Raw genomic sequence first — 72,089 nt, forward strand, 5'->3', positions numbered from 1 at the left:
TTCAGGTGTTTGAATAACATCACCTGCAAATAGAGCTAGGGTTATACTAATTGCATGTGTATTTACATGCATACTCTACATATCTGAAAATAAGAAAAGTTTAAAATAAGATTATACTAATTCCACCTTATAATTAATGTCAAATGACAAACAAAAAACAAATTACTAAGTCAACAATAGGAGATACCTCTAAACTTAAAATATATATGTTAAACAATTAAAATTGTGAAAATTCTATAAGGTTATAAAAATTAATAAATCTGGACGTTATAAAAATTGGGCAAACCAAGAAAACATATAAATGAAAATTCTATAACAAGATTACCAACCGTCTTCCTGAATAGGTTCCAAGCTTCTTCTTCTTCTAAAACGCCCATCTGAAAATTATTTGTGAAACCCATCTTCTCCAATACATCTAAATTTCTTGTCTTGAACTTTAGTTTCTTCTCCAATACATCTGGAACTCCTTTCCTTTCTGGAGGAGTGGATAATCATATAAATAATTATCACTCAAAATAATTATAAGAAAGCTCAAACATTATCACTCAAAATAATCATAAGAAAACTCAAAATAATCATAACAAAAACAATGTCCTCAAACAAATTATCCTTCTTTGCTTTCCTTCCAGCTTCCTGCACAAGAGTAGTCTTCCCAAGACCACCCATCCCATAAACACCAATCATGTACACATTCTCATCATTTAATGCATCCCATACATTCTTCACCATAGAGGTTCTTGCTTCGAATGCCAAATGATCTTCATTAGATCTAAGCCAGATATCTTGTGGAATAGTAGGAAAGGAAACTTGATCGAACTCCCTTTTTTTCTGGAGGAGTGGATCAATATCCTCCCGCTTTAATTTGAAAGCTTTCTTGCTCTGTTTGTAGTTGGACCACAATCCTTTGAAGCATTGAGCGTTATTTGCTTTCTCTTGAATCAACTGTTCTGCTTCTGTAATTGTCTTCTCCACATCCTTCTGCCAGTCCTTAACATTCTGTTTGATGACTTCCACATTTCTTTCAGCAGCAGTAACCTTAAGCTGGACTTCGTCTCTTGTATTTTTCAACTGCTCAACTTGTTTTTCCAGATTTTTGAAATTGGTATTGTAGTTGTACAAATACTTGAATTGACGCCAAATCGGAGCAGCCAACCACTTGCCAACTTCAAGGACAGGACTCAACACACCCCCGAAACTCCCGGCAACATCAACCATTTTTTTTTTAAAAAACTTTTTTTAAGTTTGAAAAACAGAAGAGAAGTGAAGCAAATGAAAATAACTAAAACACAGATAATAACAGGACAACTAAGGTGCAAAATCAAATAGATTAAGTAAGGGAAATAGGTGAAATAAAGAAGATTTGAGGGTAAACAAGAGACCAAGGGAACTAGTTTCAGAGAGGTTTGTGAGTGGAAGTATTTTTGAGTGGTTTCTGAATGATTAAGAGAGAACAAAACTGAAGACGATGAAGATAGATTACAATGAACACGATTCAATTGCTTTTAACTTTGCTGAGAACAACTTTCTCCATATATATATATATTAAGAATGAAATAAATAAGTGAATCTACCTGACTTTATGGGTAAATTTGTAATATGATAATCTAAGATACATTTATATATATATACATATATACATACATACGATGACATTTTAGTGACCATGGCGACTTTGTCCGTATTGATCCAGACATAAAATATTTTAAGAGGTATTTATTTAAATTTTAATAACATAATATTAGGATTTGGATGTGGTGATTTTGGCTACTTAAAGTTATTCATACAGACCAAATGGGGCTTGCAAGGAAATAGATGTGATGTGCAAAGGAATTTCAGAAAATAAAATATATCAGATTGTTGATGCATTAGCCAATCCTGAAATTTTCTTACAAAAAAAGCTATAATCCCATGTCCCCCATTGGTCAACACTTAAAATACTTCCTTCATTAAATTAATCTCAAAAACCAAATATGTATAAAAGATGATTAGTTATGTATCATTATAATTTTAACATTTATCCCAGTGTCAAACTAACTCTACTGAAATTCTTATCTAGTGTCTGACAGGCTACACCCTAAGTGTTACATGGGCAAGCAGTGGATATTGGGTAGTTAAACACTCCTTTTGAGCTCAGAGGCGTTGACCTCTATAACCCTCTACCTCCTAATTGGGAATGACTATTTCTCAATAGTTCATGGTGCTGTTAGAACTCCAAATGCAAGGCCTGATTTAAGAGTGGAAATTAGTTTTTGACATTGGTTGAATCTTCAATAAAAAGGCAATAGCTTTGGTTACTTTGCAGAGAAGCATATGACACAAATTAAAGAATTATATAAAGAAAACATCCAAATGTAATTAACTAAACATAGAAAATGTTCTGGTGCAAGCTATGCTTATTCTCCTATGATCAAATCAAACTATGAAGTTATCAAGATGAGTCATGCGAATATTGCACAATGTTGTAAAGATCTTCCAAGTAGAATTCTTAAGCATATGTTGAATCAAGGAGTCCTTATTCATCTCATTTTTAGGTATTCTCAAAATAATCGAATTTATTAATTCATCCCTCTATAACATTAGTTTATCTGTTGTTCTTAAAACACCATTCTTTTTATTATTATTTTCTTTCATAATAATTTATATACTGTCAGTGTCTTAAACAAAGTTAATTCGATTTGAATTAGTGTTTGGTTTGATTTGAACCGAATTTAATTTGATTGGAGATGTGAGAAAAAGGGTTCAAACAAGAAAAAGGGTTTAAACAAAAAAATGAATCAAATTATTCAAAAATTATGATTTAGCTTAGATTAGATTGAAGAATAGCTCGGTTTAATTTGAAATTTAAAATAAATAGTTTAAGAGAAATGAATTTTTTTCTAGTACATGAGAAATAACGGAAAGTGAGACTCTTTTTTTTATGAGGAAATAAGAAATATTGAAACCCAATTTTTTCTCAAAGAAAATGAGAACCCGAAATTTGGGGAAAGAAAGTTGAAATAAAGAAAGTGAAAAAGAGAAAGAATTCCATGAAATCCAATTGATTTGAGAATATTTGTTAAAGAAAAAGAGGAAGGTAGAATATTGTTGACTTATTGAGCTCAGAATAAAGAATAAAGTAGGTAGATTATTTAAACAAACGCATTTTCCAAGCACCAGAATAAAGTAGCTGAAACTTGGAAGGCCAAAGGAGTTCTTCTCACCCAAGGTTTGTTGAAATCTCAAATTAGTACCTACTAAATATTGAAAACTCAATTTCTCACCTGGTTAAAATTAACATCATCCATATAATGTTAAACATTATATTTTTTATATTTTCCCACCGTCACATAGTTCCACGGTTTCATTTTGAACCAAGTGGTTGGTGATTTGCTTGTGAAGCTTGCCATGGCAGCCCCAATGCCTCTCTCAGCCACCACTTCCAAGCCAACCATGGCAGCCACCATGCCTACCATAACCCCAGCTTCCGAACCACCTGAGGCGTCCACCGAGCCTCCAGAAAATTTATGCAAAACCGGAGAGAAAGATGGGCAATAACAGGATGGAACAGTTGCAGCGTCGATGGGCAACAGAAACTGGTGAACAAGTCGGGCAGATGAAACCAATGTCCATCTAGAGTTGAGAGAATTTTTAGAAAACCGAAGGGGAATAAGTTTTAAAAAAATTGTTAATTTTTTGTAAGAAGGTGAATAAAAATTTTTATTTATTTTAATATTATTAATTAAACCATAGATTTGTTCTTAAAATTAACTCATTTTGTTAATTTTAATACCTATAGATGGAATTTGATATTTAATATTTGACAATTATTGATTTAAAATTTCATCAAACCTTGGGTGAGAATAAACCTTTTGGCCAACTTGAAATGACTCTATAACCATGGATAGACAGAATATATTTGACTTATTGACCTCAAAATAAGGTAGGTAAATTATTTAGACAAATTTAAATACATGCATTTTCCAACCAGCAGAATTAACTCATGAATTATAACCTTTTTTTTATAATAAGAAAGCTTTATTTGAGCTGGGATATTTTTTGGGACAGAAGTTACCAATACCAAACAACTGAAATCTTAGATTTAATACCAAAAAATTTTAATCTATATTCTTTTATTTGAAATCTCCTCTATTGCCCTCTCCAGATAGTTACTTCTAATTTCAATTAACTCAAAGTTTTATAAAATTCAATTAATTTGACAATAAAACTCACCACCATGTGAATAAAATATTTTCAGTGGTATTTGAAAGGAAAGATAAGGGAGAAGAATAATGAAGATAAAGAAAGTAGAAACCTACCAATAGAGATAAAGGGAGAATATGTGCTTGGACCATTTCATTAATAGAGTTTCATCATCCCAATTGATCCAATTCCTTTATAATTAAAGTGAGAGAAGAAAATTGAACATACAAGAGATAAAGTAGGTTATGTGTTTGGAGTTACATCACCGTAATTGATCTCATTTATTTATATTTTCTAGTCGAGTTGAAATCCGTTATTTAAACATTAAAATCAAATTATTTTGTTATAGAGTCAGTTACTGTGCTTTCATTTGTTTAGACTAATTAGTTCAGTTTTAAAGGAAAAATTTGACTTAAATAAAATTTTTTAATTAAAAAAATCAATTTAATTTTAAAGAGACTGTCTAACTTAAAAAAAGATTTTTTGTTAAAACATTATATAATTTTTAGATCGACAAAAATAAAAATTTACTGTTAATAAATCAATAGTGAATAATTATTTTTTTATAATATTATGAGTTATTTATCTATATAAATTGTTGTTTATTACAATTACAAGAGATTTGAACTTTGTTTTTCAATCAAACATACTATGAAATGAAGATCGTATATGCCATTTTTGTGAGTTGTAAAAGATTGTTTATTTATACAATACAAATAAAACTATAAAAAGAGAAAAATCTATGCAATCATTATAATTAAGGTTAATCACTATAACTATGACTAAGATATTAATCTCTACAATTGAGGTTCAACTATTATGATAAGATTAATCATTACAATTAAGGATTAGCTATTATCAATCATGCAATAATTAAAAATATTATCTTATTGAGTATTAAATAATTATATTTTTCTGCTTTGATTTTTATTTTATTAGATTTTTTTGTTAATATAATTATCTATAAATTATGAGAGTTAAAGCGAAGGAGAAAGCGAAAGTGTTATAATATGTGATGAATTTTCCCATCATAGAAGGGATGTATACCTAACTTCATTTAATGTGAGCATTCAAACTTGTCGTGAGGCATGGGGAATTCCTTATAAAGCACCCCACCCCATTGCAATGTACAGATATTCCTCCTTTATTGCACACCATTCACTTGCTTATTCTACTTCTCTTCTCACTTTCATTTCTTTGCCTTTATATAAATATTTATGACATTATTGACCTTAGAATAAAGTAGTAGATTATTTAGACAAACGCATTTTCCAAGCAACGGTGAGTATCTCTTCAAATAAATATTACAATAATTGAAATCAGATGATATTTTAAAGTATACTGCTATGTAATATAGATATGGAGCTGTTGAAGGAAGTGCAAAATAAAAGGAAATATCATAGAAACTGAAATATCTCAACTAGGAAGGTGAAAAGATCTTCACTTGTTTGCTACGGAAGGAAAATAAGAAATTTCATACATAAGGTTATGAATAAATTCTTTTACTGAATTTATCGCCTCAAATTAAAAAGTTTACATGTGTTCTTTGTTGGATTGATGTCATATAAGAATCAGTCAAAATAATTTAAAATTAAATATAAATTAATAAAATTTAATAATTAATTTAAAAAAATTAATTTATTAATAAAAGACCTAATCGACTTGTTAAGAGCCCAATATGACACAACCTTCAAAAAAGCAGCTTGTGTCATGAGTCTTAGTGTTTACACAAGTTAACCTAACCCACAAGACTCATTATTATACGATCCTTGACCCAATCTACAAGTATAATGAATTGCACCAAAGTTAGCTCAACCAAGCCCAGTACGATCAAATGTTTTAATTTTGATTTCAATCGAACATATTGAAATTTCAAATTTTTTTTATTAAAATGATTTTTTATTGAAAAAACTAAATTATTACTTTTTTTTATTAAATGCATCGAATTAATCATCTTAACTAAATTCACAAAACAACATTAAAAAGGCAACTATCCATTAGACATTATCAAGTGATTGACGATTAAATATTTCATTTATTTGCCGATCACTATTGAGTTTGGTTTAATTAAAATTTAAAATTTAAAAATTAACAGACCACAAATAGAGGTTGAAAACCCTACTAAACACGAAAAATTAATACAATTACTATCAATCATGATCCAAATAAATTATGTCATTTATATGCCACATTATCAAGTAAAAAATTATTCCCAAGCTCCCTATTATTTAGGGGTGGACTAGGCTGAGTCAACTCAAACTTGAATAAAAGTCAACTTAACATTGAGTTTGATTTATTTGATTAATGATGAGTTTGTTGGAAAAATTGTAAAAAAATGAAAAATAATGGTTATCGGATATCAAGAAGAAGAATCTTTGGACAAAAAAAAAAAAACAAACCCTTTGAGGAAGATAAAAAGTTACCAAATAAGATGAATAGGTTAACAAGTCGATTAAGTCAACCTAGCTTGCCTCAATTGTGAGCTAGCATTGCCCCTGCTAAAGTTCAACTCAATTGGGCCGAACATCAGGCGGAGCAAGAGCTGCCTCAGAACGAGTTCAATGCCCTAATATTAAGTAAAAATAATTAATGATATAAATGTCGCTATATAAATTTTATAGGAGTAGAGATGCAGCCTATAAAAGTCCAATGGGCCAATTCCCCTGCTTCAACCCAAAACTTACCCGAATGACAGCAACAAAAACAAAATCGCAAACAATTCACAAGCAATACACTAAATTTCCGGATTCAATCTCAATCACTTTTGGGTCAGTGATTAAGCTGCCTGCTTATTTCAGGTTTTAATTTTCTTTTCTTTTTGTTTAGGGTGTTGTTTGAGTGATACCAAATAGTCTTAACTTGTTCATGAGCGCCTTCAATGGTCATTAAGCTTTCATCTTCAACATTTCCAAGCAAAATCCTCAAATGGGTTAATTTAACTGCCTGTATTTCTTCACTTTCGTGTGCTAGTACACTCCAAGTTACTGATTATGAAGCACAAATTCAATTTCTAAGGAATAAGCTATACCGGGATAATCCTATCCGGGTTTTGGATAGCACTGGCGACTTGAACTCCGCTGTGGAGACATTTAAATGAGTATCTCTCCAAAAAGGGTTTCAACACACTGCTGATACATATGGTAAGATAAGTTTGAAGCTGGGTTTAGCTGGAAATGTTGAACAAATGGAGTAGGGGTTTTGTCAAAATATGATGAAAGATAAGTGCCCAAATGCAAGAGAAGCTCTTATTTCATTAGTTGAATTGTTTGCTAAACATAATAGGTTGAATGAAGCAATAAGGGTTCTTGTAAGTATGATTTTGGGTGGTTTTAAGCCCCTCAGTTGATGTATTTAATGTTTGGTTAAGTGCTATTGTGAAGAAGAAGAGAAGTTTTGACGATGTGGTGTTTATTTATAAGGAGATGGTAAAAGCAGGAGTTTTGCCAAATGTTGTTACTTTGAACTGTTTGTTGGAGGTTTTATTTGAAAATAGTAGGACTGAGTCTGCTTTGGATCAGTTTAGGAGAATGCACAACAAAGGGTTTAGTCCTAATAGTAGGAATTTTGAGATAATATTAAAATGTCTTATTTTAAGCAATCAAGTGGATGATTTGGTTATCATTTTAGCCAAGATGTTTAATGCTGGATTTGAGCTGGAATTAAGTTTCTATACCTGTATAATACCACTGTTTTGTAGGGAAATTAAACGAGAGGAGGGAATCCAACTGTTAAGGTTGATGAGAGCTTCAAATCTTTTGCCGGATGAGTTGATTAGATGTATGTGTGAGAACCATAGATTAGATGATGTGAATAATCTTCTTGAAGAGATGATAGAAAATGGTAGAACACTCTTTGTTGATGTGCTTGTTGATCTAGTAGCAGGACTTTATGCAATAGGAAAATTCGATGTGGCTATGAATCTCTTGGAAGACAAATGTGGTTACATAACTTCTCCATGCAACACCATGCTTGAAGGTCATTGCAATGCTGGTCAATTTTTTCTGGCGAAAAGTATCTTTGACAAAATGGCTGAGAGAAACGTAAATATTCTAATCAGATGGCTTTGCGAGAATATGGAAATAAAGGAAAGCGAATGAACTTCTTAGTAGAATGATTATAATTTCCATAGTTCCCAACTCTGTCACATACTCAGCTCTTGTTGTAGGCAACTGTCGATTGAGAAAGTATGAGGATGCTCTGCCGGTGTTCCATCGGGGTTGTATCGAAAATTGGGTTTTGGATTCTATATCTTATTAGGAGTTAGTGGAAGGTCTTTGCCAGGCAGGAAGATCATGGAGGCTGCTGAAGTATTTCATTAAATGTCGAAGAATGGATTCTCCCTCCATCCTTCATCTTACAATATGCTGATAGGCAGCATGTGTGGCATGAGACAAGTGGATAAAGCAATTAGGCTACAGGGTTTGGCTTACAGTTCTGATACTTCTTATACTACTTTAACTGACACTACAATCAAGCATGGATTTGTCAAAATTAAAAATGGCTAAAGGACTAATGGTATTTCTCTCCCAAATGTTGGTGGACGGTTGTGCTCTTGTTGTGCTGTGTGTTCTTTGGCTAGCCAATCTCACTTGCACATGGTTGTAAGCAGGATTGATAAACTAGTTTCTTATAGTGATATTTTGGATTCATCTATTTATAACATACTAATCAATAGCTTCTGGAAAGAGGGTCTAAAAAGTTAGGCTTCCCATTTATTGGATCTGATGTTAGAAAAAGGTTGGGTACCAGATGCTACAACTCATGGACTGTTGGTTGGGTCTTTCATCAAAAGAGATACAGATGGTGAAACATTTACATATGAGGATTCCATGCAAGATGGTGTTAGCAACATTCTCTCTGAGGGATTGGGAAATACATGACAAGTTCCCATAGTTGACAATGAAACTGTAATTAGAAAGTATCTAAATCACCCTGGTGGAAAACTCACCATGATGGGATGTAAGCTTCTTTGGGATCTAATTTTTCAGTTTTGGTCAAGTTGCATGAGAAATCAGTCTATCATGGCATTTGATTTTAAACATGCCAGATTAGTTGTTATTTACCCAGCCATCTTATAATCTGTGACATGATGCCCCTGCATTGTAAATTCCAAAAGAAGAATTTATTTGTTGAAATCTTTGTAAATGTTGTGGCATCATAAGCTTTTTGGTCCACTGTATTTTTGTTTAGTGCTTGTGCTTTGCTCTTTTCATTATTTCCTGTCAGTTTAATTGTTATTATGGTGCAATATGCACTCTGGAATTCTCCTTGTTCTGTTTAGTCATATTTGATATGATATTAATGAAGTTAGTGCTAGGGTATTTAATTTGACTCAAGCCAATTTCTGAAAAATGATCCTGTGGTCCATTAACATTATTGTCGTATGGTTTAGAACTGTTTTTATATATTGGATAAATATCAAAGAAAAAAATTTTCAATCCTCTCCCAATATAAATATCAAAGAAAAAAATTTTCAATCCGCTCCCAATGCAGAAGCTTAACATTACTTATTTTACTTTCACAGATATCAAGCAGTGCCCTCATAAGTTTGAATTGGTTATCAACTTGTCCATCAGACTATTTGGAATCAGCAAAGGATGTAGGTCCGAGGGAAGACTGGAATTGCAACCTTCAAGGCAGTGATTGTTGACCATTATTTAGCAGCTGAAGTTCATTTTTCAACAATAAGATTGTTGTTGAACTCTATCCAACCACAGTTGCTATAGAAGCAATTTTCATCAAGTTCTAGTCATTGACGGAAACTTTTACTGGTAACTTGGTTGAAGAGTGACAAGAGTTAGTAAAAGTTTTCTTCGGCTGAAATTCTCACTAAGGAAATGGAAATTGAAATGATAGATTCAAGATACAAATTGGTGTAATTTACTTGATTGTTCAAATGGGCGTATATATGTGACTTGCCTTGTCTCTCCTCATATTAATTCCCATCTTTGTCCTTGAATCTGATAGACTGCCTAATTTGTATTATAGTCTGGGTTTCAGATTTTCAGGAATTTCAATGAATATTTATGGGTTGTTCTGTTGAATGAGCAGGGGTTAAGTATGCAAGTGATAAGGAAATTCTAGTGGACATATTGTTCTAGGTGACTTGCAAATATAATGTTAATATCTGGAGATAGAGATGCCTCCAATCCTCTCCATCAATTGAGGGTGAGAAGATACAGCATTCTGCTTGCTCAACTACAGAAAGCCTTGGCTCTTCTCCTTGTAGTCACTAAGATCATATGGCTCTAGACAAGTCTTGTGGCTGGAGGCCCTTCATTCACAACTAAAATTGGTAACAAATTTCAGTCCCTAATGATATGCCTTTTGCTCATGTACAAGTTCCCTACTTGGGAAATCCTAATGAGAAATTCAATAATAGTGCACTACTTGATATTCTGGAAGATCAAGAAACCTGTAACTTATCACCATCCTGGTACTAATTATAATCCCAAGATTTCTGTTATAGGCCTTGCCCAAATGGATTTGCTCTTTTCAACCTTGCTCAGAATCGTTATAGAAACCATTATCCACACGAACCTTTAGCGCTAAACAATCTCCCTAATCAACCTCCTAGTTCTGTCCAAAAAGGTAGTGGAGTCACCAAATGTGATCCTACCAGCATGAATCTGAAGCCTGCATTATTGAGTCAGTTGCAAAATGGACATATAAAGCATAGGAAGTTGTCGTTTTCTTCACCAGTGAACTCGATTAACATTCCTAGTAGTGTCATATGAGGGACGTTGGGGTGTCCAAAACCTTTTGATTATGTCCAAAGCCTTATAGGTGTTGTGTTACTAACACTGAACTCCTTGAAATTTGAAAAGATAATGCCGACTGAAGGTAATATAATCTATTTCTTTCGATATGGAGATCCCAAGCATCGGAATGCTGACATTAAAAGGCCTTGGAAATTGCTATTGATCAATAAATGGTAGTGAAGCAGAAAATTGGAGCTATGAACTTTTATGTTGGCAAGAATGAGAAACAATGGAAATGTGTGAACCCTATTATTGGTAATCCTATGCAAATCTCAGAGATAACAGGCGAAAGAAATAAAAAGTTTCCGGTGTCGCCTAGAGGGCAATCTGCAATAATGGCTTCTTAATGCAGGTAAATTTCCTTTGCTTGTTTAGTTTAGCCTTTCTTAGCTTCTGGGACTTGTAATTGGACTGTTTATTTATTCTGTCTTGTGTGCTTTTGCATTTTCGTTTATAGGTATGAAGCTGGTACTATTTTGAAGAATATGTGCTTGACAGAGCTTACATTAGGTGACATAGTTCAGATCTTGAACATGGTAATTACCATAAAGAAATGGATTATTCATAATCAAGCAGGATGGCAGCCATTTATCCTTGCTGTTACAGAGTGCAGCCCTGAATAAGGCGCTAAATCTGCTTCATAAAGTTTCGACCTAGCTATCCATGGTAAGGGAAAGGGGCCACTTGATAGTTTGACGGGTATTAAGTGTATATAGATAGATGGTTTGTTGCAATAAGGTTACTAAAACAAAAGTTTCCTTGTGCCAAGACTCATTCTGTAGATTTACTAGTGATGAAAGTTGTTACACATGATGGCTACTGTCTAGATTTTCGATTAGAGACGAAGTTTCAAGTGAAAATTTGCTAGATGTGTCAAAGAGTATACAATGCAAGGCTCTGAGGTACAAGAAAGTTGTTACACATGCAAGTTCTGTTTCCAAATTTCTATGAAACATATTTCTGCAGAAAATTTTCCTACCTCCCATATAGTTCGTGGTGCCATGAGAACTCTGAATGCAAGGCTTGATTTAAAAGTGGCATTGAAGATGCAAGAGTTTGGTTAATTTGCAGAGAAGCAGATTACACAAATTATAGAAATATGAAGAAAACATCCAAATGTAGGTAGATAAACATAGAAAATGTTCTGGTGATTCATTCTCCTATGATCACATCATACTATGAAGATATCAAGATGAGTCACTCGAAGGTTGCACAATGATGTAAAGTTCTTCCGAATAGAATTCTCGAGCATGAGTCGAATCAATGAGTCCTTGTTCTTCTTAGTTTGGGGTATTCTCAGAATAAACTGATTTGTAAATTCCTCCCTCTGCAGCATCAATTTAGCAGTTTGCCACTGTATTTGCGGTACTTTTTTGAAAGCTGTATGGTTCTCAAAGCTTGTGAAACCATTAGTCCCTTGGCTATAATCCTTATATTTAAGTCTCCTGTTTGCAAACTTTGATAGAAAAATCAGTTGTTTCTGATTTTTGCCCCCATTTGGATACTGCTTTCACTTTTGCATTGAAACTTTTCTTTCTGTAAAATTGCTGCCAGTTTTAAGGTTTTCAAGCTTGGAAAATAGCAAGTTTCGTACCATAAATGCCTATAATTTATGGTACTTATTTGAGAACATTACTGTGTTTAAAATTTAAAAATTGACATAGCACAAATAGGGGATAAGAACTCTGATAAACACAGAAAATGAAAACAATTATTATCAACCCTAATCCAAATAAATTATGTTAGATTTGTGTCATATTATCAAGTGAAAAATTACTTGCCATGTTACCATTATTAATGTTGCACTAACTAATATTCAATAAGGGTGGACTTGATTTGAGCCAAGTAGAACCCGAATAAGAGCTAGCTCGAGATAGAGCTAGCTCGAGATAGAGCTAGCTCGAGATAGAGCTTGACTTGCTTGATTGATAGCGATTTCATTGGAGTAGTTGTTAGAGAAAAAGAAGGGGTGTGCACGGTCTGGTTTTGTGTGATTGAGAGATTTTTCAAACCAAACTGAAAAAAACAGTTTGAAAAATTTTCAAATCAAATCAAACCATTTTAAGTTTCAAACAAAACCAAACCAAATTGAAAAAATACAGTTTTGTCCAGTCTGAATTAGGATTTGAACCATAGTTATCAATATCTTATGATACACAATATATATCCTACAATATGATACGATTTAATACAAAACAAGTATAAATAATACCAGTCAATATATTATATGATATGATATGTATATTACATTACAATACATATTACCGATATGAATTGATACACTTTTTTAGAGAAAATGATGATACAGTAGGATGTGTATAAATAATTTTAAAATGTTAAGGGGTTGTAATATTTTTCAACTTGATGATGTGTCAATTATAATTTTATAATATTTTATTTTTTAAAAGGCGTATCATACAATATAAGATACAATTCACAATATTAAAAATTAGATTTTTAATATATGATTCGACTATTATGGTTTGAACCTTTTAAAATAATTCATTTTTAAATATACATATATATTATTTAAAAAAATTAATTGAATTATAACTTTCTAAAACATAACATAAACATATAAAATAAATATGAAAAATATATACAATATACACGTAAAGAAAATGACAAAATAAATATAAAAAAAGTTGTACACCTAATTACTTATTAAAAAATTCTGTTAAACATAGTTTTTATATATATAAAATACGGTTCACGGTTTAGTTTAGTTTGGAAATCATCCAAACCTTAAACCCAAGCTAAAAAAAATAGTTTAAAAAACTTTTAACCCAAACCAAACCAAATTATAATTTTTTAGCAATTCAGTTTAGTTTTACGGTTTTAACCGAATTATACACACTCATAATTATTAAAGATGAAAAGAAGAATAGTTGGAAAAGAAGAAAGTTTATAAGAAAAGATAAATTTGTTGGTGATTCAATTGAATCGAGCTAGCTAAACTCAATCTTGAGTTAAGGCTATCCCTATTTGAGCTTGAATCATTCATGCCAAATCGAATTTCATTCAACCATCATATTAACTAAAAATCATTAAAGATAATAACATTTATAGATATTTCAGATAATCTCACATAAATGTTACTTTGCAAATTTTATAGGGCTAGGGATGCAGCCCAGAAAAGCCCAATGGGCATTGCCCCTACTTTAACCCAAAACGAATCCAAAAAAAACAAATATATATATATATATATATATATATATATATATATATATATATATATATATATATATATATATATATATATATATATATATATATATATATATATATATATCTATAACATCAACAAAAACAAAACGCTGAGTAGTAATGAAATGACCGAAATACCTAGGAGTACTATATAAATATATAAATTAAAAACCCAAAAACGGGGCACAATGACAACCTAAGCTCATCCGGAGGATTGCCAAAAAATCGCAGTTTTGAAAACTAAAGTAGATTGGCCAATTCAGCTGGTTGAATTGAAAACCTGTCTAGTTCAATTAATATTAAAAAATGGTTTGTTTATTAACTTGATCAAATCTAATTAAAATTAGTAAACCGAATGAATAAATCAAAATTAATAAAACTAAGTTTAATCAAAATTTATGATATTTTTAAAAAATTTAATTATTTTTGAATAATTTGATTATTTTAAATTAAATTAGATAAATTTTAAATGTGTGTAAGAAAAACATAAGTTTAAAAATTAAATTAAAAAAAGAAAAAAATTTTACATCCATTGAAATGTTTTTTTATAAGCAATAACTTACAGAATTATGTTTTTTTTTTTTATTATAAAATATAGACATTTTTTTATCACTTATTTCATTAAAATTGGATGAATAATTATCATTTCTTAGAAAAATATATATTAATCACCATAGGTCTAAGTATCCCGATGAATGAACCAATTTTTAGTCAAACTATGAACCAATGAGACAATCAATTTAATCACCATTTCAGTATTAAAAACATTATAAAAACACACTCTAAGTACAACATCACGAGCCGAATGGCTAAAACTCTCACTCAATTGCAAACCAACAACAAACCACTTAAGAACAGAAAGCGTACTTGAGACGACCAACTGAAATTAAAATAACAATGAACCCAGCACATCCAGCCATGGCAGGTCGCCAAAGACAGCAAGAAGAACCCAGCCAACAGTATGAAGCGTCAACCGGCACACACCTGATGCAGCATGCAGCATCCCAGGAACCAGAAGCAAACACAGAAATGGACCAATGTGCAACCATTTCACTAAGACGCAACTTACTGGAACCACAACCAAGAACCACCCACGCAAAAACACTGCTGGAACGCTCCAGGAGAGACAAGAAAGGACGCAGGGAAAGAAAGGATTAAAAAAGCAGCAACCATCAAACGAGGGAAGGTGCCAGCAGAACCGGTAGCCAAGAACTCAAATTCGGCAGCAGCAAGGCAGCAAAAGGCCATCAAACCCAATGAACCCCAATGCAGGAGAGAACTGACAGCGGAGAGGGATGCAGGAATCAGCAACTCCAGAGGAGGACAAGGGCAAGAGAACAGGAGAGGATTTCAGCACCGAAGCAGCTGCAGAGAGCCAACCCAAGCCAAAATAGACCAGCAGCAGAACGGCGCCTCCACAGGACCCAAGAACTCACGGGAAGAAGCTAGGCCGATGCAAAGGAGAACCACAGAGAGCCAGAGAGAGAAAAGTCTGAAAACACACCAGAAGGTGGAAACAGGCAGGAAACATGGATTTGAGACTAGAAACTTCAGAGTCAAACGTGGAAGTGAATATACTTTGAGAATTAGCAAGACAGTTTACACGATAAATATGGCTCCATAGTTGTGACTGAGTCCAGCCGGTTTACAAGTTACATCAACAATGTAATCTGCAATACATTTCAGCGTTCTCTTCTTAACAGACACCTGTGGAAAGATATATCCAAGTCAAAGAAAAGATTGCTACAAAAAGCATATTTCCCACATCAGTGATGAAGGTGCAGAGATAACGAACGGATAGAATAGTAGGAACAGAGAAATTATCAAAAGCAACATCTACGAATATCCACATAAAGTTATACCAATGTGTAACATCATAGGGGAATTCTGCATTGACAAAACACGAGATATTACTTATGTATGAACATCCCACGTCACAAGAATCCTTTTGGGTTGCAAAAACTCTGTTTTGCTAATTCATACAGTAGTCAATTACAGTTGTTAATGAATCTTTAAAATTTAATGATATATAAAGGGTTAAAGGATTTAACCACCAGAACTGAAAGCAACAAAAAAGACCAAACCCAGACCCAGTAAAAAAAAATTGAACACGCGTACATTGTAATTGAATGTATAAGATCGCTGCCTAGAATGCATTGCCATTTTGAAGAACAACCAGTTGAGAAAAAGGCTATAAAGAGGTAAAAAGCTTAAACTCAGACAAATTCTTAACACTATGGCTCAAGCCATGACCGCTCATTTTGGGCTCGATTGAGCTAAGTTAACATTCGAGCTCAAGTCAATTTGGCTCAAATCAAACTCTTATAAGATAGTTGTTATGATGGTTTGAAATTGATAGTACAATGAAGCTATTAAACCAAATACTAGAGCAAACTTAACATGAAATTGATGGTACAATGAGTCATTGTCATTAGATAAGGGAGTTTAAAACCGGTTAACCGAACTAGTTTGATAATTTTTCAAACCAAACCAATTGTTGGTTTGGAGAAAATCATAAACTGAAATCAAACCAAAAATATCAATTAACCAAACTGAATTTTCAATTAATCAGTTTTGAATCTTATTTTTATTATTTTTTCCAAGTTTTTTTAAATAGGTTCAATATTTTACAATTTTTAATTCAATTTTTTAAAACCAGTTTCATTCAATTAACCTTTTGTAAAAAATTGATAAACCAGATTTTCTATATTTTTTAATCGGTATCTAAACTAGTTTTTCAAATAACCTATTTTTTGGATCAATTTTTATTCAAAAATCAATTTGATTTAGTTACTGGATATTTTTAAACACTCTTACCATTAGACGCCTAACTCTGCCAAAATTGATATGATTGGCTAATGTTACTATAGTCCATTAAATTATTAATCAATAGTATATTTAACCTTCCAATATCTTAAAATATAATACCCAAAATCTATTTAATCAATTGACTTCCTATGAATTATGTTTGAAAGGCAATGTAAACCCCACCTAATGCCACACACTTACCACGTGACTTTGCAGCTTGCTACCATGGGAATCTTTCCCATAACTTTGCACAATCTATAATCATAGAGAACAATGCATTAATGTAAAAAACAAAAATTGTGGAAAATTATATTAGAAGATGAAGAATTTCATCAATAAACACCTCACAACTACTTGAAATCACTTGAAATTACTGTAGCTTCTCACTTAGGATTTTAATTTAATACTAAAAAGACCATACATGATTGATCAGTGTTAATTCAATTAAGAAGAATGGAGAACTCTAATAAAAAATATATTGTTAAATAAACGAATACGTACCATTTTGTAATTGTTGTATGATTGAATTTAAGTCACTTGAACAACTTTTCCAATTCACTTCTGATAATCTTGGCATGCTTAAGCCTCCACTAGAGAAGGTCTTCATCTTGGAGCATCTACTCACATATAATCCTTCCAAGAATGGGAATTTTAAGGTGTAATTCCCATGGTAGAAGTGTGTGAGACTTTCTAAACCAAGCAAATACAATTCCTTCAATTTCCTAAAAACAACTTCACCGTTTGATATATCTCCCCATTTGCTAATACTTCTACCATCATTTCACATTTTTCTATTGACAAGCTTTCAAGACACATTAGACTTCTGGTTGTTGAGGATGTCATTAAGTTTTGCATTCCATTACAATGACTTACACTCAAAGTCCTTAGATTTTCAAATGACTGTGAAGGCAGCAGCAAAGTAGTCAAATTGTGACAATAGTTTACATATAAAAAACGAAGATTTTGAAGAATTGAGTTCAATCGGGAGTCTTGCTTTGAAATGCATTTTAAATTAAAAAGCCCCGACAATTCTAATGTTTCAAAGTTTGTGAATACTCTAATGTCCTCTTCACCTTCTTTAAACGAGAACAGTTCTTCGTATGAACTCACTTTCAATATGAGGTTTTCAAGATTGACAAATTTTTGAAGGATTTGAATCGGAATATATGTATATTCATCCTTAATTAATTCAAGAGTTTCTACTATGCAAAAGTTCTCTTGAAACTCTCCTTGCCAAATCGCCATAACATCCCTTCCATTTAATTTCAATGTCTTTATATTGGAGTCAACCTAAAGAAAAATCATGTGTCAATCAATTCAAAATTAATTTTATCTTAAAAACATATAAAAAATTTAAATATGTTCAACAAAAACCAAGGATAAAAAAAAAATATAATGAATTGATAGCCAATTGTATCCTAGTAAAGGGGTGAAAAAATATGTGATGACTTCTAGTTAAATAATAACGCTTAGTATATGCACAAACTAATATTTTTTTTTATGTGGAATCATGGTCAAACATTTTAAAAACAAATTTATTAAAATTAACACCCAAAATATGTTATTATTAAAAAATTGCAGAAATCTATTTAAGCTAATTAATTGAATGCATACCTTTTCTTTGTATAATTGTTGTATAGTTGAATTCAAGTCATTCCCTTCATTTTCTACCTCCTTTCCCCCATAATTGATTTTGTGTAACATTGGTGTGCTTAACATTCCTTGACAAAAATACTTCATATTGAAGCATCCTTCTATAATTAACTCTTCCAAAGATGAGAAATTGAAAGAGTAATTCCCAGAGCAAAAATATGAGAGACTATTTAAATATTTAAGTGACAACTTATTCAAATTGTTAAAAACAACTTGTTCACCACTCGATGTTGCATCTCCCTCGTTTTCTATAATTTCAATTAGCATGTGACACTCAAATATTTTCAATTCTCTCAATTGTATCAAACTTCCAGCTGTTGAAGGTGTTATTAAGTTAACCAACCCCCTGCAAAATTGTACTTTAAGAACTTTAAGATTCTGGAAAGGTGTAGACAGCAGTGGACTCAACAACATTTTACAACCCCATAAATCTAGAACTTCAAGACTTTGAAGATCCCATAGCCTCTTAATTTCTTTGCAATTACAACAATGTAGTTGAAGCTCTTTCATATTGTGAAATCTCTGAAGGGATTCAAGTGGAATATATGCTAACTCATCCAAAGAGATTTGAAGAGTTTTAGATTGATTTTGCCAAGTGATTTTTACAAAACCACTCCATAATTCAAATACCTCCAAATGGGAGTTAATCTACAAATTCATCAAAACAAAATTCAGTTAGTATTTGATATTCTTAAAACAAAACTTTAATCCAGTTACACTAATTTTGAATTTATCATCCTTTTTAGTATGCATGCAAGTTGCACATTTTTCTCAAAGTAAAAATAAAAATTTATTGTTGATTTCTAAAATCATAATTGATAATCTATTAAAAAAATAGGAATTAAATGACTTTAATTGATATAATCCTAAAGAGAAATCGATCAAATCAAATATATATATTTGAGTTAAATTTTCTAAATTTAGTTACAAGGAAAATTAGAGAAGATAACAAATTCCATATTTAATCTTTTGAATAAAATGTTAAAATATATATAGATAGTGTTATTATTTTTTTCAAGAAACAATGAAATAAGAGATTCATACCTTATCTTCCAAGAAGATAGATTTTGGATCTAAAATTTTAAATTCAATCTCCTCATTGTGTTTTTTGAAGCTCAGATACTTGGCACAATTTCTCACCACCAACTCTTTCAACTTTGGCCATTCTGAAGTATGCATTTCATGGTAGAAAACAGTAAGATTTGGTAGATTTTCAAGCTTCAATAAGGTTAAATTTGGAAAGACAAAATTGACCATAACATTTACTCCTTCTTCTTTTGCAACAATCTCTTCTAAAACCTTGCAATCCCCTATCATTAGTTGTTGAAGTTGGTGGAGAGTTTTAACAATGGAAGGTGGAAATGCATATTTTATATTTCCACAATTCCAAAGGATCAACTGTGTCAAATTTTGATAGAAGGAAGTTGGATGCTGGTTGTAACAAATTTCTATAGAATTATCACTTTGGAATGCCTTGTACTTGAAATCAAGGGAGATTTCCTGCATTTAAAGTTGATAATTGTTTCAATATAAAGTAATTAAAAATTGCATTAATTCTTTGTTTCCTTTTTTAAACTAACTAAACTTACATAAATAAATAATTACAGAAAACGAATTAATTGATTGCATATATACCTCGTCTTTCTTTTTGCACAATCCATTTATGATTTTATCAAGATCATTCCCCTCATTCTCTATTTCCTTGTAATTGACCTTGTGCAGCTTTGGAGTGTTTAACATTCCTTGAGAGAAAGTCTTCAAGTTAGGACAATTTTCTATAACTAATTCTTCTAGTGATGGGAAATTGAAAGAGTAATTCCCAGAGCAAAAGCATGTGAAACTTTCTAACCATTGAAGTGACACCAACTTCAAATTGTCAAAAACAATTTCGGTACTACTTGTTGCATCTCCCTCATTCTCTACTATTTCAACAAGTATTTTACAATTTGATATTTTCAATTCTCTCAACTGCATCAAGCTTCTAGCCATTGAAGGTGTTGTTAAGACAACCAACCCAGTTACATCCCAGACTATGAGAGCTTTAAGATTCTGGAAGGAAGCTGAAAATGGCACTAGACTCCTCAAGTTGCAACAGAATTTTACTGCTAGATATTCAAGATTTGGAAGATTTGATACACTCTTAATTTCTTTGAATTCAGAGGAACGTAGTTGGAGCTTTTTCAGACTTTGAAATCTTTGAAGGAGTCCAAATGGAATATTTGCTGATTTGTAGATCATAAGATCTTTATATTGACTCTTCCATGTAATGTCTGTCACACTATCCCTTAACATAAAATTCTCCAAATTGTGGTTGATCTACATATTCATTAAAAAAAAGTTTAATTAAAGAATTATTCGTTATTACATACTTTTTATTTTTTGGAAAAACTTAATTTTTTCCTGTTTCCTTTGAAATCAGTCAACTCATTAAACCATGCAGCTATTAAATATATTTCTAATAAAAATCAAATTATATTTTTCGATTTCACAACTTAGTATTACTTCAACAGAAAATAAAAATAAAAGAGATGCTATGAATCACATAATGCAATTAAAATGTGTGACTCATATTAGATAGAGTCTATAGATAATTTGTTTCAAAATTACACTGATTTTTTGCTCGTTTATTCCCGTAACAGAATTGTCCAAATTCAATTGATCATTTATTTTTTTTTTTAGATTTTTGTTCAAGCAAAAATAGACATTAAGAATCACATAGTTAAAACAAGAGATTTGTACCTTATGTTCCAAGCGAATGAATTTTGACTCTGAAATTTGAAGTTCACCCTTCGTATTATCATTTTGCAAGCCCAAATATCTTGGAGTGAATTTTTGACAGTTCTCTATCTCCAACCATTTTAACATCGGCAACTCTGAAACTTGTATTCCTAGATAAAAAATTGTAAGTTAAAAAATTGTAAGTTTTGGTAATTTTTTGAGCACCAATTTGGTTACCTGTGGAAAGATAGAATTAACCACAAGTTTTGCTCCTTCTTCTTCAACAATCTTCTCTAAAACCTCACAATTTATTATCTCTAAGCATTGAAGTTGTCTGAGGCTTTTGGCTATGGAAAATGGAAACACATATGTCATCTTTCCACATCTCTCCAATGTCAGTCGTTTCAAATTTTGAGAGGGAGGGGTTGAAATTCGACTATCCCAAATCTTTTCCAAACTAATCTTGTACAATACCAATGTCTTAAAATTGGTAAAAATAACCTACAACCAAAGTTAATTGTTGTTTTAATATATATGAACATATACAAGAAGAAAATAAAAAAGAAATAATTTAATAAAATCAATTTGACAGAAATTGCATTGTATGGAGGATCAAGAGAACAATTTGTTAGTGAAATAGAATTGAAAATTTAAATCACTAGGAAGAAGTTGCAAAAAGAGAAGGAAAAATAATACAATATCACAACTATACATGAATAAATGTAAATAAGCATAAAAGAAAACAAGAATATATAATGGAGAAATAAAAGAAATTCAAGTCAATCAAACCTTTTCATTAAACAGGGGCATGATTTCATTGGACTGCAAATCAAAATTTGAATGATCAACATAGTTCTGATCTTCTGAAGATTCAGCTAAGCATAAGAGTTCAATATCCTTAAATCCATATAATTCTTCTAGTGACCTGATAGAATTAAATTTAAATTTCAACATCCTCAAAAGCTCATGTTCCCCATAATGCTCAAGTTAGCCATATTCTTGATATGGGACCGAAAAATCTCCTACTGATATTTTGTACCTTTTAGGCTCTTTGGCAAATAAGTTTTTAGGTAGCACATTGTTATCTCTAACATCCAATTCTACACTCGTGAGATTAGACAAGAGCTTTAATTCCTTGAGTACTTCAACCTTCCACTGAATAGGGCAGCCCTTTATATGAAATTCCTCTAATTGCAATAGTTTTGATATGACATTTGGCACAATAACGTGCAATCGTTTACAATTGCTTAAATCTAATAACTTGAGTTCAGTCAATTGACCTATTTCTTCAGACAACTCCATAATACATTAATGTTTCAAGCTAAGGACTTTTAGTTTTTTTAGCTTTCCAATAACAGCAACATCGTTAATTGTGCTATTATCTAAACATAATGTTTGAAGGTTTTTCAAAAGATGAAGGGATGATGGCAATGACAATCTGTGTAGCCTAAATAAATTTAAAACTTTGAGCTTCGGCATCACTATGAAGAAGTCCTCCGGCATTCTGAAGTAAGAGTTGGGCATATAGAAATATTCAAGAGCTGGACAATCCAAATCATTATGCCAAATTTGACTAACAATAGTACTGCTACCATGTAGGGAGATTTTTGTGCATTTCTTGAGTTTAACACTATCCGTCCATTCCTGTTCAATGTCATTTTTTGCTGTAAATACATGATGATCAACGTATGCTATTGTTATAGCAACAACACGAACTGCATCATGCATAGAAAATTGTTCGCTTCTAACCCCGTCTAGTAACAAACTAGCATCTTTGAGGTCACGAACCAATTTATCCAATCGATCTCGTGCATCTTGCATTGTCAAATTAGCTCCTTCAAGTATATCCAAACACACAACATGTTTAAATAAGTCTGAAATGGAAGTATTATTTTCCATTAGACTGGAAATTAAAAACATTTTCTTAAGTTCTTCATCCCTTAAATAATTGTAACTTAAGGCCATCTTCATGTATTCCTTTTCTAGGAGTCCTATGAACTTTTTTGGTGATGGTGCTCTTAATTCTCGCAATGCTACTTTCCAATTAGTTGGATGACTCTTGTTTCTTAATGCTTTTGCTATAGTGCAAATGACGATGGGCAATCCTCCGCATTCCTTGCATACATCCTTCGGTAGAGAATTCAATTCACATGTTTGTATAACATCACCTGCAAAAAGAGAGAGGATAATACTAACAGCAATTTCTATTTGCATGTATTCTTTGGATAAGCAAAAGTAAGAAAAGTTGAAAATATTGAATTTCACCCTTTTCTTAAAAAATCCATAAAATTTTTTATCTAAATGAATACCACTTTATAATGTCAAATGACAAACAAAAAACACATTACTACATTAAACTTAAAATTTATATGTTAAACCAATTAAAATTGTGAAAATTTTATAAGGACTAGAACTACATTAATATATCCCGACATTATAAAAGTGAACAAACTAGAAAAACCTACAAGTGAAAATTCTACAACAAGATTACCTGCCATCTTCCTGAATAGGTTCCAAGCTTCATTTTCTTCTAAAATGCCCATCTTGAAATTATTTGTGGAACCCATCTTCTGCAATGCATCTAAGGTTCTTGTCGTGAACATTAGTTTACATCCCCCATGATCCATTTCAGAAGGAATACCGATAGTCTTGAGATCAACATCTTCCCAAATATTGTCTAAAATTAAAAGGATCTTCTTACCTCTCTTCAATCTCTCATATAACTTATTTGCTCTTGCACTGTCGTGACTGAAATTTACGCCTAACTTCTCTGCAATTTCTGTTTGAACCTTTTTTATATCCAAAGTTTGTGTTACCTATAAGACAAAATAATATGGCCAGTTAAGAACAACAAACAGAGCGAAATAATTGTAAACTAGTTTGACTATGATTAATTTGACTCAAGTAATAGCAGTCATAATAATTATTACTCAAAATAAGCATAAGAAAGTGAAAAAAATTACCTCAACAAAAGCAATGTCCTCAAATAGATTATCCTGCTCCGCTTTCCTTCCAACTTCTTGCACAAGAGTGGTCTTCCCAGTACCACCCATCCCATAAACACCAATCATGTACACATTCTCATCATTTAAAGCATCCCATACATTCTTCATAATGGAGTTTCTTGATTCGAACGTCAAATAATCTTCGCTAGATCTAAGCCAGATATCTTGTTGAATAGTAGGAAAGGAAACTTGATCGAATTCCTTTTCCTGCTGGAGGAGGGGATCAATATCATCCCACTTTAATTTGAAAGCTTTCTTGCTTTGCTTGTAGTTGGAGCACAATCCTTTAAAACATGGAGGGTTGTTTGTCTTCACTTGAATCAACTGCTCTGCTTCTGTAATTGTCTTCTCCACATCCTTCAGCCAGTCTTTAACATTCTGTTTGATCTCTTCCACATTTCTTTCAGCAACAGTAACCTTATGCTGAACTTCGTCTCTTGTATTCTTCAGCTTTTTAACTTCCTTTTCCAGCTTTTTGAAATTGGTACTATACTTATACAAGTACTTAAATTGACGCCAAATTGGAGCAGCCAACCATTTGCCAACTTCAAGGACAGGACTCAACACTCCCCCAATACTCCCGGCAACATCAACCATTTTTTTTTTTCAATTTTTTTTTTTTTTTTGAAAAACAGAAGAGAAGTAAAGCAGATGAATATAATCAAAAGACAAGTATTAGACAGAACACGATAAAACACAAGTTTCAAAATTAACAATAAATAAGAGAAATGAAAAAACAAATCTATATAGTAAACGAGAAATAACCAAATGCAAAAACTTTATTTTTTAAAGAAATTAGATAATACCGAAACGGAATTTTTTTTCAAACCGGAAATAGGGAAGAAAAAATTTGAAATAAAGAAAATAAAAGAGAGACCTAAGGTGCGAACTGGAGAAATCGAAGGATATGGGCTCAGGGAGGTTTGTGAGTGAAGGAATTTTTGAGTGGTTTTGAATGACTCAGAGAGATTTCAGTGGAGAAGAATCAGTTGGTCATGATTCATTATCAACTCAAAGTTCTACGAAATTCTACTGATTTGACAATGGAAACTCACCGCCGTGTGAACACTATTTATTAAAATTGACTTATTGACCACTGACCACACATCTTTCACCACGTCTAAGGAGTTGTCACACATTCATCATCCTCTCATTCATATTGGCCCATATTTAATATTATTTTAGGCCAAATCACAATTCCCACCCAAGATTTGATACAAACCACTTTCACTTACTAATTATCAAAAATCTAAATACTTATCCATATATTAAATTTTATTATTATTATAAAGAATAAAATCATCATTTAAAAATTTTATTTAATTAATTATCATTTAAAAATTTTATTTAAACTTATATTTTAGATTATCCTTTAAATTAAAAAATAGCTTTTTTTTCCATATTACTTTTTTCTTTAGGTATCAAAACTTGCTATTCCCCTAAGGTCTTAGGGGTTCCTTGGTAAATCTTCAAAATCTCTCACATATTTTTCTCTTTACGGTCACCACCCCAAGATTTTGAAATAGTACTGACACACACCTGATCTCTTATTTCAGTTTTCGACGTCACGTCTAGTATCAGTCTCTGGTGAGTTCGCTCTTTCTCAGTGACCTCTAGACGTGATTTTTCTTTTCTTTTTCATTGTCATCAAGCGCCTCCTTCTCGATTTCCTGTCACCATAGTCCACTGAGATCGAGTAGGTCCAATGTACTCCACTTCGCTAATGCCAACCTTCCTCCTTGATGACTCCCATCAACCGAATGAGGGTCGAAATCAAGTGAAATCTCAAAGGAGAAGCAACTCGACGACAAAGGAGAAAGACGTCCATAATGATAAAAAATTGAAACTGAAATTGAAGAGGGGTGAAACTGTGATTTTTCAAAAAATAGAGGGTAGCGTGTGTGGAGAAAATATGAGAGTGGAAACCCTAGATGGGGGGGGGGGGGGGGGGCGAGGGGGGAGAGAGTCATTTTTTAAACTTGAAAAATTTGAGGTTGGGGGAAAAATAAAAATTTAAAACTTAAGGATAATAATAAAAATATAAGTTTAAATAAAATTTGTAAATGATAATTTTATTTTTGATAATAATAATAAATTTTAATAGATAAATAAATATTTAAATTTTTAATAGTTAATGGATAGAAAGTGTTTTTATACCAAACTTTGGGTGGGACATAGTCATTTGCCCATTATTTTATCTTAACTCGTTTTATTTATCTGCTAAATATTTTGTAATAACAAAGCTTATCTACTCCTAGGGGCGGCACCTCATTCAATAATGTTGAAGGAATTCAGCCGACTCTTTTATTTACCGACAAAACTCACGTTTGGCTCTATCTGGATTCATGAAACAGTATTATTAGCCAAGCTAATAATTGCTAGCACCAGCTACCTGCTCTTGTCACCCTGGTGAAAGTCATTAATGTCATATTTATTTCTCACAGTCCCCATTAGAGCTATGTAACCGAGCTACATGTTTTCTTCTTCCATTCGTTTGAGTAATCATCATCATACAGAACCAACCATCTATATTGCTTAATTTGGATCCTTACTAGCTGTAGAACTGTCAGACTCCATCAATAAGTATTACTTGTGTGTTCATTTTTACATGTTTCTGAGTTTGATTTTTCTTTTACATAACACAGATGTCATCAGACGGTCCAAATCATAATGAGTTTGATTTTGAGTTCCTGGGGAACACTACAGGTGAACCTCCCCTTGTCCAAACCAATGTGTAAATGAATGGCGTAGTTAACAGGAAGAGAGGATGGACCTGTGGTTCGTCCCCACCAAGGACTCTCACAGTAATTTCCGCGAAGGGAACGAATCTTGGATGACTTTTACATGCCCCTTGGGTCCCATTCAGATCTACAAGAGAAACATGTATACTCTGTAATGTCTCCTTCAATCACCGTGGCTTATCACAATACCATACATATCAGACCCCACCCAGTTTCTTTATGATTCCAAATGACTCCTCTGGTTACAGGGGTAAAAATATATCTCATTCATTTTAACCCACGTCTTTGCGAAATGAATTGTCTAATATCTATATAAAAATGTTTCAGATTTATGATGGATGAGACCCCAATTAGAGTGCACACCAACTTGGAACACAAAGGAATTCCCTTTCCAAAGAATCAACCGATGGGCGTGTACAGTTCAATATGGAATGCGGATGACTGGGCTACACAAGTTGGGCAGGTGAAAACTGACTGGAGCCATCCACCATTCGCAGCCTCATACACTGGGATTGAAATTGATGCGTGCGGATGCCCAGAATCAGTAGCAGCAGCTGCTAATGTAAAGAAATGTAGCAGCAGTGGTGAATAATGAATTTTCAATACATACTCCCTTTATTTGGTTACACTTCCTTTACCCTTCAATCTTCCTTGGGCAGCTATTTGCACCCAATATCTGTGCAATTCAAAACTGTGTTTGATAAATTATCAAAAGTAGGGAGATAATTAATCTTTTTCAAGCAGTAACCACACGACGGTAACTATAATCTTAAAATTAATAGCATATTTCAACAACCATATTTATGTGAGGGTTGTATATATACTTTCTTATGTAATTTGTAATTATTAAATATGGTATTTTTTGTTGTATATTGTTTATGTCATTCTTTATCGTATATTTTTGTGTAATTATTTATAATTTTAATTATTTATACGTGTATTTGTTTAGATGTGTACATGGCTTTGTATATAACTAATGAATTTTCGGATGAATGTTTAATTATTTTTTAGTAGGTATGTTCATAAATTTTATAAAAATAGGGTTTGGAAGCTCTGTCTTCTCTTAATATTCTTAATATACTTCTCTTCTCATATAACTCTTCTTAAATATATTTTGAGGTTTCTTGTTTTACAAAAACAAAATTAGAATATGTTTTTATTTTATTTCACTTGAATAAAGTGTATTTAGGAAAAGTGATATAATACCTAAGATCAATCAAAAGGCACGGAGGTAACATACTTGAAGACTTGAAAAGGAGATGCATAGGTTGACCTGTTGACCCATTTTGGCTTGAAGGACTTGATATTAGATATGGATATATACCGATATGATTTAATTTACGTTATAGTGCATTATTTATAGCTTTTATAAATACCGATATAATCATCAAACAAGTATCAAAATCACACAGAGTAATATAAATGCTTTTATAAAATAACATAGTTCATTATTTATAGCTACTAACTCAGAATTATGATAATTGACTCGTGTATCGTATTGTGCATCAAAACCCTAATTTTAAGTATTTGTATCAAATATTGTATCGTATAATACAGCTTTTAAGAAACAAAATAATAAAATATTAATAAAATAATAAAAAATATAATTAACACTTCATTATTTTGAAAAATATCATAAGTACCTTTATAAATTTAAAATTTTCCATATACATTCCTATTACATTATCATTTTCTCTAAAAAATGTATCGATCTGTATTAGTAATATATATTGTGTTGTAGGATATATATCACATCATACTATAAGGCTGGATTCGAGCCGAGCCGAGCTCGGCTCGCAGCCAGCTCGGGCTCGACTCGCTTTATTTAGGGGCGGCTCGAGCTCGACTCGAGCTGAACTTGGCTCGGCTTGAGTTCCGCTCGTTTTTTGCTCGGCTTGTTTTTGGCTCAGTTCGGCTCGTTTTTCATATCAAAACGACATCGTTTTGTATATATATATGGATTAAACGACGTCGTTTTGTATAAAAAATTTTTTTAAAAAATCTGCCCTGCCAAGCCGAGCCAGCTCGAGCTCGATCGAGCTGACCAAAGCCCGGCTCGTTTCAGGCTAGAACCGAGCCGAGCCAAGCTTGAGCTCGAGCTGGCTCGGCTCGAATCCAACCCTATCGTACGATATGTTTACTATATCGTATAATTGTAGGATCAAATGGCCTAAGAGTGGGGGTGAACAAGGCAATTTTAAAACAATCTTTACCAAATTTGAGAATTAAAACAATTTATTCAAATCAATGAATGTTGCCTATTTTTAATCCAATTTATGAGAATAACTAAAATATTTCAAATAATCAATACAATCAAAATAACATAACATAAAGTATGAGTTTAAGGGAAGAGAAAATCAAACACGCGATGTATAGTGGTTCGGCTCAACCCGGCCTACATCCACTTCTCTAAGTTTTCTCCCTTGGAGTATTCCACTAATCCTTGGTTGACCAAAACCTTAACCAAACTTTTCTTCACACCCAAAATAGCTTCCAAGGTGCTATTAACTTTTACAAATGTTAAAGCTTAATTTCTTTCACTAGAAATTTTTTAATCTCTCCAAAAGTGAACCTCACTCTTTTATAGTATGAATTTAGTACGAAATTGAAATATGATCTCTCTCAAAGAATATATATGAAAGTTAAAACTTAATGCAACCCAATGCAAATAAAATTACAAAATGTATGAGCAAGGGTTTTGATTAGAGAAAAGAATTTGTAAGTGAATAGCTCAAAACTAATTTTCTCTCAAATATGTGAAAGTTCTTGGTGGCAAAAGTTCTTTTCGAACGAATTTGATTGGGTTTATATAGGGGAAAATAAGGAAAGTTACCGTTGTGCACAAAGAATAGCCGTTTTAGTTTTCCAAAAAATGCACAATTCGATTGACCAGATGTAATTTAGTCAATCAGATGTGACATGACACTTCCGTGGAGCTTACGTGGCACTAGCCGTTGGAAAATTCAAACCAAAATTCAGTCGATCGAATTTAATTCAGTTGATCAAATTTCTGGAAGCCAAAATACATGGCTTCTGGACAATTCGGAAGTTGCCATCGAAGAACTCGGTCGGTCAAATTCGGTCGACCGAATTTTATTATATTTTACCCCCTAAATTTTTAAAAACTACAATTTGACCACTAAAACTTTGAAAAGTGACAATTTAACCCTTTTTGAAAATTCTTTCAAAACCAACTTTAAGATATGAAAATATAGTTCACAAAACTTCATCATTTTAAAAGAATTAATAAACTTTGGTGAAAAAATTGGCTTAACCAAATAAGTTTGAAAAACGACATTTTAACCCAAAATGTGAAAGATATGAAAATGAGTTTTCAAGTGAGCTATTCCATGCAAATAAATATTCTAATCAAAATGAATGCTCCAAATTACAAACATGTCTACCTAAACTTGAGTTTTATTTCAAATCTTCAAAAATTCTTCACTTGAGCTTTGTTTTTCATTTCCATCTTAAAACTCCTTCAAGTGCATTTGATAAATTTTTGTAATCTAAGCTCACATTCAAATAAAATCATTAGTTAATATGCTTAGAGACATATTAGTTTGTTATCATTAAAATATATCTTATAATACATATTATTTTTTATCTATATTATATTATATCATAAAATATATATTATATATAGTAAGATACAAATAATACTTTGGCAAAATATTGCTTTTCAGTCCTTCAAGTTTCAATTATTGCTTTTACTCAAATTGTTTTAAATATTATTATAATTTTCAACATTCTCTGTTCAAATTATTATTATTTTAGTATTATTCCTCTTCCAGTCTTTTATAACTGCTAGTAACTAAACAGGACAAAAATGGACTTCTCTCGATATTATGAAATGGTACATAAAAAATATATATTATGGGCCAAAAAGTCCTATTTCAAATTTCAGCACAAGGCCTTGTGTTCTTTTTGTTGTTTGTGAGCACTTCTCTGATGTGTTAAATTTTTTATTGGTCAAAAGACATATTCCCGTTTCCCACCCAAGGTTTGCTGCCTTTGCATTGATTACAAGATTTCAAAAATCTGAATATTCATCCAAAGTTTAGTACATTTTTAATTACTCAAAAATTTTTTGTTAAGACTAAAGGGTAAAACTATTATTTTACTAATAATATTAAAAAATATATAATTTTATCTTATTTTTCTTTTCTAATTTAAAAAACTAATAATTTCTCTTATCCAAAAGTTTGAAAAATTATATTTTTCCCTTTTTAGGATTTACTTTCTTCCCTTTTTTCTCAGACGACCATTCTCCAACCGAGTCATCTTCATCCCATCCTTCTTCCTTTCTTGTCAATGACAACGATGCCCGAAGAAGTCTCAACTAGCTTCTCTAGATTTGTCAATGTAATTCGTCAAATCGATTCTAGACGAAGATTCCATTGTGTGATTCACCTTTCTTCAAAGCCGATCAGCATTGTCCAATGTCAATTCGACAAAGACTCTTTCTTTATGGGCTTCGTTGCACTAGGGCTTCGTTTTCTTGGAGAGAGACAATCGAGGAAGGAGAGAGTCGAAAGGAGGAAAGTGGTGCAAATAGTGGTTGTCACTGTCGTAGTCATTCAAGAGAAAAAAACCATAGGAAAATAGAGAAAAAAAAAGTTACTTTTCCAAGTTAAGATCGAGATGAAATATTAATTTTTAAAACTTAAGAAAAAAATAAAATTATATATTTTTTAATATTATTAATAAAATAATAATTTTATTTTCAACTCTAATAAAAAAAATTTGAAAATAGACTAACCTTTAGATGAATGTTTAGATTTTTTTAATTTTACATGTAGATATTGGGTGGGAATAAGTCTTTTGCGTTGTGCAATAGGAATTATTTTTTGGAGCGACTTGAGTCTGAATAGGACACACCTTTAGAGGCCATGTGCATTTGCTTTCTACTTCGGCATTTGTGCAATGAGAAGTCTATTTTAATAAGACTCAAGGACTGGATTAGCATCAGTTACTTTGGGTGTTTAAAATTATTCGCTAAGTGAATCAAACTAATTTTTAATTAAAAATTTGAATAAAAAATAAATTATTTAAAAAATTAATTTGAATATCAGTTTAAAAATATAAAAAAATTAATTTTTTGATTTAATTATTGATTTATTTAATTTTTAAAATTGGTCAATCAAACCAAACCGATTTAAAAAAAATTGAATAAAATATTTAGCATATTTTCAAAAAATAATAAAATATAATAAATTTTTAAAATTCAGTTAAAAACACTGTTAACCAAAATTCGATTCAATTAATTGATTTTTTGGTTCAATTCAAAATCGATTAATTTTTAAATTGGTTTAGTTTTGATTCATAATTTATTCCAAATTAAAAATTTGGTTTGATTTAAAAAATTGACAAACCAATTCGGTTAATCCTTTTTTAACACCCCTAGAGTTACATGACAAAAAAGGCTGGTGGGGAGTAAATATGAGACCAAAATACTTATCCTCACCCAAGGTTGGTCGAATCTCCAAACTGATATTTGTTAAATATTAAAAATCTAAACTATAATCTATAATGATTAAAATTAACAGAATTAGTTAGTTTCAAAAGTAAAATTATTATTTAACTATAATTTATTAAAAATAATAAAACTTTATCAATTTCTCTCTGTTAATTTATAAAACTAATATTTTTTTTTTAGGATTACATTTTAAAATATTATATTTTCCCTCTTGCTAGGTTTTTATTTCTACAATGCTCTCTTTCTCTAGCCCTCTCTCTCTTTGGCAATCTTCTCTCTTAGTGACCATTTTTCTAATATCTTCGTTTTTGATAAAGACGATTCATTAATGACTTTTTTTAACAAAGATGATTTAATATATATAGTTGTGCTTATAAATTTTTTAATTAAATATTATTTAAGTTTGATTTTTTTTTTTGAATAGATCTAATCACAATTAAATAGATAAGATCTTGCATTTAATAATTGGTCTAATAATTATTAAATTAAATTAATTATAAATTTATTTTTAAAATATTATTAAAAAAGAATTCAAACTCACTCTTTTGTGCTTGTAGATATAGTTTCTTATGTTATCCCTTTGAAGTAATTACTGTCTTACCCTTTTATCCAATAAAATATGGATTAGTTGAGATTTAATAAAAATTATTTTGTTAATTTATTTTTTATTATTTATATTATTTGTTTAGTTTATAAATAATAAAAGATGTTAATTATTTTTTCCCTGTAATCCCTTTTAATTTCCCTGTGGTCCTCTAAAGATAAGTGATCGATCGATTAAATCGAGGTGTGTTCACAGAATTAATAAAGAATGAATTAATACGCTGCAGTTTTGTACGCACTGTGACATCTAAATTTGTCGATTGTTCAACTTCTTTTTTTTCACTTGTGTTAAGGTTTCTCGTAACATAGCCACTTCTTAAAACAAAACTGGTTACCCTTTTGTCTTTTTTTTTTTTTCTCTTTTTTAAATTTGTCAATGTGTTTGTTTGTTGCTTAATTAATTAAAGAATTCTTATTTTTAATTAATATAATAAATTATATTAACAATATTTTATAATAATTTTATTGAAAGGTATTTAAGTAAAATAATATATTAATATATTTTTTTAATGTCTAACTAAATATAATAATTATTTATATATATTTATTTTTATTAAATTTTATTAAATATAATAATAATTTATATCTAATAATCTTTAAAATAATAAAAATAATTTTGATAATAAAATATTATCTAAATTAAATATTTCTTTTAAATTAAATTCAATTAATTTGACAATAAAACTTACCATTGTGTGAACGAAATATTCTCTAGTGTTTGAAAGGGAAGATGAGAGAGAAGAAAATCAAACATAAAGGAGGAAGGGTGAAATATCAAGTTGCTTGAACCTTTTTGTTAATGGAGTTCTCATTTCTCAATAGATATACATCTTCTTTCTTCTAAACTTCTTTTCTATTGGGGTCAATATGTTCTTTTGATGTTACTGTTCTTGAAAAATTTTAGATATAAATATATGCATGATTTGATTTGATATGATTTGAAAGGTTTTTCAAAGCAAACTAAAAAAATAATTTAAAAAATTTTTAAACCAAATCAAACCAAACAAAAAAATTATGGTTTAGTTTAATTTAAATTAAAGTTTGAATCATAATTATTAGTATTTTACGATATATGATACGTATTATATCTTACGATAAAATACAATATATATATTAAATGATACGTATCGTAAGATGTATTATATTAACACGATACAATAAACATATCATACGATCTAATACATATCTTATAATACAATATATATTACATATATAAATTGATACACTTTAAAAAAAAAATGATAATGCATTACGAGTATATATGAAAAATTTTAAAATATTAAAGGTATGTGATATTTTTTAAAATGATCACGCCACAATTACAATATCTTCTTAGTAATTTATTATTTTAATTTTTAAAAGGTATATCATACAATATAATATATAATATAGAAAATTGAGTTTTTAATATACTATACAATACACGATTCAACTACTATAGTTTGAATATTTTAAAATCATTTATTTCAATCTTTTAAAATCATATATATATATATGTATGTGTGTGTGTATTTAATAAAATTAATTGAATTATAGTTTTATAAAACATAATATACACATGTAAAATAAATATAAAATATATAAACCCTATACATGTACAAAAAATAACAAAATAAATATAAAAAACAAGTTATATACTTAATTACTTATTAGAAAATTTTGTCAAATATAGTTTATATATATATTAAAAATATGGTTTACTGTTTAATTCGATTTGAAAATCGTTCAAATAGTAATTTGAATTGAAAAAATTATTTAAAAAATTTTAACTCAAACTAAACTATTTTACAAATCAAACTATAATTTTTAAGTAATTTAATTTAATTTTATAATTTATATTGAATTATGTATACCTCTATTTAGATGAGCTTGTTGAATCTCCCTGATTATTCTCTTTGTAAATAAAATCTTTTAATTACAGCGACACATAAGCACGCCTCAAACTTTTGCTGGTTTTTTAAGTTATCCTATAAAGTAGTTAATTTATTTTAATATAATTAACTGGATATATTATTGACTAAATAAATTTTATCAAAAATTTTAATTAAAATATTTTATTTTTACAATTGATCTTAAATTTTTATATTTGTTATATAATTACTTTGTTAATAAACTAAAAACTTATAAATTGATCAGATAAAATGATAATAAAATATATTTTTTGATTTTTTTAATTTAAAATCTTAAATTCTAAATTAGGAGGGGATTGAAGCCAAACTCGTTCATACTCGATTTAGTATTTGACTTGAAATTTTGAATAATCAAACTCATTGAAAATTGATCAACTTGTTAACTTTAAGCAAAACTTAAGTCTGATGTTAATAATAGAATTTGGTTCTTCTAGGACTCTTCAATTTTATCAATATTACTGTTTATCATCTCAAATAAATAAAATTTGATTAGAAAATTTGAAATTAAACCTAAGCTCAAATAAACCCATAGAATCAATTGCAATAACACGACATTTTACATATATTTGGTCATATTCTAATGCTTCAAGTGCAAAATCACCATTCCCATATTCATTTTATCCTAACAATTACCCGCCTGAGCGATGCAATTGGAATTTGCCTTGTTGGGCTGTTGTTCTAATATTTGTTATTCAAGGCTTTGTGCTTTTGAGAGGGGAAAGAAAGAAAGGAAAGAGTGTTGTTGCTTAAAGAAAGAAAAATATGAGAATGTCGAGCTATCATCTTATGCTATAATAATATATTAGAATTGCAAAATATGAGAGCAGATTATTGATATATTAAAATCAAATTATTTAGTTAAAGAGTCGGCCATTGTTAGTTTTTTTTTTGTTTGTACTAATTTATTCAATTCTAAAAAAATAATCTAACTCAAATAAAATTTAAAAAAGTCAAATCAATTTCAAAAGGATAGTCTGATTCTAATGAGATTTTTTGTTTAAAAAAAAAAAAATACAAATCCTATATAATTTTTGAAAGGATAAAAATACAAATTTACGGTTAATAACCCAAAAGCGAATAATTATTTTTTGTAATATTATAAGTTAATGAATATTTATCTATATAAATGATCTCACATATGCAAAAGATTTGAAATTTGTTTTACAACTGAACAGAATGAATTTTCAATTTTTTTTTAATTACCATGGCTTTTTTTTATTGAAAAATCTAATTTCTATTATTTTTTTATTAAATATATCCAACTAACTATCATGACTAAATCCATCACAAAGCAACATTGAAAAGGTGATTATCTGCTAGATATTATCAAATAATTGACGGCTAAGCATGACATTTATATATTTATAATTATTGCATTGATTTAGTTTAAATTTAAAATTTAAAAATTGACAATAAACAAATAAAGGTTGAGACCCCTACTAAACACAAATATTAAATACAATTACTTTCAACCCCTAATTCAAATAAATTATGCCAGATATATGTGACATTATTAAGTCAAGTCAACTATTATTTTCAAGGTTATCATTATTAATGTTATATTAATATTAAATATGATAGAATTTGAGTTTAGTCAAGTCAAGTTTAAACAAGAGTCAACCTGAAATTGAACTCGATTTGTTAGATTAATGATGAGTTTGTCAGAGAAATTGTTGAAAATGAAGAAAAATGACCACCAAAGATAAAGACGAAGAATCTTAAAAAAAAAAAAAACCAGAGTTTTGAAGAAGATAAAAAGTTACTAAAAGGATCAATCTATTGACAACTAAATTAAATCAAACTGATTTGACTCAATCTCAAGCTAGGACTACTTTTGTTGGAGTGACTCGTTTGAGCTAAACATCCAACCAAGTAAGAGCCAACTCAGATTGGGTAATGTTAAGAAAAAATTATTAATGATAAGGGATATTAATTAAAATCAATAATAATTTTTCTGCCTAAATCTTTTTAGGTAAACATACAGTGGTTTTACTTTTATAAGTAAATTTAATTTTAATTCCAATAATACTCTTTCAGTTAATTATGTTGAATTTGACATAATTTTTTCAAAGATTTAATAAATTTTGATTCGAAGATTCAGTAAGTTATGTTGTAGGGAGTCAAAACACATTTGAAAATCGATAAATTTTTGTTAAAGTACAGATAAGAATGAAAAAATTAGCATAAATAAGGAAAATAATAAATGCAAACAGGTGGTGTGTAGAGTGCATAGAGTACGTAACGAGTGTGTAAGTTGTGTAAAAGGTGCGTAAAAATTATATATAATATATAAATATAAAAAAATCTAATCAGAGGGTGCGTAAAAATGCACACACCTTTGCACCTTACGCACCCCCATATATATATAATTAATATTTTATGTATATTATATTAAATATTATAATATTTAATATAATATATAAATAATAATTATATATTATATATAATTCTTACGTACCTTTTACGAATCCTACGCACCCGTTACTCACCCTACGCATCCTTTACGTACTCTACGCACTCACCATTTTCCTTGCTTATGTTAATTTTTTCGTTTCTATCCGTATTTCAACGAAAATTTATTAATTTTCAAATATGTTTTGAATCCTTAAAATATGACTTACTGAATCTTCGAATCAAAACTTATCAAATCTTCGAAAAAAATTATATCAAATTCAACATAATTAACTGAGAGTGATGTAAATAGTCGAGAATGACGTAATTAACCGAGAGAGTATTCTTAGAATTAAAATTAAATTTGCTTATAAAAATAAAACTACTGTACGTTTGCCTAAAAAGTTTTGGACAAAAAAATTATTATTAATTAATTAATATCCCTAATTATAATTCATTATCGGGATAAATGTCACTAAACAAATTTTATAGGCCTAGAGATGCAGCCATAAAAGCCCAATGGAGCTATTCCCCTACTGCAGCCCAAAACTTATCCCAATGAAAGTCACAAACACAAAATCACAAACTAGCAGAGAAAGTCTCATTTCTGAACAATATACCAAAGTTCCACATTCAATCTGAATCACTTTTTGGTCAGTGATTAAGTGTTGCACGAAGTCGCGTTGAATTCAAGAATCAAGAAATTCCAGAAGCAAAGAAAGGTTATAGGATAGAAAGAGGGAAATTTAATATGGGTTTTACAGCACAACTGAATACTTTATATTATTCTTCCATTATTTAAGGTAACACACCCTATTAATAAAACGACAACGTATCAACTAAATAATTACAGTTAACAAGACAATACAACAGTATATCATGTGATTACATACAATTAAAAAGCATTAAGCAATAAAACACAGTTCCAAAACGACACCGTCTCACGCCATCACCAATAACTGCCTCTGAATTGTTCAATCCGCAACATTAAGCTTCCTTGTATTGCTTATTTCAAGTTCCAAATTTCCTCTTTTCGGTTTTTCCCTTCTTTGGTTTAGGGTTCTGTTTGAGCAATGCCGAATTGTCTCAGCTTGTTTATGAGCTCCTTCAACGGCCAGTAAGCGTTCCTCTTTAACATTTTCAAACAAAATCCTCAAATAGGTTAATTTAACTGCCTGTATTTCTTCACTTTCGTGTGCTAAAACACTCCAAGTTACTGATTATGAAGCAAAAGTTCAATCTTTGAGGAATAAGCTATACCCGGATAATCTTATCCGGGTTTTGGATAGCACTGGCGACTTGAACTCTGCTGTGAAGATATTTAAATGGGTATCTCTCCAAAGAGGGTTTCAACACAACTGAGACTTATGGTAAGATAATTTTGTAGCTGGATTTGGCTGGAAATGTTGAACAAATGGAGGGGTTTTGTCAAAATATGGTGAGATTCATTAGTTGAATCGTTTGTTAAATGTAATAGGGTGAATGAGAGTATGAATTTGGGTGGTTTTAAGCCTTCAGTTGATGTATTTAACTTTTTGTTAGGTGCCATTGTGAAGAAGAAGAGAGGTATTGAAGAGGAGGTGTTTATTTATAAGGAGATGGTGACAGCAGGAGTTTTGCCAAATGTTCATACTTTGAACTATGTGTTGAGATAATAATTATAAAAGGTCTTATTTTGAGCAAACGAGTGGATGATTCGTTATCATTTTAGGCGAGATTTTTATTGCTGGAATTAAGCTTCTATACCTGTACAATACCACTGTTTTGTAGGGAAAATAAACTAGGGGAGAGAATCCGACTGTTAAGGTTGATGAGAGCTTCAAATCTTTTGCTGGTTGGGTTGACTTATAGGGAGTTAATTAGATTCATGTGTGAGACCCATACTTTAGATTATGCAAATAATCTTCTTGAAGAGATGATGGAAAACGGCAGAACACCTGTTGTTGATGTGCTTGTTGATCTAGTAGTAGGACTTTGTGCAATAGGAAAATTTGAAGAGTATGAATTTCTTGGAAGACAAATGTGGTTACATAACTTCTCCATACAATGCTATGCTTGAGGGCTGCTGCAATGCTGGTAAAGTTTTTCTGGCAAAACGTATCCTGGACAAAATGGCTGAGAAAAACATAACTGATTGTGATTCTTGGAATATTCTAATCACATGGTCTTGTGAGAATATGGAAATAAGGAAAACTAATGAACTTCTTTGTAGAATGTTTATTTCTTCCATAGTTCTGACTCTGCGATATACTCAGCTCTTGTTGTAGGCAACTTTCAATTGAGAAAGTATGAGGATGCTCTGCAGGTGTTCTATTAGGTTTGTATCGAAAATTGGGTTTTGGGTTCTATATCGTATTAGGAGTTGTTGAAAGCCTTTGCCAGATAGAAAGATTATGGAGGCTACTGAAGTATTTCATTACATGTCAAAGAACAGATGCCCCCTCAATCCTTCTGTAACACCCCTCCCAAAAAGTACTATTTATCGAAAGAGAAATGTTACGAATTAATATCCGGAGCGTCTATATATATATATATTTTTTAAAATACTTTAAAATAAACGCATCACTAAAAGTGTTTAGAAATTATTCTAAGAAAACTGAGAGTCTGGAAGCAAACAAAAGATGTATATACTCGTACGAAAACTCATCTGAAAGCATTTGAAAACAGGGAGTAACCATATGCAACTGTACCATAATCTCAAAAAGTCAAAAGTCGACAAGAACATGTAGGGCTGGACTCGAGCTGAGCCAGCTCGAGCTCGAGCTCGGCTCGGCTCGGTTTGAGCCCGAAACGAGCGGAGCTCTACTCGACTCGATCAAGCTCGAGCTGGCTCGGGTTGGCTTGGTAAATTTTTTTTTAAAAATTTTTTTATACAAAATGACGTCGTTTTGATCCATATATATATACAAAACGATGTCGTTTTGATATGAAAAACGAGTCGAGCCGAGTCGAAAACAAGCTGAGCAGAAAAGGAGTCGAGCCGAAAACGAGTTGAACTCGAGCTGAGCCGAGTTCGGCTCGAGTCGAGCTCAAGCCGCCCATAAATAAATCGAACCGAGGCCGAGCTGGTTGCAAGCCGAGCTCGGCTCGGCTCGAATCCAGCCCTAAGAACATGCCACTGTATGCATGTAATATAAACCAAAGATAACCTGCTCCAATTGGATCTACCTACGTTGACCCGACCCTACCTCGCAGCTACCTCGATCACCTGTACTTGCAATCAGGAAAGAAAAGGGAGTGAGTGATAAGAACACTCAGTAAGAGGAAAGAATCAAGTAAACTATCTCTTTTCCTGTTTTAACTCACTTTCGAGACTCAACCTCACATCCTAACCTCTATAAGAGATTGATGGGGTAATCTAGTTCATTCTTTACTATTTGGGTCATACTTTGTCCCATCTAGTGTCTATTTGATACTTTCTGGAAGCTAACTATAGGGATTTGACACTTTTCTAAGCTTGAGCTCTCTTTCTTTCTTTCACTACACTATTTCTGAATCTGAATTGAGTTCTACTGCGAGCATGCTCTACTGCGAGCGGACCCTACTAGGGGTCTATGTCCTACTACGGACGTGTCCTACTGCGGACGTGCCCTACTGCGGGTGGTGTAGTGTAAAGTGCCCCCTCATAGTTTATAGCATGCATACGGGTCTTATATCTTAGTAATTTTGCTTCCATCTAAATTTATTCATAACTCACCAGACATTACTCTTGGGACGACTCCTAAATCTTGAGCCCCAAATTCCTTTTCTTGCTTTTCTTTCTTTTTCTTTTCTTCTTTTCTTTTTTTTTTTCTCTCATTTCTTTCCTTTCCTTTCCTTTCCTTTCTTTTCTTTATTCTTCCTTTCTTTCTTTCTTTCTTTCTTGCCCAAAACTACGAAATACTGTTCACAGAACAGTCATTTAGCAGGACAACCTTCTTTTTCATACAATTTAACAATTCAAACAGTTTCTAATTTATAAAAGCTATATATCATTGAAAAGAGGATTCAAAGATCTTTCTAACAAGCTATAATAGCACTCATAATTCAATAGATAAGACAGTCAAAACGTGAGATAAAATCAATGGCAAAAACTACCTCCTCTATTTATTTGGTAAAACAGGCCTTGTGGTTCATGCAATATTTAACAATCCAAATGATTCCCAATTCATACAAACTATATATCACTGAAAAGAGAATTCAAAGAGCTTTCCAATAAGATATAATAGCACTCATAAATCCGTAGATAAGACTGTTAAAACGTGAGATGAAATCAATGGCAAAACTGCCTCCTCTGTTTATTTGGTAAAGCAGTCCTTTTGGTTCATACAATATTTAACAGTCCAAATGATCTCTAATTCATACAAGCTATATATCGTTGAAAAGATGATTCAAAGAGCTTTCCAAAAATATATAATAACACTCATAATTCATCAGATAAGGCAGCCGAAACATGGGATGAACGCAGTGGCAAAAACTGTAAATATTATGCAACTTTCTGCCATGGACAAAATCACACACATAGACATCCCAAATGGAAAAACAACATTTCTCAACTTCAAAATCCTCATTTATAACATAGATCCAAGAAACCAAAAGCCTAAAACATGTAACATATCAAGGAGGATACCCCTTACCTTATTTCAAGCCAATCTTTGCTGAATTGGCTCCCTCCTTTTTCTCTTCCTTCTTTGAGCACCAAACTCACCTTAAATCAACACCAAAACATACTAACATATTCATATAACATGCATCCAATACATATATAAACATAGGTAAAGGGAAAAGGAAGAGATCTTTTGATTACCAAGCTCCAAAAGTGTTTATTCTTCTTTTCTTTCCTTACTCTTCTTTCAAACTCGTCCAAGCATCCAAGTTCCTTCTAAAAATGAAGAAAACAAGCATGAAGGGGCTGATTTTTCTGGAAGGGCAGAAGAAATGATGGAAAAATGGTATGAGATGCCTTTTTTGACTTTTCTCTCCCTTTATCTAAGCTTTATCTCCCTTTTTCTCTTTATCTCTTTTTTTTCTTTTTCTTTTTCTTTTTGTATTTATATACATATATATATTTATATAAACACACCCATACATAACATATATATATATTTAAAAAAAAATGGGAAGTATCTCAAAACAGGGTTAAAAGACGTAAATGCCCCTGAAACGTATCTGAGGGTATTACACCTTCTTCTTACAATATGCTGACAGGTGTCATGTGTGGCATGGGAAAAGTGGATAAAGCAATTAGGCTAAGGGGTTTGGCTTGCAGTTCTAATACTTCTTATAGTACTTTAACTTACACTACAATCATGCATGGATTGTCAAATTAAAAATGGCTAAAGGACTAATGATAATTCTCTCACAAATGTTGGTGGATGTGTGGTAGTGCTCTTGATATGGAAGTATATTGCATCCTCATATGAAGCATGAGCGCACAAAATTGAATTAAGGATTCTGCTTTCTTTTATTGATGGTTAATGAGGGTTTAGTGCCTGACCAAGAAACAATGCATACTCTTCTTTGTTGTTTGGCTAGCCAATCTCACTTGCGCATGGTTTTAAGTGGGATTGATAAACTAGTTTCTAATAATGATACTTTGGATTCATCTATGTGTAACATACTAATCAATCCCGATTATTGGATCCGATGTTGGAAAAAGGTTGGGTACCTGATGCTACAACTCATGGACTGTTGGTTGGGTCTTTTATCAATAGAAATACAGATGGTGAAACATTTGCATAGGAGGATTCAATGCAATATAGTGTTAGCAAAATTCTCCCCGAGGGATTGGGAAATACATGACCGAGTTCCCACAGTTGACGATGGAACTGTGATTACAAAGTTTCTAAATTACCCTGGTGGAAAACTCGCCATGATGGGATGTAAGCTTCTTTGGGATCTAATTTTTGTAGTTTTGGTCAAGTTCCATGAGAAATCACTCTATAATGGCATTTGATTGTAAGCATACCAGATTAGTTGTTCTTTACCCAGCCATCTTATAATGTGTGACAGGATGCCACTGCATTGTAAATTCCAAAGAGAAACTTATTTGTCGAAATCTCCATAAATGTTGTGGCATCATAAGCTTTTTGGTCCACTGTATTTTTTGTTGAGTACTTATGCTTTGCTCTTTTCATTATTTCCTGTCAGTTTAATTGTTATTATGGTGCAGTATGTTCAATATTCACTTGGGAAATCTCCTTGTTCTGTTAAGTCTTCCTTGATATGATATTGATGAAGTTAGTGCAAGGATATTTAATTTGACTGTAGTCAATTTCTGAAAAATAATCCTGTGGTCCATTACATTATTGCCTACATTTAGCTTCAATTTTACCGTATGATTTAGAATTGTTTTTATATAGTGGATATATATCAAAGAAAAAAATTTTCAATTCCCTTCCAATGCAGAAGCTTAACATTATTATTATTATTATTTACTTTCACAGATATCAAGCAGTGCCCTAATAAGTTTGAATTGGTATCCACTTGTCCATCAGACTATTTGGAATTTTATTTTTTGGGTAGCATGAAGAGGGCAGAAAGATTATAATCAGCAAAGGATTGAGATCTGAGGGAAGACTGATATTGCAACCTGCAGGCTGGAGATTGTTGACTATTATCGAGCAGCTGAAGTTCATTCTTCAATGATAAGATTGTTGTTGAACTCTATCCAACCATTGTTGCCACAGAAGCAGTTTTCATCAAGTTCTAGTCATTGATGGAAACTTTTACCAGTAACTTGGTTAAAGGGTGACAGAGTTAGTACAAGTTTTCTTGAGCTGAAATTCGGAAATGGAAATTAAATAATAGATTCAAGAAACAAATTGGTGTAAAGTGACAATATAGTTAATGACTAATTAAAAAACATGTAATTTAACTTGATTGCTCAAATGGACAAATATACATGACTTAGCTTGTCTCTCCTCCTAATATTAATTCCTGGGTTCATCCTCGAATCTGATAAACTACCTAATTTGTATAATATTTTGAGGAATTTTGTTTTCTGTGTTGTAGATTTTCAGGAATTTCAATGAATATCTATGGGTTGTTTTGTTGAATGGGTAGGGGTTAAGGATGCAAGTGACAAGGAAATTTAGTGGACCTGTTGTTCTGGGTAACCTGCAAATATAATCTTAATATCTGGAGATAAAGATTACTCCAATGCTCTCCATCAATTGAGGATGAGAAGATACGACATTCTGTTTGCTCAGATGCAGAAAGCCTTGGCTCTTCTCCTTGCAATCACCAAGATCATATGGCTTTGGAAAAGTCTTGTGGCTAGAGGCCTTTCATTAATGACTAAAATTGATGACACATTTCAGTCCCTAATAATATGATTTTTGCTCATGTACAAGTTCCCTACTTGCGAAATGCTAATGTAGTAGTGCACTAGTTGATATTCTGGAAGATCAAGAAACCTGTAACTTATCACCACCCTGGTACTAACTATAATCCCAAGAGTTCTGTTATGGGCCTTGCCCGAATGGATTTACTCTTTTCAACCTTGCTCAGAATGGTTATAGAAATCATTATCCACACCAGCCTTTAGTGCCAAACAGTTGCCCTAATCAACCTCGTTGTTTTGTCCAAAAAAGTAGTGAAAATCACTGAATTTGATCCTATTAGCATGAATCCAAAGCTTTCATTGTTGAATCAGTTGCAAAATGGAGATATAGAGCATAGGAAGCTGTCATTGTCTTCACCAGTGAACTTGATTAACATTCCTGGTAGTGTCATATGAGGGACGTCAGGTTGTCCAAAATCTTTGAATTATGTCCAAAGCCTTATAGGTGTTGTGTTACTAACATTGAATTCCTTGAAATTTGAAAATATAATGCTGACTGAAGGTAATATAATCAATTGCTTTCGATATGGGAATCCTTAAAAAGGCCTTGGAAATTGCTATTGATCAATAGATGGTAGTAAAGCAGAAAATTGGAGCTATGAACTTGTATGTTGGTAAGAATTAGAAACTCTGGAAATGTGTGAATCCTATTGTTGGTAATCCTATGCAAATCTCAGAGATGACATGGGAAAGAATTAAAAAGTTTCTGCTGTCTCCTGGAGGGCAATCTGCAATAATGGCTTCTCAATACAGGTAAATTTCCTTTGCTTGTTTAGTTTAGGCTTACTTAGCTTCTGGGATTTGTAATTGGACTGTTTTTTAACTCTGTCTTGTGTGATTTTGTATTTTTGTTTAAAGGTATGAAGCCGGTACTATTTTGAAGGATATGTGCTTGACAGAGTTTGCATTAGGTGACATACTTTAGATCTTGAACATGGTAATTACCATAAAGAAATGGATTATTCATGATCAAGCAGGATGACAGCCGTTTATCCTCCGTGTTACAGAGTGCAGCCCTGAATTAGGCGCTAAATCTGTTTCATAAAGTTTCGACCTAACTATCCATGGTAAGGGAAAGGGGCCACTCTATAGTTTGAAGGGTATTAAGTGTATAAAGATAGATGATTTTTGCAATAAGGTTACAAAACAAAAGTCTCCTTGTGCCAGGACTCATTCTGTAGATTTAGTAGTGATGGCTGCTGTCTAGATTTTCGATTAGCAACGAAGTTTCAAGTGAAAAAATAGTTAATCTGTCAAAGAAAATGCAATGCAAGGCTCTGAGGTACAAGAAATTGATCTTCTGTTGCATCTTCTGGATTCTATCGACAATTGCAAGGACAATCCTGCTGTTTCCAAATTTTGATGGAACAAATTTCTGCAGAAAAATTTCCTTACCTCTCATATAGTTCGTGGTGCCATGAGAACTCTAAATGCAAGGCCTGATTTAAAAGTGGCATTGAAGAGGCAAGAGTGTGGTTAGTTTGCAGAGAAGCAGATGATTCAAATTACAGAAATTATGAAAAAACATCCAAATGCAATTAGATAAACATGGAAAATGTTCTGGTGGAAGCTACTCACTCTCCTATGATCACATCATACTATGAAGATATCAAGATGAGCCACATGAAGGTTGCACAATGTTGTAAAGTTCTTCCGAATAGAATTCTCGAGCATATGTCGAATCAACGAGTCTCTGTTCTTCTTACTTTCTTGTATTCTCAGAATAAACGGATTTGTAAATTCATCCCTCTGCTGTATAATTGCTGTGCTTCTTTGAAAGCTGTGTGGTTCTTAGAGCTTGTGAAACCATTAGCCCCTTGGCTATAATCCTTCACATAATAACATATATAAGTGTATATATATTCGGGTATTATTGTATATTTATGTCTCCTGTATGCAAACTTTGATAGAAAAATCAAGTGTTTCTTATTTTTGCCCCCATTTGGTTAGTGCTTTCACTTTTGCATTGAAACAGTTCTTTCTGTTAAATTGCTGCCAGTTTTAAGGTTTTTGAGCTTGGAAAATAGCAAGTTTCATACAATAAATACCAATATTTTTACGGTACTTATTTGAAAACATTACTGAGTTAGTTCATAAATTTAAAATCCAAATAAAATGTCAGATTTCTATCATATTATTAGGTTAGATTCGAGTCAAACTTGAAAATGAATTTGGCTCAAATGAGCTCAGTTTAAATGAGCTCGAGTTTGAATTCGAGAGTTAAATATTTTTAAACTTAAACTTTAAGGGTGTTCAGTTTGTCAAGTTTGCAAGCTTGGGAACTTTCTATATGAATAAATCAAAACAACATTATTTTGATTACATAAAGGAATGTTACTTCACTCCAAAACTAATCCAAATGACAAAAACAAAAACAAAAACCAAAACAGAATCACATACTCGCATTTGCATTCTCAATTACAAACAATACCATATTTTCGAGGCCACAGTGAAAACAGAAAACAAATTGAGATTTAACTAACTTACTAGAATTGTAATATATATGGCTTAAAATTCATCAAGAACCTTATTTAAATTTTGAAATCATCATAAAATTCTCCAAATTACCATTCTTCATTTTCAAACTAGATGGATTCATGGATAAAATCTCAATCATGTAAAAGAAGCACGAGTTCCAAATTTCTAAAACTTAATGGAAAGGTCTGAATTGGATAATAGTTCCTGTAAAATCCCTAATCCCAACTCTTTTATCTTCATATCACTTCATGCTTTCTTCCTTCTTTGTGTAATTGATTTCCTGAAGTTGGAATTTCGATTTATAGAGGCAATATCTGATTAGTGACGATGACAAATATTACAATTAGTGATTATTCAAACTGTGATGATTGATAGACTATGATTGATAAATGGCAACATTATCAATTAGAATTGCTCATTATTGGTGATTATTCTAGTCAAATGTCTCTTTAGATTGTCATGTCTACATTATAACTTGTTTGTGTGATGGAATAATGTTTGATGACATTTTGAGTCGAAAACATAATTATGTATGTAGTAATAACAAGAAAATTTGAAACATATCCAATCCAAAGAATAGCATAAAATTGTGAAAATGTGTCTGCAACCAGTGTATAGATCTACACCATTTGTAAATGATACAAATTGGTTATGGTCACAATACATATATTAACGAGCATTACACATAGTGGGAAAAATAACGATCATATGGTTCAACTATAAACATAGTCTATATCTATGAGGCCAAAATTCTCAGCAACAAATCATCAAAGCATAAACTAAAAAAGTAGACATCAATTAACAAAAAGTTACACTTGTCTAAATTGATTATAATATACCTTTTTACTTGTGCCAGAAAAATAGTAAGTACGGTGTATTTCAAGTGTAGTTAAAAAACCTAACTTTTTCAAGTGATAGATATTTGTATAACAGTTATGCTTACAAAGTGCATGCAATACACCAAAAATAACCTGTTTACTATAAACATTCATGGTTTGCAATTAGGTTGGGATATGATACAAGCTAGCTCGGTCTTGAAAGCCGATTCAATTCGATTTAATTTGGTTCAAATTTGTTTGATTCAAATTTTGCCCAAACTCAAGCCGAAAGATTTGGCTTGTTTTTCAATTCGACCTGAACTCTAGCCAAAGGATGTTTAGCTTGGTTCTAGCTTGAGTTCAGGGCTCGTATCAATAGTTAGAATTCAAGGCTCGATTCAACTAGAATTTATAGCTCGAATCAGTTTGAATTCAGTAGTTCGAATTGATAGCTCGAATTTATGGCTTGAAAAAAAAATTTTGGATATTATTTGGATAAAACAACATCATTTTTTCGATGAACTATGAATTTGAGCCATGAATCTGGGCTATACATTTGAATCATCAATTTGGACTATTAATTTGAGTCTAATTGAGTAATGAATTTGAACTATTGATTCGAGCTATGAAATCGAGTCAAACTCTAACCAAACCGAACTAAACCATTCTTCATCCGATCTGAACTCGAATCAAACTCAAATCAAATTATTTTCTATTTAAACTGGACTCGAGCCAAGGGGTGTTCAAGCTCGACCCGACCTGAATCCACCCCTATTTGCAATCAAGAATTTACAACCTAGATCGCAAGAATCTAGTATGAGAATGCACAGAAACACTTCCAACTCAAATCTTATTATTATTATTATTTTTGATAAGTAAATATATACATTAAAAACTCGAAAACGGGGACACAAAGACAACCTAAGCCCATCGCACAGGATTGCCAAAAAACATTCCAAGCACAAGACATCACGAGCCCAGTGGCTAAAACTCTCACTCAATTGCAAACCAACAACAAACCACTTGAGAAAAGAAAGCGTACTAGAGACGACCAACTGAAATTAAAATAACCAATTGCAATCCAGACATGGCAGGACGCCAAAGACAGCAAGAAGAACCCAGCCAACAGTATGAAGTGTCAACCGGCACGCACCTGATACAGCATGCAGCATCCCAGGAACCAGGAGCAAACACAGAAATGGACCAATGTGCAACCATTTCACTAAGAAGCAACTTACTGGAACCACAACCAAGAATCACCCGCGCAAAAACACTGCTGGAACGCTCCAGGAGAGACAAGTAAAGATGCTGGGAGAGAAAGGATTAAGAAAGCAGCAACCATCAAACGTAGGAAGGTGCCAGTAGAACCGGCAGCCAAGAACTTAAATTCGGCAGCAGTAAGGCAGCAAAAGCCCAACAAACCCAATGAACCCCGATGCAGGGGAGAACCAACAGGGGAGAGGAATGCGGGAATCAACAACTCCACAGAAGAAGAAAGGCAAGAGAACAGGAGAGGATTTCAGCACCAAAGCAGCTGCGAGAGCCAACCCAAGCCAAAATAGACTAGCAGCGGAACGGCGCCTCCACAGGACCCAAGAACTCAGGGGAAGAAGCTAGGCCGATGCAGAGGAGAACCACAGAGAGCCAGAGACCTCCAGGGAATTATAGAGAAAAGGCTGAAAACACACCAGAAGATGAAACAGAAAGGAAACATGGATTTGAGACTAGAAACTTCAGAATCAAACATGGAAGTGAATATACTTTGAGAATTAGCAAGACAATTTACACGATAAATATGGCTCCATAGTTGTGACTGAGTCCAGCTGGTTTACAAGTTACATCAACAATGTAATCTGCAATGCATTTCAGCGTTCTCTTCTTAACAGACACCCGTGGAAAGATATATCCAAGTCAAAGAAAAGATTGCTGGAAAAAGCGTATTTCCTACATCAGTGATGAAGGTGCAGAGATAACGAACGGATAGAATAGTAGGAACAGAGAAATGATCAAAATCAACATCTTCGAATATCCACATAAAGTGATACCAATGTGTAACATCTTAGGGGAATTCTGTATCAACAAAACACGAGAGATGTTGCATATATATGAGCATCCCACGTCACAAGAATCCTTTCGGGTTGCAAAAACTCTGCTTTGCTAATTCATACAGTAGTCAATTACAATTGTTAATGAAGATCTTGAAATTTAATGATATATAAAGGGTTAAAGGAGTTAACTACCACTACAACTGAAAGCACCAAAAAAGACAACCTGGACCCAGGAAAAACAATTTGAACACGTGTACATTGTAATTGAATGTATAAGATCACTGTCTAGAGTGAATTGCCATTTCTAGCGTTCTGAACCACAAAGCAGCGTTGACCAAGGTGAAGAACAACCAGATGAGGAAAAGGCTTTAAAAAGGAATTAAGACTACAAGGGAAGGAAAGCTTTGAAGTTTGAATAATTGACTAAAAACCCAAATAAAACAACACTTATATAAGTTGGGGTATTCATCATTATATCAACAAGTCATCACGCAGATATATAAATAGTATTAAAACAAATTCCTTCCAAATCAAGTTCAAACTCAAACTCAACAAATTCTTAACACCATGGCTCAAGCTACGATTGCTCATTTTGGGCTCGATTAAGTTGAGTTAACATTCAAGCTCGAATAAGCTTAGTTCAAATCAAACTCTATTTTGTGGTTGTCATGACGGTTTGAAATTGATGGTAAAATGAAGCCAGAAGCTAGATGCTAGAGCAAACTTGACACGAGTCATTGCCATAAGATAGGGTTGTTCAAAACCAGTTAACTGAACTGGTTTGACAAAATTTTGAACCGAAACTGAATCGAAAATATCAATTAACCAAAGTGAATTTTTAAACACCCCTACCGTTAGACGCCTAGCTCTGCCAAAATTTATATGATTGGATAAAAAGAAATGTAAATTCATCTAAAACCACACACTTACCATGTGACTTTGTAGTTTGCTACCATGGGAATCTTTCCCATAACTTTGCACAATCTGTTATCATAAAGAACAAGACATTATTAGTAGAAACAAAAACTGTAGAAAATTAAATTAGAAGATGAAGAATTTCGTCAATAAACACCTCACTAGTTGAAAATCACATACATCCTATTACTTTAGCTTCTCACTTAGAGGATTTTAATTCAATACTAAAGACCATACATGATTGATTAGAGTTAATTCAATTAAGGAGAATGGAGAACTCTAATAAAAAATATATTGTTAAATAAACGAATACGTACCATTTTGTAATTGTTGTGTGACTGAATTTAGGTCACTTGAACAGTTTTTCGAATTCACCACTACTAACCTTGGCATGCTTAAATCTCCTCTAGAGAAAGTTTTCATCTTAGAGCATCTACTCACGTATAATCTTTCCAATAATGGGAATTTTAAAGTGTAATTCCCAGAGTAGAGGTGTATGAGACTTTCTATACCACTCAAGGTCAAATACTTCAATTTCTTATAAACAATTTCACCATTCTCTATATCTCCTTCATCTGCTAATACTTCTACCATTATTTCACATTCTTTTATTGACAAACTTTCAAGGCACACTAGACTTTTGGTTGTTGAGGATGTCATCAAGTTTTGCATTCCATTTCAAAAGATTGTGAAGACAGCAGCAAAGTAGTCAAATTGTGACAACAGTTTACATATAAAGAATGAAGATTTTGAAGAACTGACTTCAGTCGGGAGTCTTGCTTTGAAATACACTTTAAATTAAAAAGCCCCCACAATTCTAATTGTTTTAAGTTAATGATTACTCCAATGTCCTCTTCACCTTCTCCAAATGAGAATAGTTCTTCGTATGAACTCACTTTCAATATGAGCTTTTTAAGACTAACAAATTTCTGAATGATTTGAATCGGAATATATGTATATTCATCCATAATCAATTCAAGAGTTTCTACTATGCAAAAGTTCTCTTGAAACTCTCCTTGCCAAATCACCATGATATCCCTTCCATTTAAATTCAATGTCCTTATATTGGAGCCAACCTAAAGAAAAAACATCTGTCAATCAATTTAAAATTAATTTTATCTTAAAAACATACAAAAAAATGTAACTATTTTCAACAGGAGCCAAGGAGAAAAAAAATATAATGAATTGATAGCCAGTTGTATCCTGGTAAAGGAGAGTGAAAATGTGTGGTGACTACTAGTTAAATATAATAATGCTCAGTATATGCACAAACTAATATTTTTTTTATGTGGAATCAAGGTCAACATTTTTAAAACAAATTTATTATAATTAACACCCCCCAAAATATATTATTATTAAAAAATTGCATAAGTCTATTTAAGCTAATTAATTTAATGCATACCTTTTCTTTGTGTGCTTGTTGTATAGTTAAATTCAAGTCATTCCCTTCATTTTCTACCTCCGTTCTCTCATAATTGATTTTGTGTAACATTGGTGTGCTTAACATTCTTGGACAAAAATACTTCATTTTGGGGCAAAATTTTATAATTAACTCTTCCAAAGATGGGAAATTGAAAGAGTAATTCCCAGAGCAAAAGAATGAAAGACCTTCTAAATATTCAAGTGACAATTTGTTCAAATTGTTAAAAACAACTTGTTCACTACTCAATGTTGCATCTCCCTCGTTTTCTACTATTTCAAATAGCATTTCACAGGATAATATGCTCAATTCTCTTATTTGCACCAAGTTTCTAGCCGTTGAAGGTGTAATTAAGTTAAAGAACTCATAGCAACATTTGACTTTAAGAACTTTAAGCTTCTGGAAAGGTGTAGGTAGCAGTGGACTCAACAACATTTTACAACCCCATAAATCTAGAACTTCAAGACTTTGAAGATCCAATAGCCGCTTAATTCCTCTGTATTTACACCTAATTAGTTGAAGCTCTTTCAGATTGTGAAATCTTTGAAAAGGTCCAAGTGGAATATATGCTGACTCATCTTTAGAGATATAAAGAGATTTAGATTGCTTTTTCCAAGTAAATTTTGCTGAAGGATTCCATAATTCAAATATCTCCAAATGGGAGTTGATCTACAAATTCATCAAAACAAAATTCAGTTAGTATTTGATATTCTTAAAACAAAACTTTAATCCAGTTACACTAATTTTGAATTTATCATCCTTTTTAGTATGCATGCAAGTTTCACATTTTTCTCAAAGTAAAAATAAATATTTATTGTTGATTTCTAAAATCATAATTGATAATCTATTTAAAAAGAAAAGGAATTAAATGACTTTAATTGATATAATCCTAAAGAGAAATTGTTCAAATCAAATCTATATATTTGAGTTAAATTTTCTAAATTTAGTTCCAAGGAAAATTAGAGAAGATAAGAATTCCATATTTAAACTTCTGAATAAAATGTTAAAATATATATAGGTAATGTTAATTTTTTTTTTTTTCAAGAAACAATGAAATAAGAGATTCATACCTTATCTTCCAAGAAGATAGATTTTGGATCTAAAATGTTAAATTCAATCTCCTCGTTGTTTTCTTTGAAGCTAAGATACTTGGCACAATTTCCCACGACCAGCTCTTCCAACTTTGGCCATTCTGAAGTATGTATTTCAGGGTAGAAAACTGTAAGTTCTGGTAGATTTTGAAACTTTAATAAGGTTAAATTCAGAAAGACAAAATTGACCACAACATTTTCTCCTTCTTTTGCAATAATCTCTTCCAAAGCCTTACAATCACTTATCACTAGTTGTTGGAGTTGATGGAAACTTTTGGCAATGGAGGGTGGAAATGCATATTTTATATTTCCACAATTCCAAATGATCAAGCATGTCAAATTTTGATAGAAGGAAGTTGGATGTTGGTCGTAGCAAATTTCTGTAGAATTATCATCTCTGAATGCCTTGTACTTGACATCAACGGAGATTTCCTGCATTACAAGTTGATAATTGTTTCAATATAAAGTAATTAAAAATTGCATTAATTCTGTCTTTTTTTTTTCAAAACTAACTAAACTTGCATAAATAAGTAATTACAGAAAACAAATTAATTGATAGCATATATACCTCGTCTTTCTTTTTGCACAATCCATGTATAATTTTGTTAAGATCATTCCCCTCATTTTCTATTACCAATATCTCATAATTGACTTTGTGCAACTTTGGAGTGCTTAACATTCCTTGAGAGAAAGTCTTCAAATTGGGACATTCTTCTATAATTAATTCTTCTAGTGATGAGAAATTGAAAGAGTAGTTCTCATAACAAAAGCATGTAAGACATTCTAACCGTGTAAGTGACAACAACTTCAAATTGTCAAAAACAATTTTGCTGCTTGTTGTTGCATCTCCCTCATTCTCTATTATTTCAACCAGTATTTCACAAAATGATAATTTCAATTCTCTTAACTGCACCAAGCTTCTAGCCACTGAAGGTGTTGTTAAGGCAGCTAACCCATCCACACCATAGACATTTAGGAATTTAAGATTCTGGAAAGAAGCTGAAGATGGCATTAGACTCGTCAATTTCCCACATTTTTCTACGTATAGATCTTCAAGATTTGGAAGATTAGATACACTATTAATTTCTTTGTATTCACACGAACGTAGATTAAGCCTCTTAACACTTTGAAATCTTTGAAAGAGTCCACATGGAATATTTGCTGAGATATCCCGCCAGATATAAAGATCTTTATATTGACTACTCCATACAATGTTTATCACACCATCCCATAATTCAAATTCCTCCAAATTGCAATTGATCTACATATTCATAAAAAAAAAAAAGTTTAATTAAAGACTTATTCGTTATTACATACTTTTTATTTTTTGGAAAAACTTAAATTTTTCCTGTTTCCTCTGAATTCAGTCAACTCATTAAGCTTTCCAATAATAAGACAGACCATGCACCTATTAAATATATTTCTAATAAAAATCAAATTATATTTTTCGATTTCACAACTTAGTATTACTTCAACAAAAAATAAAAATAAAAGAGATGTTATAATCACATAATGCAATTAAAATGTGTGACCCATATTAGATAGCGTCTATAGATAATTTGTTTCAAAATTACACTGATTTTTTGCTCTTGTCTATTCCTGTAACAGAATTGTCCAAATTCAATTGATCATTCTTCTTTTTTTTTTCAAGATTTTGGTTCAAGCAAAAATAGACATTAAGAATCACATATTTAAAACAAGAGATTCATACCTTATTCTCTAAGCAGAGGAATTTTGACTTTGATATTGGAAGTGCACCCTTCTTGTTATCATCTCGCAAGCCCAAATATGTTGAAGTCAAATTTTCACAATTTTTTATCACCAACCTTTTTAACATCGGGAATTCTAAAGCATGTATTCTTGGATATAAAGTTGCAAGTTTTGGTAGACTTTTGAGCACCAATTTGGTTACCTGTGGAAAGATAGAATGAACAACAACTTTTGCTCCATCTTCTTCTTCAATAATCTTCTCTAAAATCTCACAATCTATTATCTCTAGGTTTTGAAGTTGTTTGAGGTTTTTGGCGATGGAAAATGTAAACACATATGTCATCTTTCCACATCTCTCTAACTTCAATCGTTTCAAATTTTGAGAGGAAGTTGAAATTCGGTTATCCCAAATCTTTCCCAGACTAATATTGTACAAAACCAATATCCTAAAATTGGTAAAAATAACCTGTAACCAAATTTAATTGTTGTTTCAATATATGTATGAACTTATATGAGAAGAAACGTAAACAAATAATTTACTAAAATCAATTTGACAGAAATTGTGTTATTATATGGACATTCAAGAGAAGGACTTGGTAGTGAAATTGAATTGTAAATTTAAATCACTAGAAAAGAAAAAAAGGAATTGCAAAAAGAGTTTAAAAAAAAAAAATATCACAACTATATGTCAATAAATGTGAATAAGCATAAAAGAAAACAGGAATATTTAATAGAGAAATAAAAGAAGTTATAGTCAATCAAACCTTTTCATTAAATAGAGGCATGATTTCATTGGATTGAAAATCAAATTTTGAATCCTCAGCATAGTTCTCATCTTCTGAAAATTGAGCTAACTGTAAGAGTTCAATGTTCTTGAATCCATGTAATTCTTCAAGTGACCTGATAAAATTAAAGCTAACTTTCAACACCCTCAAAAGCTCATGTTTTTCATAACGCTCAAGTTTGCCATATTTTTCATGTAAGACCGAACAATCTCCTACTGATATTTTGTACCTTTTAGGTTCTTTGGCAAATAAGTTTTTAGGTAGCACCTTGTTATCTCTAACGTCCAATTCTACACTCGAGAGATTTGATAAGAGTTTTAACTCCTTGAGTACATCAACCTTCCACTGAATAGGGCATCCCTTTATATAAAATTCTTCCAATTGCAATAATTTTGATATCACATTTGGCACAATAACTTGCAATTGTTCACAATAGCTTAAATCTAATAACTTGAGTTCAGTCAATTGGTCTATTTCTTTAGGCAACTCCTTAATAAATGACTGTTTCAAGCTAAGGACTTTTAGTTTCTTTAGGTTTCCGATAATAGCAACATTGTTAATTGTGCTATTATCTAAACATAGTGTTTGAAGGTTTTTCAAAAGATGAAGGGATGATGGCAATGACGATCGGTGCAGTTGAACTAAATTTAAAACTTTGAGCTTTGGCATCATTGTGAAGAAGTCCTCCGGGATTTTTAAATAAGAGCTTGACATGTAGAAATATTCAAGGACTGGACAATCCAAATCCTTAGGCTGAAGTTGACTCATAATAGTACTACTATCATGTAAGGAGATTTTTGTGCATTTCTTGAGTTTATCTTTATCCTTCCATTCTCGTTCAATGTCATTTTTCGATGTAAATACATGGTGATCAACGTATGCTATTGTTAGAGCAACAGCATGAATAGAATCATGCATAGCAAATTGTTCACTTCTCAACCCATCAAGTAACAAATTAGCACCTTTGAGGTCACGAACCAATTTATCCAATCTATCTCGTGCCTCTTCCATTGTCAAATTAGCTCCTTCAAGTATATCCAAACACACAACATGTTTGAATAGGTTTGAAATGGAAGTATTATTTTCCATTAGACCAGAAATTAAAAACGTTTTCTTAAGTTCTTCATTCCTTAAGTAATCATAACTTAAGGCCATCTTCATGTATTCCTTTTCTAGGAATCCCGTGAACTTTCTTGGCGAAGGAGCTCTCAATTCTTGCAACGCCACTTTCCAATCAGATGGATGACTCTTGTTTTTTAATGCTTTTGCAATGGTACAAATAATGATGGGCAACCCTCCGCACTCTTTGCATACATCATTTGGTAGAGAATTCAATTCATGTGTTTGAATAACATCACCTGCAAATAGAGCTAGGATTATACTAATTGCATATGTATTTACATGCATACTCTGCATATTTGAAAATAAGAAAAGTTTAAAATAAGATTATAGCAATTCCACCTTATAATTAATGTCAAATTACAAACAAAAAAACAAATTACTAAGTCAACAATAGGAGATACCGGTAAACTTAAAATTTATATGTTAAACAATTAAAATTGTGAAAATTCTATAAGGTTATAAAAATTAATAAATCTGGACGTTATAAAAATTGGGCAAACCAAGAAAACATACAAGTGAAAATTTTATAACAAGATTACCAGCCATCTTCCTGAATAGGTTCCAAGCTTCTTCTTCTTCTAAAACGCCCAACTGGAAATTATTTGTGGAGCCCATCTTCTCCAATACATCTAAGTTTCTTGTTGTGAACATTAGTTTACATCCTCCACGATCCATTTTAGAAGGAATACCGATAGTCTTGAGATCAATATCTTCCCAAATATTGTCTAAAATTAGAAGGATCTTCTTACCGCTCCTCAATCTCTCATATAACTTATTTGCTCTTTCAGTCTCGTTACTGAATTTTATGCCCAACTTCTCTACAATTTTTGTTTGAACTTTTTCTATATCCAAATTTTGTGTTACCTGTAAGACAAGAATACGATGGCCAATTTAAGAATAACAAACAGGGAAGAATAATTTTAAACTAATAGCTGTTTTATTTTCTTTCAATCGTTTATTATTAATTCCACTCTAATATTACCAATCATGCAAATAATTATCACTGAAAATAATCATAAGAAAGCTCAAACATTACCTCAACAAAAACAATGTCCTCAAACAAATTATCCTTCTCTGCTTTCCTTCCAGCTTCCTGCACAAGAGTAGTCTTCCCAAGACCAGCCATCCCATAAACACCAATCATGTACACATTCTCATCATTTAATGCATCCCATACATTCTTCACCATAGAGGTTCTTGATTCGAATGCCAAATAATCTTCATTAGATCTAAGCCAGATATCTTGTGGAATAGTAGGAAAGGAAACTTGATCGAACTCCTTTTCTTTCTGGAGGAGTGGATCAATACCCTCCCGCTTTAATTTGAAAGCTTTCTTGCTTTGTTTGTAGTTGGGGCACAATCCCTTGAAACATTGAGGGTTGTTTGCTTTCTCTTGAATCAACTGCTCTGCTTCAGTAATTGTCTTCTCCACATCTGTTAGCCAGTCTTTAACATTCTGTTTGATCTCTTCCACATTTCTTTCAGCAGCAATAACCCTATGCTGAACTTCGTCTCTTGTATTCTTTAGCTTATTAACTTCCTTTTCCAGCCTTTTGAAATTGGTGCTGTAGTTGTACAAGTACATAAATTGACGCCAAATCGGAGCAGCCAACGACTTACCAACTTCAAGAACAGGACTCAACTCACCCCCGATACTCCCGGCACCATCAACCATTTTTTATTTTTAGCTTTTTTCAAGTTTGAAAAACAGAAGTAAAGCAAATGAAAACTGAAGAAGATTTTAGTAAAGCAAATAAAGTAAGGAAATTAGGTGAAATAAAGAAGATTTGTGGGTAAACAAGAAAACAAGGGAACTGGTTTCAGAGAGGTTTGTTAATGATTGAGAGAGAACAAAACTGAAGATGATGAAGAGAGATTACAATGAACACGAATGAATTGCTTTTAACTTTGCAGAAAACAACTTTCATTAATTTAAAATATTTTATGAATATTTTCTCTAAATAAATATTATGAATCAAATAAATAAGTGAAAATGATCTTAAAAGATGATTAGGTATCTGTCATTGTAATTTAAAATATTTTAACTCAAAAAATTATAAAACCAAATAAATAAGTATGCATCAGTGTAATTTGCTCTCACTAGGTAGTGATAACCTTGAATGTATTGTCATAAAGATATAAAATCGAAGTGGTTGTCAATTCTAACAAATAATGTAAGCATTTTGCTCTGAATTTTGATTGAACTTAAATATTTATAGAAAATTTCCTATTTCTCAATAGTTCATGGTGCCGTTAGAACTCCAAATGCGAGGCCTGATTTAAGAGTGGAAATTAGTTTTTGACATTGGCTGTATCTTCAAGAAAAAGGTAATAACTTTGGTTACTTTGCAGAGAAGCATATGACACAAATTATAGAATTATATGAAGAAAACATCCAAATGTAATTAGCTAAACATAGAAAATGTTTTGGTGGAAGCTATGCTTATTCTCCTATGATCAAATCAAACTATGAAGTTATCAAGATGAGTCATGCAAATATTGCACAATGTTGTAAAGATCTTCCAAGTAGAATTCTCAAGCATATGTTGAATCGACAAGTCTTTATTCATCTTATATTTAGGTATTCTCAGAGTAATCGAATTTATAAATTCATCCCTTTACAACATTAGTTTAGCTACTGTTCTTAAAACACCATTCTTTTTATTATTATTTTCTTTCATAATTGATATACTCTCTCTCAATGCCTCAAACAAAGTGAATTCGATTTAAATTAGTATTTAGTTTGATTTGAACTGAATTTAATCTAATGTTTCAATTCCATAAGTTGATTAGAGGTGTGAGATAAAGGATTCAAACAAAAAAACGAACTAAATTATTTTAAAATTATGATTTAGTTCAGATTAAGTTCAAGAATAGTTTGGTTTAATTTGAAATTTAAAATAAATAGTTTAAGAGAAATGATTTTTTTTCTAATGCATGAGAAATAACCGAAAGTGAGACTTTTTTTTTTATGAAGAAATAAGAAATATTGAAACCCAGTTTTTCTCAAAGAAAATGAGAACCCAAAATTTGGGGGAAAAAAGTTGAAATAAAGAAAGTGAAAAAGAGAAAGAATTCCATGGAATCTAGGGATGACAATTTGGACCCGACTTTATGGCCCCCGATTCTAACAGGGAAAGGGACGGAGATGAAAAAAAAACCCTGCAATAGGGGACGGACCGGGGATGGGGATATATGTGTCCTTTTCTCGCTCCGACCCATCCCCTCCCTGTCCCTTTATATTAATATATTTATTTAAAATACTAATATATTTTTATAGTTTTAAATTATTTATGTTTTTCAAATTTATTTAGGTTTTTGTTGTATCTATTAAAGTAATTAATATATTATATTTATGATATTTAAAATAATAAAACTATATGCACCCATTTTTGATACACAATTTGTGTACACAGATGAGGTGTTATCATGTGATTGGATGTTTCTTTATCATATGATGACACATGTTTTAAAATCACCTAATTACATTATGACATATCACTGTGTGCATGAATTGTGTACAAAAAATGGATACACATAACATTGCTCAAAGAAGATATTTTTTTTGTAGGTACGGGGAGGGGATTTTTCCCCGCAGGGACGGGGAATCATTTTTGTTCCTATAGCGGGGATGGAGATTGATATCCCTTAGGGGACCGGGACGAGGATTGAGATCCCCTCCCCACCCCTCCCCGTTGCCATGCCTAATGAAATCCAATTGATTTGAGAATATTTATTAAAGAAAATGAGGAAGGTAGAATATTATTGACTTACTGACCTCAGAATAAAGAATAAAGTAGGTAGATTATTTAAACAAACGCATTTTCCAAGCACCAGAATAAAGTAGCTGAAACTTGAAATCTCAAATTAGTATCTACTAAATATTGAAAACTCAATTTTTTATCCGTAAATGGTTAAAATTAACATCATCAATTATTTACCCATATAATGTTAAACACCGTATTTTTTATATTTTCCCACAGTCACATAGTTCCACGTAGGGCTGGATACGAGCTGAGTCAAGCCTGAACAGAGCCCAACTCATTTTTAGCTCGTTTTCAGTGAGCCCAAGCTCGCTGAACACATGTTCATGTTCAGCTCGTTTCATAATTTTAGTGTTCGGGCTTGGCTCACACTTAGCTCGGGTTCGTATGTTCGGGCTTAGGTTTGCTTTAGGCTCGTATTTCAAAGAACAAACGGTGTCGTTTGTTCTGAGTTAAATGTTTTTTTATTGGAGTGCTCGGCTCGCTTAATCGGTGTTCGGATTCGGGCTCGTATTCGTGTTTTGCTTAAAATTTATACTCGTGTTCAGGCTTGGGCTCATTCAAGGTAAGCTCGGGCTCGGGCTTGTTCGAGCAAAGCTCGTTTTGAGCCTGAACAAGCTCGCTTCGAATCCGCCCCTAGTTCCACGGTTTCATTTTGAGCCAAGTGGTTGGTGATTTGCTTGTGAAGCTTGCCGTGGCAGCCTCAATGCCTGTCTCAGCCACCACTTCCAAGCCAAACATGGCAGCCATCATGCCTACCATAACCCCAGCTTCCAAACCACATGGGGCGTCCACCAAGCCTCCAGAAAATTTATGCAAAACCGGAGAGAAAGATGGGCAATAACCGGATGGAACAGTTGCAGCGTCAACGGGCAACAGAAACTGGCGAACAAGTCGGGCAGTTGAAACCAATGTCCATCTAGAGTTGAGAGAATTTTTAGAAAACCGAAGGGGAATAAGTTTTAAAAAAATTGTTAATTTTTTGTAAGAAGGTGAATACAAATTTTTATTTATTTTAATATTATTAATTAAACCATAGATTTGTTCTTAAAATTAACTCATTTTGTTAATTTTAATACCTATAGATGGGAGTTTGATATTTAATATTTGACAATTATTGATTTAAAATTTCATCAAACCTTGGGTGAGAATAAACCTTCTGGCCAACTTGAAATGACTCTATAACCATGGATAGACAGAATATATTTGACTTATTGACCTCAAAATAAAGTAGGTAAATTATTTAGACAAATTTAAATACATGCATTTTCCAACCAGCAGAATTAACTCATGAATTATAACCTTTTTTTTATAATAAGAAAGCTTTATTTGAGCTGGGATATTTTTTGGGACAGAAGTTACCAATACCAAAAAATTTTAATCTATATTCTTTTATTCGAAATCTCCTCTATTGCCCTCTCGAGATAGTTACTTTTAATTTCAATTAACTCAAAGTTCTATAAAATTCAATTGATTTGACAATAAAACTCACCACCATGTGAGTAAAATATTTTCAGTGGTGTTTGAAAGGAAAGATAAGGGAGAAGAATAATGAAGATAAAGAAAGTAGAAACCTACCAATAGAGATAAAGGGAGAATATGTGCTTGGACCGTTTCATTAATAGAGTTTCATCATCCCAATTGATCCCATTCCTTTATAATTGATGTGAGAGAAGAAAATTGAACATTCAAGAGATAAAGTAGGTTATGTGTTTGGAGTTCTATCGCCATAATTGATCTCATTTATTTATATTTTATAGTCGAGTTGAAATCCATTAAAATCAAATTATTTTGTCATAGAGTCAGTTACTGTACTTTCATTTGTTTAGACTAATTAGTTCAGTTTTAAAGGAAGAATTTGACTTAAATAAAGTTTTTTAATTAAAAAAATCAATTTAATTTTAAAGAGATTGTCTAACTTAAAAAAATATTTTTTGTTAAAACATTATGTAATTTTTAGACCGACAAAAAAATAAATTTACTATTAATAAATCAATAGTGAATATTTATTTTTTTTATAAATTGTTGTTTATTACAGTTACAAAAGATTTGAATTTTGTTTCTCAATCAAACATACTATGAAATGAAGATCGTATATGCCATTTTTGTGAGTTGTAAAAGATTGTTTATTAATACAACACGAACAAAACTATAAAAAGAGAAAAATCTATGCAATCATTATAATTAAAGTTAATCACTATAATTGAGGATCAATAACTATGACTAAGATATTAATCTCTACAATTGAGATTCAACCATTATGATAAGATTAATCACTACAATTAAGGATTAGTTATTATCAATCATGCAATAATTAAGAATATCATCTTATTGAGCATTAAGTAATTATATTTTTCTGCTTTGGTTTTTATTTTTTTGGATTTTTTTGTTAATATAATTATGTATAAATTATGAGAGTTAAAGTGAAGGAGAAAGCGAAAGTGTTATAATATGTGATCAATTTTCCCATCAAAGAAGGGATGTGCACCTAACTTTGTTTAATGTGAGCATTCAAATTTGTGGAGAGGCATGGAGAATTCCTATATAATGCGACCCACCTCATTGCAATGTACAGATATTCCTCCTTTAATGCACACCATTCACTTGCTTATTCTACTTCTCTTCTCACTTTCATTTCTTTGCCTTTATATAAATATTTAGGACATTATTGACCTTAGAATAAAGTAGGTAGATTATTTAGATAAACACATTTTCCAAGCAACGGTGAGTATCTCTTCAAATAAATATTACAATAATTGAAATCAGATGATATTTTAAAGTATACTGCTATGTAATATTGATATGGAGCTGTTGAAGGAAGTGCAAAATAAAAGGAAATATCATAGAAACTGAAATATCTCAACTAGGAAGGTGAAAAGATCTTCCCTTGTTTGCTATGGAAGGAAAATAGGAAATTTCATACATAAGGTTATGAATAAATTCTTTTACTAAATTTGTCACCTCGAATTAAAAAGTTTACATGTGTTCTTTGTTGGATTGATGTCATATAAGAATGAGTTAAAATAATTTAAAATTAAATAAAATTAATAAAATTTAATAATTAATTTTTAAAAAAAATTAATTTATTAATAAAAGACCTAAACAACTTGTTAAGAGCCTGATATGACACAACCTCCAAAAGAGCAGCTTGTGTCATGAGTCTTAGTGTTTATACAAGTTAACCCAACCCACAAGACTCATTATTATACGGTCCTTGACCCAACCTACAAGTACAATGAACTGCACCAAAGTTAGCTCAACCAAGCCCAACACGACCAGTATTGTGTCTACTAATGATTCATTATCAACTTAAAGTTCCATGAAATTCAATTGATTTGATAATGAAACTCACTAGTGTTGAAATAAGTGGCTCTTTATGTCCCACATCTATTAATTTAATCTCTTTGTATTTTACCAAAGGCTATAAATAAAGGCCTTGATTTTAATTCAAAATCATCCCTAAGACAGTTGTAGTCAAATACAATTGTATTGAGAGAATCCTATTATTTAGGGATCTCTAATAGTTTGTTTTTCCTTTGTAACTATTCTTTGAAGATAGTGAAAGTAGTCAGCGGCGCCGAGGACATAGGTACATTTACCGAACCTCGTAAATTCTTGTGTTCTCTTTCTTTTATTTTTCTGCATTTTATTTTTTGCTTTAATTATTTATTATATTCAATAGCATAGAAGTTGTGTTTTGTATTTCCGCTGCACAACAAGTGGTATCAGAGCCTAGGTTTAGGACAGTGAGTAGCTATTTATATGGTTATGTGCATGTCTAGGAAAATGTTATCTAAGGAGATTGGTTTTTAAGAAGGCTTTGTCCCCACCAATCTTTCCTGGGTACTTTCCTGGTGCATATATTATCATTTGTTGGCACTTACTACTATCCTAGGTTATAGTAATTGTGTTTTAGCTATTGAATATAAAATTGTGAAACTTGGTTATTTGAAAAACTATCTACCAAGTAAATCGTAGTCAGCAGAAAATGGCATCGACATCAACAAAGACAATTATGACAACTGCAAAAATTGATGTGGAAAAATTTGATGGCCGCAACAATTTTGGCTTATGGCAATGTGAGGTGATGGATGCCCTGTGTCAAGAAAATCTTGATATAGCTCTGGACGAGGAAAAACCAGAGAAGATGGATGACAAAGATTGGGTGAGGATCAACTGTCAAGCTTGTGGTACAATTTGTACATGTCTTTGTAGAGAGCAGAAATATCCATTCTGGAAAGAGACGTCTGCAAGTAAAATCTGGAAGACATTAGAGAACAAGTATATGAAGAAGAGCAATGAGAATAGACTTTATTTGAAGAAAAGACTGTTCCGTCTTCAATTGAAACCTGGTACAAGTATAAGTGATCATATTGATACTTTTAACCAGTTGATAGCTAATTTACTGAACCTAGATGAAACTTTCAAAGATAAAGATAAAGTAATGCTTCTACTAGGATCTCTACCTGAAGAATTAGATCATCTAAGTATTAAATTACTTCATGGAAAAGAGAAAGTGACTTACGATGAGGTATGTGCTGCTTTGAGTAATAATGAAATTTGAAAAAAAGATCAACAAGAGAATAAACAGACAACTATTGAACCCCTTACTGCAAGAGGACGAAGTCAAAGTTAAAAGCAAGAAAGAAGGGGTAGATCTTATAAAAGACCTAGTAAAGATGAATATGCTTTCTGCCGAGAGAAGGGACATTGAAAGAAAGATTGTCCAAAGTTACAAAGGAAAGATAAAGGGAAGACCAAAGTTGCTTTAGATGCATGTGTAGCTGAAATTGAAGAAGATGAGTCAAATTTTGCTCTAGTAAGTCTACCAATGACATCTCAATATGATGAATGGCTTCTAGATTCAGGTTGCACTTATCATATGTGTCCAGACAAGGAATGGTTCTTTAATTACGAAAAACTAAATGGTAGAGTTGTTTTTATGGGTAATGATAGTTCGTGCAAAACTAAGGGGATAGGTTCAAACCGTTTAAAGAATCATGATGGATCAACTAGAGTTTTGACAGACGTTCAACATGTACCACAGTTAAAGAAAAATCTCATTTCTTTAGGAGTTTTGGAATCCAAAGGCTTCAAGGTGTTAATACAAGATGGAGTCTTGAAAGTTATCTTTGGTGCTCTTGTAGTAATGAAAGGTACAAGAAAAAATAACTTGTATTATTATAATGATGGTACAATTTTTGGATCAGCAGCTGTAGTATCTGGAAAAGATGTAGATGATGAAACAACCAAACTTTGGCATATACGTTTGGGACATGCAAGGGAAAAAACCTTATTTAGTTTGGTGAAACAAGGCTTATTGAAAGGAGCAAAGACCTGCAAGTTAGATTTTTGTGAGCATTGTGTCTTGGGAAAACAAACAAAAGTAAGATTTGGTACTGCAATTCATAATACTGAAGGTATTTTGGATTATGTTCACTTTGATGTGTGGAGACCTACTAAAACGGCTTCTTTGGGAGGTAGACACTACTTTGTGACAGTTGTTGATGACTTTTCTAGAAGGACATGGGTGTACACTTTAAAGAAAAAGAATGACGTATTAGATGTTTTCTTGAAATGAAAAAAGATGGTTGAAACTCAGACTGACAGAAAGATCAAACGACTAAGAACTGATAATGGTGGTGAGTATACTAGTGATTCGTTTTGTGAAGTTTGTCAGGCTGAAGGTATTGTACATCATTTCTTAGTTAAAGGAACACCACAACAGAATGAGGTGGCTGAACGCATGAATCGAACCTTGCTGGAGAAGGTTAGATGTATGTTGTCCAATGCTGGGTTGGGCAAACCATTTTGGGCTGATGCTATTACATATGCATGTCATCTCATTAATCATTTACCATCCACTACAATTGAAGGGAAATCACCCCTTAAGGTATGGTCTGGAAAACCTGTTAATGACTATGATTCCTTATGTGTGTTTGGTTCGACTGCCTATTATCATACAAAGGAGTTTAAATTAGATCCAAGAGCTAAGAAAGCAATCTTTATAGGGATTAGTTCTGGAGTGAAAGGATATCGTCTTCGGTGTCCAAAGTTGAAGAAAATCATTCACAGTAGGGATGTTACCTTTGATGAATCTGTCATGTTAAAGAAGGTAACAAAGAATACCGATGATACTCAACAGCAGGTGGAGTATACTTCACAACAGGTGGGGTTTGAGACAATCACAACAATAAACCCAGTTAGAGTTGTTGAAAATGATAGTGATACTCCAGTGGCAGAGGAGGAAAGTGAAGATGAAGAGGTTTCAACCCAAGAACCTCAACAACAACAAGAATCAATTGCATCACATAGGCCAAAACCAGAAAAACGTAAGCCTGCTCGATTTGCTGATATGGTGGCTTATGCACTTCCAATTGTAGACGATGATATTCCTTCCATTTATAAAGAAGCAGTCAAAAGTTTAGAAGCTGAAAAGTGGAAGAAAGTCATGGATGAGGAATTACAATCCCTTCAGAAGAATGAAACTTGGCAGTTAGTTCAATTGCCAAAGAACAAGAAGATAATTAGGTGCAAGTAGGTGTATGCAAGAAAAGATGGATTTCCTAACAAAGAAGATATTCGCTACAAGGCAAGGTTGGTAGCAAAAGGCTATGCTCAAAAGGAAGGGATTGATGAGGTATTTTCTCCAGTTGTTAAGCATTCCTCTATTAGAATTTTGTTGGCCTTGGTAGCACAATTGAATCTTGAACTAGTTCAACTTGATGTGAAAACTGCATTTCTACATGGTAATTTGGAAGAGGAAATCTACATAACTCAGCCTGAAGGATTTAAGGTTGCTGATAAAGAGAATTGGGTTTGCAAATTGAAGAGATCACTTTATGGACTGAAACAATCACCAAGATAATGGTACAAGCGATTTGATAGATTCATGATGGAGCATAGGTACACAAGAAGCAAGTATGATAATTGTGTATATTTTCGCAAGCTACAAGATGGGTTTTTCATTTATCTATTATTGTATGTTGAGACTGCTGAGAACCCTGTAAATATGATGACCAAGGTGGTAACAACGATCAAGTTCAATCATTGTTTGAACTTGATCAACATCTTGCTCGCTTAAATTGCGCTGAAAGGGCGCATTTAAAGTCGTCGCTAAAGAAGAAAGTATAAAAGGGAATTTGGTGGGACTCACTAAATCGCCAAGGTGGAGATTGTTGAAATAAGTGGCTCTTTATGTCCCACATCTATTAATTTAATCTCTTTGTATTTTACCAAAGGCTATAAATAGAGGCATTGATTTTAATTCAAAATCATTCCTAAGACAGTTGTAGTCAAACACAATTGTATTGAGAGAATCCTATTATTTAGGGATCTCTAATAGTTTGTTCTTCCTTTGTAACTATTCTTTGAAGATAGTGAAAATAGTCAGCGGCGCTGAGGACGTAGATACATTTACCGAACCTCGTAAATTCTTGTGTTCTCTTTCTTTTATTTTTCTGTATTTTATTTTCTGCTTTAATTATTTATTATATTCAATAGCATATAAGTTGTGTTTTGTATTTCCGCTGCACAACAACTAGTGTGTGGACAAATCTTCTTTTTTTTTTCGGGTGATATGTGAAAGGAAAGATGATAGAGAAGAAAATTGAAGACAAAGAGAGTAGTGAACACATTAGAGTTCCATTGTTACAACAGAAGATCGTTTCATTAATAAAGTTCCATTGTCATAATTGATCCCACTTCTTTATAGTTTATAGATGAGTTGAAATCTACTATTAATATATTAAAATCAAATTATTTAGTAATGGATTTGGTCATTGTAGTTCTATTTGTATAGACTAGTGAGTTCAATTTTAAAAAGATAATTCCACTGAAATAATATTTTTTAAATTAAAAAAAAGTTGACTCAATTTCAAATAAACAATCCCACTCAAGTAACAATTTTTCATTAAAAAATAATACAAACCCTATGTGGTTTTTAAATCTATACAAGTACGAACTTATTGTTAATAACCCATTAATAAATAATTATATTTTATAATATTGTGAGTTAACGAGTATTTATCTATATAAATTGTTGTTTATTACCATTACAAATATTTTAATTTTGATTTAAATTGAACATATTGAAATTTCAAATTTTTTTTTATTAAAATGATTTTTTATTGAAAAAACTAAATTTTTACTTTTTTTTATTAAATGTATCAAATTAATCATCTTGACTAAATTCACAAAAAAACATTGAAAAGACAACTATCCATTAAACATTATCAAGTGATCGATGATTAAATATGTCATTTATTTGCCGATCACTATTGAGTTTGGTTCAATTAAAATTTAAAATATAAAAATTGACAGACCACAAATAGAGGTTGAAAACCCTACTAAACACGAAAAATGAATACAATTACTATAAATCCTGATCCAAATAAATTATATCAGATATATGCCACATTATCAAGTAAAAACTTATTCCTAAGTGCACCATTATTAATGTTACATTGATATTATTTACAAGTAGACTAAGCTAAGTCAACTCAAACTTGAATAAAAGTCAACATGACATTGAGCTTGATTTATTCGATTAATGATAAGTTTGTTAAAAAAGTTGTCAAAAATGAAAAAAATGATTATTGGATATCAAGAAGAATCTTTGTCAAAAAAAAAAAAAAACAAACTCTTTGAAGAAGATAAAAAGTTATCAAATAAGATGAATATGTTAACAAGTCGATTAAGTCAACCTAACTTGTCTCAATTGTGAGCTAGCATTACCCCTGCTAAAGTTCAACTCAATTGAGCCGAACATCAGGCTGAGCGAGAACTGCCTCAGAACGAGTTCAACACCCTAATATTAAGTAAAAATAATTAATGATATAAATGTTGCTTTATAAATTTTATAGGAGTAGAGATGCAGCCTATAAAAGTCCAATGAGCCAATTCCCCTACTTCAACCCAAAACTTACAGCAGCAAAAACAAAATCACAAACAATTCACAAGCAATACACTAAATTTCCGGATTCAATCTCAATCACTTTAGGGTCAGTGATTAAGCTGCCTTGCATTGCTTATTTCAGGTTTTAATTTTCTTTTCTTTTTGTTTAGGGTGCTGTTTGAGTGATACCAAATAGTCTCAACTTGTTCATGAGCGCCTTCAATGGTCATTAAGCTTTCATCTTCAACATTTCCAAGCAAAATCCTCAAATGGGTTAATTTAACTGCCTGTATTTCTTCACTTTCGTGTGCTAATACACTCCAAGTTACTGATTATGAAGCCCAAATTCAATTTCTAAGGAATAAGCTATACCGGGATAATCCTATCCGGGTTTTGGATAGCACTTATCTGGCAAAATATGATGAGAGATAAGTGCCCAAATGCAAAAGAGGCTCTTATTTCATTAGTTGAATTGTTTGCTAAACATAATAGGTTGAATGAAGCAATAAGGGTTCTTGTGAGTATGATTTTGGGTGGTTTTAAGCCCTCAGTTGATGTATTTAATGTTTTGTTAAGTGCTATTGTGAAGAAGAAGAGAGGTTGTGAAGATGTGGTGTTTATTTATAAGGAGATGGTAAAAGCAGAAATTTTGCCAGATGTTGTTACTTTGAACTATTTGCTGGAGGTTTTATTTGAAAATAGTAGGACTGAGTCTTCTCTGGATCAGTTTAGGAGAATGAACAAGAAAGGGTTAGTCCTAATAGTAGGAATTTTGAGATAATAATAAAAGGTCTGATTTTAAGCAATCGAGTGGATGATTCAGTTATCATTTTAGGCAAGATGTTTAATACTGGATTTGAGCCGGAATAAAGTTTCTATACCAGTATAATACCACTGTTTTGTAGGGAAAATAAACTAGAGGAGGGAATCCAACTGTTAAGGTTGATGAGAGCTTCAAATCTTTTACTGGATGAGTTGATTTATATGGAGTTGATTAGATGCATGTGTGAGAACCATAGATTAGATGATGTGAATAATCTTCTTGAAGAGATGATAGAAAATGGTTGAACACCTTTTGTTGATGTGCTTGTCGATCTAGTAGTAGGACTTTGTGCAATAGGAAAATTCGATGAGTTTATTAATTTCTCGGAAGACAAATGTCATTATGTAACTTCTCCATGCAACGCTATGCTTGAAGGTTGTTGCAATGCTGGTAAATTTTTTCTGGTGAAAAGTATCTTTGACAAAATGGCTTAGAGAAATGTAAATATTCTAATCAGATGGCTTTGCGAGAATATGGAAATAAAGGAAAGCGAATGAACTTCTTTGTAGAATGATTATAATTTCCATAGTTCCCGACTCTGTCACATACCCAGCTTTTGTTTGTAGGCAATTGTTGATTGAGAAAGTATGAGGATGCTCTGCCGGTGTTCCATAGGGGTTGTATTGAAAATTGGGTTTTGGATTCCATATCTAATTTGGAGTTAGTGGAAGGTCTTTGCCAGGCGGGAAAGATCATGGAGGCTGCTGAAGTATCTCATTACATGTCGAAGAACGGATTCTCCTTCCATCCTTCTTCTTACAATATGCTGATAGGGGGCATGTGTGACATGGGCCAAGTGGATAAAGCAATTAGGCTACAGGGTTTGGCGTACAATTCTGATACTTCTTATACTACTTTAATTTACACTACAATCAAGCATGGATTGTCAAAATTAAAAATGGCTAAAGGACAAATGGTAATTCTCTCACAAATGTTGGTGGACGGTTGTGCTCTTGTTGTGCTGTGTGTTGTTTGGCTAGCCAATCTCACTTGTGCAAGGTTTTAAGCCGGACTGATAAACTAGTTTCTAATAGTGATATTTTGGATTCATCTATGTATAACATACTAATCAATAGCCTCTGGAAAGAGGGTCTAAAAAGTTAGGCTTCCCGTTTATTGGATCAGATGTTAGAAAAAGGTTGGGTACCAGATGCTACAACTCATGGACTGTTGGTTGGGTCTTTTATCAAAGGAGATACAGATGGTGAAACATTTACATATGAGGATTCCATGCAAGATAGTGTTAGCAACATTTTCTCTGATGGATTGGGAAATACATGACAAGTTCCCATCGTTGACAATGAAGTTGTAATTAGAAAGTATCTAAATTACCCCGGTGGAAAACTCACCATGATGGGATGTAAGCTTCTTTGTGATCTAATTTTGCAGTTTTGGTCGAGTTGCATGAGAAATCAGTCTATAATGGCATTTGATTTTAAA

The 72,089-nt window shown here is 31.9% G+C and overlaps 5 protein-coding genes across 5 annotated transcripts in view; 2 read left to right on the top strand and 3 right to left on the bottom strand.

The window, feature by feature from the left end:
- Nucleotides 1-1,495, bottom strand: part of LOC123209490 (probable disease resistance protein At1g61190) — a 2,051-nt gene extending 556 nt beyond the window's left edge. The window contains exons 1-2 of the mRNA XM_044627564.1: nucleotides 330-1,495; nucleotides 1-23 (exon numbers count right to left, since the gene is read on the bottom strand). The exon at nucleotides 1-23 is cut by the window's left edge and continues 556 nt beyond it. Coding sequence (XP_044483499.1) covers nucleotides 532-1,215 — 684 coding nt within the window. The 5' untranslated portion in view covers nucleotides 1,216-1,495 and the 3' untranslated portion in view covers nucleotides 1-23; nucleotides 330-531. The remainder of the gene's footprint in view (nucleotides 24-329) is intronic.
- Nucleotides 1,496-7,601: 6,106 nt separating this feature from the next.
- LOC123208483 (pentatricopeptide repeat-containing protein At5g64320, mitochondrial-like) lies at nucleotides 7,602-8,276 on the top strand. Its single transcript, XM_044626018.1, has one exon. The coding sequence runs from the start codon at nucleotides 7,602-7,604 to the stop codon at nucleotides 8,274-8,276; it is 675 nt and encodes a 224-aa protein (XP_044481953.1).
- A 6,581-nt stretch (nucleotides 8,277-14,857) lies between these two features.
- On the bottom strand, nucleotides 14,858-58,841 carry LOC123208484 (probable disease resistance protein At4g27220). The gene is made up of 10 exons (XM_044626020.1): nucleotides 58,203-58,841; nucleotides 57,706-58,030; nucleotides 56,024-57,402; nucleotides 55,261-55,725; nucleotides 54,118-54,810; nucleotides 19,653-20,108; nucleotides 18,570-19,256; nucleotides 17,157-17,210; nucleotides 15,751-15,854; nucleotides 14,858-15,639 (listed from the first exon to the last, which is right to left on the bottom strand). The coding sequence occupies exons 1-10, from the start codon at nucleotides 58,839-58,841 to the stop codon at nucleotides 15,498-15,500; spliced, it is 4,944 nt and encodes a 1,647-aa protein (XP_044481955.1). The 3' UTR covers nucleotides 14,858-15,497.
- Nucleotides 22,593-25,377, bottom strand: LOC123208846 (putative disease resistance protein At3g15700). Its single transcript, XM_044626436.1, has 3 exons — nucleotides 24,290-25,377; nucleotides 23,818-24,142; nucleotides 22,593-23,494 (listed from the first exon to the last, which is right to left on the bottom strand). Exons 1-3 carry the CDS (start codon nucleotides 24,926-24,928, stop codon nucleotides 22,635-22,637), a joined length of 1,824 nt encoding a protein of 607 aa, XP_044482371.1. The 5' UTR covers nucleotides 24,929-25,377; the 3' UTR covers nucleotides 22,593-22,634.
- On the top strand, nucleotides 42,624-44,311 carry LOC123208848. The gene is made up of 2 exons (XM_044626442.1): nucleotides 42,624-43,316; nucleotides 43,881-44,311. Exons 1-2 carry the CDS (start codon nucleotides 42,905-42,907, stop codon nucleotides 43,982-43,984), a joined length of 516 nt encoding a protein of 171 aa, XP_044482377.1. The 5' UTR covers nucleotides 42,624-42,904; the 3' UTR covers nucleotides 43,985-44,311.
- Nucleotides 58,842-72,089: the final 13,248 nt, after the last annotated feature.

The sequence above is a fragment of the Mangifera indica genome, chromosome 2 (genome assembly GCF_011075055.1).
Source record: "Mangifera indica cultivar Alphonso chromosome 2, CATAS_Mindica_2.1, whole genome shotgun sequence".
Classification (NCBI taxonomy): Eukaryota; Viridiplantae; Streptophyta; class Magnoliopsida; order Sapindales; family Anacardiaceae; genus Mangifera; species Mangifera indica.

What these genes read in the sequence shown, in the direction of transcription:
- LOC123208848 (XM_044626442.1), top strand. Translation starts at nt 42,905, where the DNA reads ATGGTTAATGAGGGTTTAGTGCCTGACCAAGAAACAATGCATACTCTT. An exon ending in AAAACTCGCCATGATGGGAT is followed by an intron (nt 43,317 to 43,880) that starts GTAAGCTTCTTT and finishes TTACTTTCACAG; the next exon opens with ATATCAAGCAGTGCCCTAAT.
- LOC123208484 (XM_044626020.1), bottom strand. Translation starts at nt 58,841, where the DNA reads ATGGTTGATGGTGCCGGGAGTATCGGGGGTGAGTTGAGTCCTGTTCTT. An exon ending in AGGACATTGTTTTTGTTGAG is followed by an intron (nt 58,031 to 58,202) that starts GTAATGTTTGAG and finishes CTTGTCTTACAG; the next exon opens with GTAACACAAAATTTGGATAT. An exon ending in TCCTCTGCTTAGAGAATAAG is followed by an intron (nt 54,811 to 55,260) that starts GTATGAATCTCT and finishes ATGAATATGTAG; the next exon opens with ATCAATTGCAATTTGGAGGA.
- LOC123208483 (XM_044626018.1), top strand. Translation starts at nt 7,602, where the DNA reads ATGGTAAAAGCAGGAGTTTTGCCAAATGTTGTTACTTTGAACTGTTTG.
- LOC123208846 (XM_044626436.1), bottom strand. Translation starts at nt 24,928, where the DNA reads ATGGTTGATGTTGCCGGGAGTATTGGGGGAGTGTTGAGTCCTGTCCTT. An exon ending in AGGACATTGCTTTTGTTGAG is followed by an intron (nt 24,143 to 24,289) that starts GTAATTTTTTTC and finishes TTTGTCTTATAG; the next exon opens with GTAACACAAACTTTGGATAT. An exon ending in CCTATTCAGGAAGATGGCAG is followed by an intron (nt 23,495 to 23,817) that starts GTAATCTTGTTG and finishes CTCTTTTTGCAG; the next exon opens with GTGATGTTATACAAACATGT.